The sequence below is a fragment of the Penicillium taxi genome (assembly GCF_028828555.1).
Source record: "Penicillium taxi strain IBT 34144 chromosome Unknown utg000005l_segment0_segment0, whole genome shotgun sequence".
Classification (NCBI taxonomy): Eukaryota; Fungi; Ascomycota; class Eurotiomycetes; order Eurotiales; family Aspergillaceae; genus Penicillium; species Penicillium taxi.
Genome location: NW_026643207.1, coordinates 26,740 through 97,936, shown reverse-complemented (window position 1 = coordinate 97,936; position 71,197 = coordinate 26,740). Strand labels below are relative to the sequence as shown.

At 42.9% G+C, this 71,197-nt stretch overlaps 16 protein-coding genes across 16 annotated transcripts; 9 read left to right on the top strand and 7 right to left on the bottom strand.

Annotated features, from left to right (window-relative positions):
* Window positions 1-3,932: 3,932 nt before the first annotated feature.
* Window positions 3,933-4,137, bottom strand: N7495_007409 (reverse transcriptase; the record flags this gene model as incomplete). The annotated part of the gene is given in 2 exon segments (XM_057210060.1): window positions 3,933-4,094; window positions 4,111-4,137. The coding sequence occupies 2 exon segments, from the start codon at window positions 4,135-4,137 to the stop codon at window positions 3,933-3,935; spliced, it is 189 nt and encodes a 62-aa protein (XP_057059603.1).
* Window positions 4,138-4,418: 281 nt separating this feature from the next.
* Window positions 4,419-4,773, bottom strand: N7495_007408 (uncharacterized protein; the record flags this gene model as incomplete). The annotated part of the gene is made up of 2 exons (XM_057210059.1): window positions 4,419-4,618; window positions 4,722-4,773. 2 exons carry the CDS (start codon window positions 4,771-4,773, stop codon window positions 4,419-4,421), a joined length of 252 nt encoding a protein of 83 aa, XP_057059602.1.
* A 13,538-nt stretch (window positions 4,774-18,311) lies between these two features.
* Window positions 18,312-18,698, top strand: N7495_007407 (LysM peptidoglycan-binding domain-containing protein; the record flags this gene model as incomplete). Its single annotated transcript, XM_057210058.1, has 1 exon — window positions 18,312-18,698. One exon carries the CDS (start codon window positions 18,312-18,314, stop codon window positions 18,696-18,698), a length of 387 nt encoding a protein of 128 aa, XP_057059601.1.
* A 4,533-nt stretch (window positions 18,699-23,231) lies between these two features.
* N7495_007406 (uncharacterized protein) lies at window positions 23,232-24,323 on the bottom strand (the record flags this gene model as incomplete). The annotated part of the gene is made up of 2 exons (XM_057210057.1): window positions 23,232-23,930; window positions 24,012-24,323. 2 exons carry the CDS (start codon window positions 24,321-24,323, stop codon window positions 23,232-23,234), a joined length of 1,011 nt encoding a protein of 336 aa, XP_057059600.1.
* Window positions 24,324-24,769: 446 nt separating this feature from the next.
* Window positions 24,770-26,620, top strand: N7495_007405 (uncharacterized protein; the record flags this gene model as incomplete). Its single annotated transcript, XM_057210056.1, has 1 exon — window positions 24,770-26,620. One exon carries the CDS (start codon window positions 24,770-24,772, stop codon window positions 26,618-26,620), a length of 1,851 nt encoding a protein of 616 aa, XP_057059599.1.
* Window positions 26,621-27,301: 681 nt separating this feature from the next.
* Window positions 27,302-27,983, bottom strand: N7495_007404 (Glucoamylase; the record flags this gene model as incomplete). Its single annotated transcript, XM_057210055.1, has 2 exons — window positions 27,302-27,606; window positions 27,689-27,983. 2 exons carry the CDS (start codon window positions 27,981-27,983, stop codon window positions 27,302-27,304), a joined length of 600 nt encoding a protein of 199 aa, XP_057059598.1.
* A 1,102-nt stretch (window positions 27,984-29,085) lies between these two features.
* N7495_007403 (uncharacterized protein) lies at window positions 29,086-29,366 on the bottom strand (the record flags this gene model as incomplete). Its single annotated transcript, XM_057210054.1, has 2 exons — window positions 29,086-29,196; window positions 29,223-29,366. The coding sequence occupies 2 exons, from the start codon at window positions 29,364-29,366 to the stop codon at window positions 29,086-29,088; spliced, it is 255 nt and encodes an 84-aa protein (XP_057059597.1).
* Window positions 29,367-29,396: 30 nt separating this feature from the next.
* Window positions 29,397-29,903, bottom strand: N7495_007402 (uncharacterized protein; the record flags this gene model as incomplete). The annotated part of the gene is made up of 1 exon (XM_057210053.1): window positions 29,397-29,903. The coding sequence occupies one exon, from the start codon at window positions 29,901-29,903 to the stop codon at window positions 29,397-29,399; it is 507 nt and encodes a 168-aa protein (XP_057059596.1).
* A 667-nt stretch (window positions 29,904-30,570) lies between these two features.
* N7495_007401 (uncharacterized protein) lies at window positions 30,571-31,597 on the bottom strand (the record flags this gene model as incomplete). The annotated part of the gene is made up of 2 exons (XM_057210052.1): window positions 30,571-30,874; window positions 31,437-31,597. 2 exons carry the CDS (start codon window positions 31,595-31,597, stop codon window positions 30,571-30,573), a joined length of 465 nt encoding a protein of 154 aa, XP_057059595.1.
* Window positions 31,598-31,816: 219 nt separating this feature from the next.
* On the top strand, window positions 31,817-32,335 carry N7495_007400 (uncharacterized protein; the record flags this gene model as incomplete). Its single annotated transcript, XM_057210051.1, has 3 exons — window positions 31,817-31,970; window positions 32,051-32,174; window positions 32,236-32,335. 3 exons carry the CDS (start codon window positions 31,817-31,819, stop codon window positions 32,333-32,335), a joined length of 378 nt encoding a protein of 125 aa, XP_057059594.1.
* Window positions 32,336-32,943: 608 nt separating this feature from the next.
* Window positions 32,944-33,281, top strand: N7495_007399 (uncharacterized protein; the record flags this gene model as incomplete). The annotated part of the gene is made up of 2 exons (XM_057210050.1): window positions 32,944-32,964; window positions 33,009-33,281. The coding sequence occupies 2 exons, from the start codon at window positions 32,944-32,946 to the stop codon at window positions 33,279-33,281; spliced, it is 294 nt and encodes a 97-aa protein (XP_057059593.1).
* A 229-nt stretch (window positions 33,282-33,510) lies between these two features.
* On the top strand, window positions 33,511-33,972 carry N7495_007398 (uncharacterized protein; the record flags this gene model as incomplete). The annotated part of the gene is made up of 1 exon (XM_057210049.1): window positions 33,511-33,972. The coding sequence occupies one exon, from the start codon at window positions 33,511-33,513 to the stop codon at window positions 33,970-33,972; it is 462 nt and encodes a 153-aa protein (XP_057059592.1).
* A 1,189-nt stretch (window positions 33,973-35,161) lies between these two features.
* Window positions 35,162-36,037, top strand: N7495_007397 (uncharacterized protein; the record flags this gene model as incomplete). Its single annotated transcript, XM_057210048.1, has 1 exon — window positions 35,162-36,037. One exon carries the CDS (start codon window positions 35,162-35,164, stop codon window positions 36,035-36,037), a length of 876 nt encoding a protein of 291 aa, XP_057059591.1.
* A 1,034-nt stretch (window positions 36,038-37,071) lies between these two features.
* Window positions 37,072-37,747, top strand: N7495_007396 (uncharacterized protein; the record flags this gene model as incomplete). Its single annotated transcript, XM_057210047.1, has 3 exons — window positions 37,072-37,243; window positions 37,317-37,461; window positions 37,537-37,747. 3 exons carry the CDS (start codon window positions 37,072-37,074, stop codon window positions 37,745-37,747), a joined length of 528 nt encoding a protein of 175 aa, XP_057059590.1.
* A 515-nt stretch (window positions 37,748-38,262) lies between these two features.
* N7495_007395 (uncharacterized protein) lies at window positions 38,263-38,511 on the top strand (the record flags this gene model as incomplete). The annotated part of the gene is made up of 1 exon (XM_057210046.1): window positions 38,263-38,511. The coding sequence occupies one exon, from the start codon at window positions 38,263-38,265 to the stop codon at window positions 38,509-38,511; it is 249 nt and encodes an 82-aa protein (XP_057059589.1).
* A 21,499-nt stretch (window positions 38,512-60,010) lies between these two features.
* Window positions 60,011-60,541, top strand: N7495_007394 (uncharacterized protein; the record flags this gene model as incomplete). Its single annotated transcript, XM_057210045.1, has 2 exons — window positions 60,011-60,162; window positions 60,313-60,541. Coding segments are annotated over 2 exons (381 nt in total), but the record flags the coding sequence as incomplete, so codon positions are not given.
* Window positions 60,542-71,197: the final 10,656 nt, after the last annotated feature.

Genomic DNA, 71,197 nt, shown 5'->3' with positions numbered 1-71,197 from the left:
GCGTCTCACTAAAGCTCTGGTAGAAGGAGGCCTCTAGAGTCCTGTTAGGCCTAGGTCTTATATAGTTACTAGAGGATCTATATGTCTTTATAGGCGACGGAGTCATAATATTCTTCTATGTTGATAACTTCCTGATTGCTAGCTATAAGATAAAAGCTTAATACATAAGGCAGCTTGAATTAGAACTCGAAAAAGTATAGGAACTAACTGATCACGGCGACATAAAGTGGTTCCTAAACATATATATTATACGCGATCATAAATAATGTAAGCTCTAGCTATGCTAGGATAGCTATATTGATAGTATGGCTGCCTATTTCGGCCTAAATAACCGACTATTAGTAGCTATACTAATGCTAATTAAAGAACTCTTACCTTATGAAGGAACTACGTCGCCTGATGCGATCAAACTCTACTAGGAAAAGATTGGTTTAATATAGTATACAGCTACTATAACCAGGCCTGATGTAGCTAAACTAGCTACTAAACTAGCCTAATTCCTATAGAACCTAGGTCCGCAGCATTCTGCTATAGTAGATAGGACAATCACTTATCTATTCTATACTAAGAATAGAGCACTTAGATATGGTTTAGGATACTATTCTGATAATACCTCTAACCCTGATTTCAGCCGAAATAAGGATCAGATTAACGATGTAACCTACTAATCTATAGGTACATCGGTACTAACCATCGCTAGTGACGCATCTTATAGTAACTATAAAGACTATAAGAGCTCTATAGGCATGATATATATACTCTTCGGCGGCCCTATAGATTAGAAGGCGTCTAAACAAAAGACGGTGACGACGTCTACTACCGAAGCAGAATTGCTTGGTTTATCGGACGTAGCTAAAACACTGGTATGGTGGAAGAGAGTACTAGTCTATATTAGACTAGAAATAGAATATAATAATATAACTCTCGACTACGACAACCAGAGAATAGTTGATCTGCTTACTAAAGAGGGAGTATTTAAGACTAAGCTATATTATATAGATATACACCGCAGCTAGCTACACCAGGAGGTATAGGAAGGACGTATTAAGATCAGATGGGTCCTAACAAAGCTTATGGTGGTAGATGGCTTCACGAAAATCTTGCCAAAACAGAGATTTAACGCCTGGATTCGTCTTCTCAATTTAGAAGATATAAGTGAACTGCTCTAATCTAGGGTCTTACCCCTAGATTTAGAGGATTTAGAGTATTAACTACCTAAATCAGGATATAGACTACGTTTTTAGAGGGAATTAAGGCGATTCAACAGCCTAAATCGGCCCTATATTTAAGGCTAGTTTATACCTTGGAGGGGTGAAAACTAAAGGGGTGTGTCAAAGGCCCGATTCCATTTATAGTTAGTCTATTTTAGTCAGCATTAGAATCCTATAATAGGATTCCTCTATTCTATAATAGATATATATATATACTTTAGTATATATACTATGTTCTTATTTGCCTACTAGAATCCACTATTCCTTGGTAGTCGACCTCTATTTAATAACCTTATATAAACTCAGAACCTTGTCTAAATATAGCTTTTTAAGCTATATCTTCGTCTTAGCCTACTAGTTAATATAATACTATCTATCTAGTTCTAGTATAATTCTATTCACCTACCCGCCCTATGATAGCGGAGGTCTATTCTAGATATTATTACTAGTCTTTATACGCTATGCTCTTGAATTTCTAACTATATATAATCAAAAAAGTATATAGTTTATATAATTATTAAATACTCGCTATATTATCTACTAATACCTATCTATATAGAAGGTGTTGTGCACTACTATAGACTAGCTTAAAGCCTAAGGCAATAATACTTGCTAATTTAAATGGTAGAACAACAGAACTATCCTTTATTTAATCTATCATTCCGGCAGAATTCTACCCTTTATTATTCTGCTAGTAGTCTAGATTCCATGTCCGAGAATTAATACGGCAGAAAATTACTTAGTATGTTTCTGCCTAGTTTATCTATATCTTCCTTAGTGCCGGTAGAAACGATATTATATTAGTATTATATTAATTAGTTATTAATAATAACTATATATTATGATACTATAAAATACTAAAGGCCACCTAAAGCTATTATCCTATCCTATAAAGCACGACTATCTTTTAGATAATTAAATCTAAGGTCTAATTAAAAATCTCGACTATATCTACCTTCTATTCTATATCTTATGTTCAAGAAATCTGCTAGTTCCGAGGTGGAACGAATAACTTAATTAGCTAGTTTTAGGATATAGGGCCCCTAGTGAATAAATAAATGAAAAGGCAATATGGTTTAGTCCTTAGGACCATTAGTCCTTTATAAAGGATAGAATTATCTCACGATAGGCAAGTTGCGTTACCGAAGGCCATAGTTAAGAATAAGAATCGAGATATACGATCCTAGTAATAGTGGCAGCCTTTTATGATTACTAGAGTACTTATTAAAAGGTATCGTTATTCTAGGCGAAGTGAAAGTAGAATATATAGCTAATCATAAAATTATACGAGAAGTATTTACTTGGTCTATTTATTTTATTTAGCTAATCCTGGGGGCCTTCTCTTACCACCATAATCGCTTTTCTTTTTCTATTATTATTATTAAATTTAGAGATATAATCCTTTTCTTAAAGAGAATATGGTATATCCTAGCCACTTAGATGATTATAAGGGCTAGAATAACGTGTATATATTTAGAATATAGAATATATATATCTATGGGCCTATATATATAACACGTAATATAATAAAACCCCGCTTAATAATTTGAAAACCGAAGCATCACTTATTTTAGTCAAGGTGTTGAATATAGTAAAGATGAAGATAGTAAGGATATTAAGGAGGACTCCACTTCATATTCGATAACTTAAGACTCTAGCCTATTAAGAATTTGAAATACTACTTAATAAAGATATAATAAATATAAGGTCTTTACTCAAAATTCCTATTTGTATAATTTAACTCCCTTAAAAGATATTCTTTCTAGATACCGGGCTGTATAAAGCTTTATAAAGACCTATCAATTCTAGTTATCCTTTCAGCATTAACACCCTAGCTAATTCCTTTAAGATTATTGTTTTATCAGCTATTATAACCAGCCCTAAAAATGTTCTTTTGAATTAGGAGTTAGAGAGCATAGACACCTATTCTGTCCTTTCCGAGAAATCCTCTATAGTACCCTCGGAGATAAGTAACAACCGTGATTTCATCGCTTTAGATTTAGAAGATAATAATGATGATGATGATGAATTTATTTACCTGATATAGCTCGCTTTATATATATGCTGCTATATAGGAGTGCTGTCGGGCCTGCCGGCAGCTTAAAAGTGGTGACCAGCCTATTGGTGACCTTAAGAAGCTTATAGTCCGAGCTTCTCGCTGGTCCCATCGAATATAAAAACAGAATAACAAATCAATAAAGGAAAGCAGAGGTTTAAGTGTTTAATTACTTACACTATATTAAAATAAATGTTCCTGGTACTTACTACCTTCACGAGGGCCCTACTCTACCTTTAACCTTCACCACCTATCCTAAACTTACTCCTATAATCTCTATCACCCTTCTTAGCTATCGGCAGCCGCTTATATACTCGTTTAACTTAAGGGAGTGTAGTAGACCTAGCACTATATACCTAATAGGCACCATTATTCTCCTTCTATCACACTATCCTCGGGGGTTATTCTTTCACTACTTCTTCTATACCTAGAGTAATTAGATCCACTACTTAGAACTGGCTTAGAGCCCCTGTTTTAACCATGAAGTCGGCAATGGTAATATACGCTTCTAGGTATATCAGAAGTTCGTCTCGACGAACAACGATTCCTTGCCTTGATAGGGCGCGCTATATCTAGTCCCGCTCCGCTTAATAGAGTAGGTACTCTAGTAGAATATGAGCCACTATCTAGTTACCTAGTTCGTAGTCACACTATGCCGACTCTCGTTAGTTGATATAAGCGAGATAGGCGCCTAGTCTAATTCGTCCTATATATAGCTGTATTAGGATTAAGGTAGTTGCTTTACGAAGCCTAAACCAATATTTGAGTGTCTTCTTTATTGGTACTTCGATCAGTCGCCTGGTCGGCCGACTAGTCTTTTCTAGCGCCTATGCCCTCTCCCACTCGATTTTCGCTTCTCGGCGCAACCATTGTTTAGCTATAGCTGCGAGGCAGATATACTAATTAAGATAATTCAGTGGTTCTTCGGGTCCCTATATAGCTTCTTTAGTATATCTATCCACAATCTTATTACCTACTATACCTTAGTGAGCCGGGATCCATCTGAGTTCTGTTCGAATGCCCCTATCCGCTAATTAGCGGATTAGGCCTAGGCATCCTATAAGATAAACTTGACTAGAGGGTATACACGGCCGTCGGAGCGCTTTTAGTGCTGCTTAGCTATCCGTAAATATAACTAGACCGTTCTTTACCTATATAAGATAGAGCTTGTTACTATTAAGAACTAATTTAAGAGCTATCTCTATGGCCCGTAGCTCTATAGAATATATAGTAGATAAGTCGTTATCGCCTATCTGGCTTAGAGCGATATGTTCCCCGGTCTTATCTACTGCTGCTGCTCCTACTTTACTCTCGATTCCGCTCCTATTAGTATATATAATCAGGGGTCTCTCTTATAGGGCTTTCCTAAGGATCTGGCCATGACTTTATATAGCAGCGTCTCGGTCTTCGACTATTATATCTAGTGGTGCTTGCTAGGGCGCTAGAATAAATACCTTTCGACTCTCCTAGTTTCTCGTCAAAGCCGTCGGGGAAGTTGTTAGACATCTGCCTGACTTCTAGGCTTACGCCTCTATAGGTGACCATCTAGACCAGTCTCTCTCGCCTGCCGGTCGGCGTCGAAGCATCGTTGGCGGGATAGCGAAAACAGGACCTATTTATAGTCTAAGTACTGTTTCTTAGACTAATCGGTTTATTTGGATCGAGATAGGCAGTAGGTAAAGCTCTATATTTAAAGCTTCTGCTGCCGTTATCCTGAAAGCCCTACTCATAAGGCATGCTGCCTGCTTTTGAATTGCCACGAAAGGGTAATATATTTTTCTTGCTCTAGACTTGCTAATGAGCATAGGTTGGTACTATATAGAGACGCTAAAGAGTATCTATGGAATGATGACCGCTTAGTAGATCCTTTATATTATATAGAGCGAGGCTCCCTATGTTGACCCCGCCAAGCTTCGGAGTGCTTAGAGGGAGACGCTCGCCTTGGCCATAGCTTTCTCGCGGTGATGGTGGAATTCTAGACCCGGATCTAGCTAGTAGCCTAGGTATCGCTCGGCCGTCCTTGTCGCTGTTATGGTATATCCTTATAGAGTCAGGGATGTGTATTCTGGGTCGACTTCTTTAGTATTCATAAAGTATATAAGTGCGTATTTCTTCGGGTTAAAGACGGATGCATATTTCTCGGCCTATTGATCGGATTTATAGTATGCCACTCTAAGTTTCCTGATGGTCTCGCGTTCGCTATCGCCTTTAGCTATAAAGCTAACATCGTCCACCTAGCCATTACTAGTGATACTTGGTATCAGAATTTGATGTTAAGGCGCCTAGTGAATTACCATTTCTTGGTAGTCGATCTTATGCTTTTAAGCGCGTATACTAATATCGAGAGGATATACCTATCATATAGGATGCTTAACTAGGGGGCCTATCTTCTCGCTATAATAGGTTGGCCGCACTACCTAGACCATCTAGGAGATTACCGGAACGAGCGTCCTATAGTCACGCCTATCTCGGAGTAGTCTAATACTAAGCATCCTTGTCTAATACTACTCTTCTATATCGGTTTAGGGTGTTTATAGGATGATAGAGAGGTTGTTAGATTACTTTAAGTGTTTATATCTTATGCCATCGAGATGTACCGTACTTAATAAGTCATCCTTTAGAAGATGTTAGTATATATCCGTCGATATAGGGCTCACTTATAATCTTTTGTCTTCGACTGTATAACTCTTTAGTATATATAGTATACTACGATAGCTTATTATCTATAGCGGAGGGTGTTTATAGACTTGTTCGGCATACTAATTCAATTCTTAAATCTCGCGAAATATTAATGGTGTATACGTTGAAACAAGATAGGCTATAAGGTAGCAGTCTATTATAGTCTGAAACCCGGCGCTTAGCGTGTGCCTAAAGGCATATCCTACTAGGCATGGTATTAGTAACTAGATTAGGAAATGAATTCTGACTTACCTTTCTAGGTATCGGGCTGATAGTCGGACCATCCCTATAGGATTGACCTAAGGTGGTTAATGGATTAGGCTGGTCGTAAGTGCGGTGTTTAGCGTAGTTTTTAATTATATTTAGCTGGCCAGGACCTAGCTATAAAGGAAGAATCGCTTATATTATCCTGGTGAGAAAGAGACGCAACATTTGGTTGGCTTAGTAGCTAAGCTTATAGGTGTTGACGTAGGGGATATAGTGATATGGTTAGGACTTATGACTTTGACCCTAGCTAATAGATATAAGTAATATCGAAACACTAATAGGCAACGGAGCTAGATAACTTCATCCATATAGAGGTATATGATTCGTATTAGTGAGTAATAAGCATCAGCACCAAAGACTAAAGGCGAGGAACTTATCTTAGGCAGGGTCCTATAAAAGCAGAAGGGAGCCTTTTATAAATATATAATGCTTAAGCTATAGGCTCGAAGACGCAGCATTCCTATCTCACCAGCGGCGGTGATAAGCGCCGTGTCAACGAATTTGCTACTACTGATTCTAGTACACCATAGAAGAGGGTTCTAATGATGTTTTTGCCTAATGGTAGCATTAGTCATGAATGGCAACATATATATAGTGGTTAAAGATATTTAATGCGCTATAGAGGCGGAAAACTGGCAAGCTATCGAAGGAGATATCCTATATAGTTGTTAGAGGCAGGATAGACGTAATACTTAGGCGATTATGACGTAAAGCATTTTATCTCAGAAGTTGACTAAGGGTCGCTTTATTCATTTATCGCCTAACTATAGGGAGTTGGCGCTATTGCTGGTCCTATAGAACGGGATGAACGATATACCTACGATCTGTTATTATAGGATAGTGTATATATCTTCGAGGTTACTATTGTTAAGAGCGATGACTCTATCCTATCTCTAGTAATAAAGGCTTCTACTAGATTTAATAGGGGTAGAGGAAAGTATAGAAAGCGACCCCCGAAAGCGATAAGCCCTATAGTAGATCTCAATGTTTTATAGCCATCTTTTGGACTAGTCTATGGCGATCGACGTCTATCCCTAGAAAGCAAAATCTAAGTATTATCGAATCGGCCTTCAGCATCCTTCTTACTTATACCATCTATAGGCGTGGAAGCTAGACTCTTCCCTCGATACCTAAGCTTATCAGACTGACTTTTGATCACCTTAGTAGGTATCGCGCGTTATCAGTCGTTATATTGGTTATATAGCTGATTCAGCTTTCCGATAATATAGAGTAGATGCTAGTGTTCTTAGTCGGTACTAGTAGGTAAGGCGAAAGACTAGAGTGATTGGGCGATTTAGATCACGTCGACCTTCGAAACCGTTTCTAAAGGAATATATATTGCTTTATGGCTAGGGTGGCACGATATAAGACACACGCGAGGCTTATTAAACGTCATATCTTCTAGCGTCTTAGCTAGTAGCCCTATAAGATAGTTAGTATATATCTAATAATAAGGGTTCACTCACGATCTTTTTATCTAATCTTATCCTATACCTACGACCGACGATACTACTAGGACGTGAAAGAGTCGTTTTATAGAAATAAGTCTTAACTCCGAACCGACCTAACATATCTTCCGTCTTATAGTTTCACGAGGTTATAAGGTTAGTTTGGTCCGTCTATCTTCCGGCCAAGACTATGGTAGACGATGAATAGGTAGTAATTAAGCAGAAGTACTAGGCAGGCGTACCTTTTTTTTAACGAATATCTAGCTATATAAGACTAGTAGCGGCGATAAAATATATAAGTAGCTAGCTTAAGGTATAATCAGAACACCGAACCATTCAAAATAACGGCGATATATATAAGGGAAAGGCTCGAGGATGGCGGTTTTCTATGCTCGGAGGTCTCGCTAGATGATGATTGCTAAAGGCATTGTTTGATAAGCACTTATTAGTAGAGAACCAAAGTCCGGGCTTATAACTTAGATCCGTCCTATTGATATAACCTGGCTAGTCGTTATGTTCGTTGTTTTAGCACTATCCGATAGTATAGGGCTAATAGGGAACTTACCTATAGGCCGCCTTACTTATACTCTTATGATCAACAAACTAGTCAGAAGTCATGTTATTAGCTCTACTCGATAAGGCATATAGATAGAGCACTCACTAAAGGATTCTCGCTAGTTAAGGCTTAGGCTCTAGCCCATAGTCACGAAGACGGATATAGTAGAGTGAACCACTAGTGGGTAGAGGGGGCTAGGTGACTCGGTGGCTTCTATATATACCAAGGATATTAGTCATAGCGAATACTAAGGGTTAAGGAGAAGTGACCTATCATCCGCTATAGCAGGGCACTTTGGTTTTAGCTTAAGGGAGCCCTTTAGATATAATAGGAAGAGAATTATTTCGACCGAGAACTAAGGGAGGAGGCCATATTTATAGGTCTCTTAACTAGTCTTGTTACCACCTACTTTATATTACCGCGGTGAAGTCTTTATGGTCTATCACTTTTTAGGGGCATCGAAGTTGCCTATATAAAATCAGGCCTATTAAACCTCGACTTACTAAGGTAACTAGCTAGGCGAAATCCAAATATAGGCCGGTGAAAAATGAATAGTCATCTTAAGGGTAGATGCCCTTAAGTAATTCACTAAAATCTGAAAATAATAGTAAATTATTAGAAAAAAAATATTTCATATTTAGTTATTATTTATTTTAAAGAGTATTGATTAATATTCAACCTTGTCTTAACAGCCGTACTTTCAATAATAGGTAGCGATCATCGCCTAATTATAATAATATGCCTTTTTATCATCACCCTCTGAACTTTAGTATTAGCTATTGATCTAAAATAGAGGCCGACGATCATGCTATGTTTTAAGTAAGTCGCCTTACTTGTTGATGACGGATTTTTAGGGTCTAAGCCATCGCCCACTTAAAATATTTCTACTAAGTATACTATAGCTATGCCATATTGACTATAGTACTACAGCTCTTATTTTGACCTATCCTAGACAACATATATCGATGATTAATACTATAAGCCGACTTAAGCCGATACTAGCCCTTATATTTAGTAAGTCTCGAATACTAGGTCCCTAGAACTACTAAGCTAAATGGTCAAGGGGCGCCTAATAACTATAATTCTATACCTAATATTTATCTATACTGCTTTTCGGGACTGATATTATCAGAATATAGAAATGCGATTATCTCACTATCTACTAGTATAGATATAGCGATCGAAAACCAGAGTCGGTTTAATTATATTAAGGCAAGACAGAATAAACGGAGCCAATCTAAATCTAAAAACCCGGCGTAGTGTTAGAGACGCAAATAATTCCTAGGTGTATTCACAATATTACTGATGTACTTAGTTTCTCCTATATAGAGAATCGAGCTATTTAAATCCCTAGCAAACCTAAGCCACTACGGATTCTTGTATTTTATGTTTATATTAGCACAAAGAGGTGGCTATAGGTATATTAGAGGCTATAATAAAACCTTACTAGTATAGGCAATTTCAAAAATAGGACAAATCAAGAAGGAGGGTGGTCTATAGAGGTTCATAACTACTTAATATTAGGTGAGGAACATTCGATAGTATATGGTCACCCCTATTTCTAGCAGCTATTAAAGGGATTAGTTAGATAGAGTAGTGAATACCATAGAGAGTCGCTATAAATTACTTATCTCTAATTTAATCTATTAATCCCTATATAAATTTTCGTCGAGCTTAGATTCATATAGAGGAAAAAACACCTAGAGGTAAAGGTTAGATGATATTCGCGAAGATTAGCTAGAGCGACTTATAAAGCCGAAATATATAAATTTCTTAATAGATAGGTCTAGTAGAGGTAGTTCTATATAATCATAGGTTTTTATAGTTATTTTAGCTTCGATACTAAATTCAGCGGTGATTCTTATAATAGGTAAGGGAAAGAACGATAAATTTATAGTTTCAAGTAACAAGATAGAAGTAATAAGGAATAGTAAGACCTAGTGTATAAAATAGGATAGAGACTTAGAAGATACTCGGAATCAGTCCTAGATTCATGAATCCCTATCCTATTTATAGTAGGGTTGGTTTCAGGATCATCTTAACCAGTCCTAGGAATAGTAGCGCTCCTAGAACTCTTATATAAGATCCTAGGGCCAGACTTTCGCTTTCGTTATACAATCGCAAGAGCCTTTAGAGCGATATATTATAGTCTAGGCAGTTAAAGATCGCGAAAGAATCTAGTGATAAACGCTTTTATGAATTTCAAAGACTAGGAAACAAGGTCAAAGTAAGGCGAAGGAGACTATACTATAAAGCTTTAGTAGCTATTCGCCGCGAGTTCTTTAAGTAAGTCGGGAATCGGATCATTAAGAGCAACGCTACAGGGAAACTAATCGAATACGCACCTAATACTAGTAGTGCGCAGCCGGAAAGATTCGCCCTAGCTGCTCTAGAGTTCCCGAACCAGGACGTTAACAAGATCGATGATGATCAATTGATTAAGGACCGTATTCTATCTCTAGAATTATAGTTAGAACTTAATAAGCTCCGCTAGTAGCCTATAAGCCTATATTCGATTATAAGAGAAGAAAAGCGAAAATTAATAAACAGCCTAAATAGAAGGAGGGCGAGGTGAAAAGGAGAAGAGGAGATCAGTCTCTATAATATCTAATATATATAGAGGACCCTACTGCTCCTTGGTCGATGAAATTGTTACGCTACTCTCGAAAAGATTAACTCTAACAGCATTTCAAGACGATCCATAAGCTAATAATATTATTTAGTAAGAATAGATATAAATATAATATCTTAGGCTATGCTATAATAATAACTTCACTTCCCTACTATAAGTCATATCTCTAAGAAGGTAATACTATCGAGGTTTTAAATATTAGATTCTATATTAAACTATTCAAGTTGATAGAGGATATAGCGCTGAAATAGTAGTTACGTGGTTAGTATAAATCCAACTCATCTTAGCTTCTACTAAGTCCTCGACAGGGTACTCCATATCTTCTAAAACTATATAGATCTATTCATAGTTAGGAGTGCCGCTACCTAAAGCCTTGATTCTTAATTTAACGCACAAGGTGAGAATATAGTTCTCGCCGTTATTCTATATTACGACTATACCCTATTTCGCGGTATTAGCTATAATATAGATATCTACTATGATACCACAACCTTCCAAGATGCTGGTAATCTCGCCTTCGACATCGTCTAATTTAAGTGCCCCCTACTAGATACCCTATATAATAAAGATAAATTAATCATACTTTAAACCATACTTGTCTAATTTCGTGTCCTTATTTTTAATGATATACTTCGTATAAGCCTTAGTGGTAGTTAGGATAGTGACTATTATGGTAGTACTGATAGACTTCTTAGTAGTCGTGGACGTCGTTGTCTTAGACTTCGACGTTTTAGTAGTGGATTTAGATATGGTTAAAGTACTAGCCAAATCTATAGCGTAAACTACTATAATAATAGTCTTTTCGGCGGGATCAATTATAGCAACAACTATGCCAAGGGTAATAGTTGTTATACCTATAACGCTAGTAGGGATAGTGATGATATCGCTATTACCGAGTATAATAGCGCCGTCGGAACCGGCTATATAGGTGGTCCCGGCTGCAACAACCTCCTATAGGATAGTCGCTATACTACTAGTACTATATTAAGCACCGTTCTTACCTTAATCATTAGTGGACCAGATATTAGTATAGTAGGTAGCACTATAGTAGAGACCTATAGTTATCGTTATAGCTATTATATCATATCTAGTGACCTTAGCGGTGCTTATAGTTAAGTATGTTATAGCACCATAGGAGACCCAGTAATTAGTAACCATTGATTCGGAGCTATAGGTGGTGGAGGAAGTCGTTATCTCCGATATAGATATAGATAAAGGCTTATAGTTAGAGGTACAGAGAGTACTATAGGATTTGGCGGTGCTAGGACTACAGGTAGGCGATTCCTTTACACTAGTATATTTAATAGTCTTTTTCGACTTTTCGTTGTCCTGATCATCACTCGGTGGGTAATCAATCGTGAAGATATTAAAGAGGGTGAAGCAAGGGAGAGTGGGAACCGGCGGCAAGTTAGGTAAAGGCACTATTAGCAACGGAATATTAGGAACTAATACTAGTGACTAGTAGAAGCCACTAGTATTAATAGGCACAATTTCAGTAGTGGTTGTTTTATCATTGACCTTGGTTGTCGTGATAGTAGTAGTAGTATTAATGGTAGCCAAGCTATTAATCTGCTGCTCTAACTAGGTATATATGATTATGCTAGATATAGAGGTTGTCTCTAGCAGGGTATTTATGGTTATAGAGCTAGACTCAGAATCGGTAGTAGGCAAGACCACAACTATAACTATATTATTGGCCGCTATGCTAGTGGTGCTGACTAGGTTTTCAACGTAAATGATTTTCGTGACCGTCTAGGGCGTGGCAGCTAGAGAAGGAATACCTATGATAATAGAAAGCCCGTTTATATCACCGACTATAGTAGTGCTATCCATAACAATATAACTATTGCTATCAACAATAGTGTATGGTATCGTAAAGGGTGTCTTAATAGGAGGTGGATATAAAACCATAGGCAGATTACCATCACTACCGAGGATTATGACCGGAGAGGCACTATAACTGCTGGAAAGGGTGTATTTTATGGTGGGGATGCCAGAGGGTGGTCCAGACTACTAGAAGTAGCTCATATAGCTAACCGCTCTTAAAGGCACGTGCACCCAGGAAGTGTGCTGATAACCTCCCTTATTATAAACATATAGATAGGGAGGGAAGTTAATAATAATCGGAGAATCAAGGGTGTTGGTTGGCTAAACCATCGTGAAGGGCGGGTAACCAGCCACTTCTAGGTCAGTCTTATTAAAGATGGATGGGCTAATATAAATGATACTAGAGCCGGCACTATCTTCGTTGCCGTCCTCCGATTAAAGATCAACAGCCTAGTCAGCTATTCCTAAGAAGTTCAGATTCTTATATAGGGTAGTTCGCACAGCTTTGTTTATATCGTTCATATATATAGCCTATTAAGTATCGTTAAACACCAAAATATTGCTATACGAGCCGTTATCCTAGTGCTGCCCTATAGTTAGGTTCTCTGCTATCACTAGCTCTAGCTTATAATTTGAAATATATCCTATGGTATTAGTATAAGGGCCTAGCTAAGCGCCGGAGTCAGGTCTGGTATAGGTGCATATATTAGTCCAGCAGCCAGCCTCGGTCATCTTAAAGGAGCGGGCGTAACTAGCTACTCCGATAGCCACTTTATTTAAAGAAACACCCGCCTTAGTGATCATGGACATAGCGCTAAGGGTTTCGGTCAGGTTGATATAGGATCGCAGATAGTTGCCGTCTAAGCATCCATCGTCTAAGTAAGCATTGCTATAGTCCCATTAGCTATATAAGTCATAGGTCATATAAATAATATAATCTACTATAGTACTGATTGCCTTAATTAGGAATCGCTCGAGGTACCAGAAGGAAGCTAGGGCAGTGAGAGAAACTATCTTCCCTATTGGCATTAAGGCCTTCAGCAGGTCCAGTGTGATATAGTAGTTGGTACTATCTGTAGTAGTTCCTGCTAGGATACCCGAAATATCTGGCTCATCGGGATACTCCTAGTCAAAGTCCACACCATCGAGATCCCACTCCTCCAAGAACTCGATAACGTTGCTAATCAAAGTGTCTCGATTAGCTATAGTAACAGCGTCCCAGAAGATCGTATAAGTATCCGTATCAATAGAGAAGGACCATCCGCCAATCGACAAGATACGCTTAACCCTAGTCATATTTAAAAATAGGGAAAGCTGATCTTCAAGACTAGTAACATTAATAGCATAGTTACTAGTGATAGTGGTAAAGGTAAAGTAAATATAGGAATAGAGTGTGGTGTTGATTTAATCAACTAATATGGTCAGGCACGATCGGGTTTAATTAAATGCTTTAAAATAAGCGATCGAGTATGTTTTAGATAGAGCGTCACTAACAATAATATCCATGCCGTAGTTAGAAATACATCCGTTCTAATCCTTAGCTATTATTCCTAGGTTACCTGTCGTCGAGTTAGATTTAGTATAGAATTCTGCGGTGATACCATATTAGCCCTAGATATCGCAGCATATGTTAAGAGGGCACTCGTTAAGGATGCTTAAATCGGTACCATATGTTATAGTAGCGGTTCCGTTGACCTAAGGACTATATATAGCGTTTGAAATGATAGATAGCATTAGTGGCCATCCGCTGCTTAAGCAGATATGGCTGCCCACCAGCAGGTCTCCACAGCCTATCTAGCCCTAGGTTCTATTAGTTCTATTATTCTAGGTCTCAATCTCGTTAATAGTGATATCGTATACCGCCGCTAGAGCACTATAGGTATCATCAGTCTATACTATATACAAATAGTAGTTATCATCGGAGTCAGGCTTAGGTGTATAATCAGGCATACTTCTATTTATATAATAGATGTGTTATCTAGCTTTAAGGTCTGTCATATTGATTAAGGAATTATACTCGTCAAACTTAGCAACTATAATACCATACTTATTAGCTAGAAAGGTCGGTTCATCACCCAATATAGCTTAAATGGTGGTGCATTCGTTACTATCATCACGGGCTTATAGTTAAGTGTTCACCGCACAACCATAGTAAAGAGAAGAATACGAGTAACTATAGTATAGATAAGAAGCCTAGCGTTTTACACCGGGCAGGATTCCTCTCCTAGCCAAGTAAGTAGAGTTGCTAGTAGACGATGAATTTTGAGTTAAGGATAGAATCAAAAACGAGAGAGTCTGCCAGTTTTAAGTCGATCCATCTATTAAGGCTATATAGCTACTCTGGCTCTAAGACTAGATCGCCTGCTGCACAGAAACAAGATCTCCCTAGGTACTAATATATACACCGAGGGAGTATCTAGCTGCAGGGTCTTCGGTCTGAACGACGGTTTCCTAGGCAATGGTGCCGTCTATTTCAATTTGACTAGTAATTTTTTCGAGTATAGACGAGATGACTCCCTGCCTATTAAGACCAGAGCCGATAAAGACACCAACTGCCGCCTAGCCTAAGTAGGCGATCTAAATCGCGTCGTTACATCCGGACTTAGAGATGTTAAAGAAAGTTTAGAGTTGTTTAAGGGCATCAACGACGTCTAATACACTAGTGGAGGATATTGAACTAGACGAGGCCAGCTCTAAAGAAGATATAGCTAAAGACTGATTGATAGAAAATGGCGAATAAATGGTACCTTAGGAGTTCTCTGCGACTAAAGAAGAAGAGGAATTAAAGTCCGTAGTACAGGCCGCAATACTGATATACGTATTTGGATCATTCAGCCTATTAAACAGGTTGAAATCAAGCAGCATGGTGTTATTACATAGATTAAGTCGACCAACGCTATGGTATACTGACCAGGTAGTAGAGTTGAGGCTAGTGCTACTATAGCTCACTAGGCATCGACTTCTGCTCGCGGTAGGTAATCTAGGCTTAAAGTTACTAGCAAGGGCGGAGGCCATTATACTCGCTACATCAGCTGTTTAGGTTATATAACGCGTGGTAATAGGGTTTGCTGCTAAGTACGAGCTAATAGACGAGTAAACCTCAGCTGAATTCACATCTGATGATAAACAAGGCACGGCCTAGGAGATAAGTGTCCCTGCCAAGAAACCGGCCAAACTACCGGTCTATCGCATGATAAGAGGAAAAATAGAAAAGAAAAGAATGAAAGTTCACAAGAATGAAGCCAATCGATAAAAGCAATATGAAAAAAAGGAATATAATAAATGAAAAGACCACTTAGGGTCAAAAATAAGAGGATAGCCTTCTCCTAGGCAAAGGTAGGTAGGTTGATAGAGAACAGAGAAGAGGCTCTACTTCCGAGGCATAACCATTTAGTATATAAAGGAAAGTTAGGACCAAAAATAGTTTAATTCTATATATAAGATGCCTTAGAACTCATAATTAATTCTCCGTATCCACTATTATCGAATAGGCTAGTTAAGAATGCCGGTTTTAGGCTAGTTTTTAGACTAGATTTCTAGATTAAATTAGGTCAAAATGATTTAGAAGAAGGAAGTGCGAGATAAGGGACTTTTCTAATTCGTTTACATCTATTATCTCAACTTCTGCTCTACCATATAGTCACCAAGGCTCCCTATCTGGTATAGTCTTAATTACTAGGCGGTAACTACTTATATTCATCAGTATAGAGAGGAAACAGAAAGGGACGACTAGTCTTATAGTAGACTAGTAGGAACTCGGAATCTAGCCGAAGTCGAACAAAAAATACCGGACTAAACCACATATAAGCTTTTTTTTCAGCTGCACTAAATAAGCTAGTTAAGGTTCTAAGGATAAGCGATGTTTAAGTAGAGACATACTAGTATTAATATTTCCACGAAGATTTTTAAGCCTAGGTGCTAGGGCCGTTTAGTATGAAAAAACACACCCCACCTAAGTAGGGTCTCTATATAACACGGACTAATTCTTAGCGAGGGCCGCGGCACTTCGCGGAATAATCCAGATTTATAGCTAATTAGGCCATATAGCGAAGACTTCGTTTAGCGCGAAAAGATAACTTACTCTCATTCATTGATTTCCGGACATCAAACCTAATAGATAGTAGTTTAAGCTTAGAATATTCGCCCTTATGGAATAGGTATATAGCCGGTACTAGGTAATCCACTATAATCCGGCCGGACTACCTGACTTTTAGTGGCGATAGAAAATACTAATTAGGCACGCTAGAATATATATATATATTAGTGTACTATAGACATCTAGATATTACAAAATCATAAGAAAAGAGAAGGAGTGCCTAGTTGGGGACTCGGACCTACCACTAGAGCTCTGAGATATCTTTAAAAACCATATATGTTCCACCACCTTTAAATTTTATATGATATAACTTGAAATATCTCGGTTTTAGGTATATAAGTAGCTCTACGGGTATGGTTTTTCTAGAAAATACACACCCGCAGCGCTCCGTAACATATAGGCTATAAGGGTTCCTAGGGTCACGGCCCCCGGGGCAGAGCTATCCGAGATTTCCAATCGGATCAGGGCCCTATAATATAATTTTAATTTAACGCTAGTAACCCCCCTATATAATATAAGGCTGATAAGCCTCGTGGATATTAAGCTTAGTATTTTTCTTGGCAGGATCGACCCGCTTACTAGTGAATGTGCCTTGTTTCTAGATTTCGTTAAAACATCCCTTATTAAAGACTCTAATAAATAAGTGGCTTCTATAAATATAAATATAACCCCGTTACCACCTTTAGGTAATAAATTCCCCGTCTAGCACTGCCCGGCCCTAACGCCTATAGCTAGCCCTAGAGTAGGATTATCGGAGTCCTTGTCCGAGTCTGTTCGTTTCCGGGAAATCGAGGGATACCAGACTTTTAGAGCCTTAGAAGAGGTGCACATGTGGAGTAGTGGAGTCTTATTATATATATAGTTCGGGGCAATTTAGTTTAAGCCATAAATCCAAGTTATTTAATTCTAAGATTAGGTATCACATATCTTCTGGTTCTTATTTATTCCGAACTTAAACCCTAAATCCCAACTCAAAAATCTAACCTTGGAAGTTCCAAATCCAAGTTCCTTCTTCAAGTCCCCAATCCAAGTTCCTTCTTCAAGTTCCATGTATACCATAAGGCCTTTCTACTAGGCTCTCTCTGCCCTTAGCCTTTCCCTAGGGCAGGCTGTAGGCTATCTCGTTAGCCCGGCCGGTGTGGCAGCCCTAGGAAGTAGCGAGGATTGCACTCTATAGTACTTATATCAGGAGGGGTCGACTTATAAGGCGGTCGAAGTGCTATACAAGATTTCCGCCGCCGAGTTTAAAGAATAGGTAATGAAATAACGCTCTCGGTTCTAGGATTTGCACTTTTACTAATGCTTTACTAGAACCCGCTTATGATGGATCTTAGCATAAGCTGTGAAATGCTTCCTGATCTATACTACTGCGTGTAGGTGAACTTTATCGCTAGCACTTACCTGCCCTTAAGTTACCTTGTGGCGTCATCTTCTAGGGTAGCACTTATAGGCTTTAGCTATATCCCGACTCTAACTCCCTCTTTGACCTCAACTTTAACCTCTTCAGCCCTCTTAACTCCCTCTCCTATTTAAACTAGTATGGTGAGTGACTGCGATAAGTTTTATCTAGTCGTCAGTGGTGATGATTATGTAACTATCGCTAGCGGCTATAATATTAGTCTGACCTACTTCTATGCCTGGAATCCAGCCGTTGGCAGTACTTGCGCCTCTCTCTGGGTCGGTGATTATGTCTATGTTGGCGTGGAGGCGAGTAGTAGCTCGGCAGTGGTAATTACTACGAGTGCTATAGCCTTTTTGACCACTATAGCGACTTCTAGCTCTTCTTCCGCGTCACTAGTCACCCCTACACCTATTAAGAGTAGTATAGTCGATGACTACAATATGTACCATCTAGTTATTAGTGGAGACGAGTATACAACCATCGCTAGCGATGCTAGAATCACGCTAGATGAGTTCTACGATTAGAACCCTATTATTAGTAACACTTACAGCTCTCTATAGGTAGGATATTATATCTATATTAGCACCTCGTGATTGGATAAACTAGAACCTTTGATATCATTTTATGTCTATATGTCCTAATTCTCAGGCTGAAGTCTCAAACCTGAAACCTATGAATAAACCATACTAGGTAGTGAATAAGGGGAACGCTCGAAGGCAGTGCACTCTAGGTGCATAGGTCAATCTAGCAATATAAACCAACACCACAGAAAAATCTAATAGCGTATATCAAGGGTGAGAACCCACCCATAGGGGCCCGATGAGAGAGGTGTCGGAGTGTGTATTTTCTCTAACTAATACTATCTAGTATAAATGGTACTTCTGATACCATCCCGGGACTAAACGTGACCTATATGGTCTTAAGATATATAGGGGACATGGTTCCCCACTATAATAGTTACGTGAAATCTATTAACGTTAAAGATGGAAATATTTGGACCGATTTGCTTAACTAGAATATAATATAATTCCAGTATTTTTAGATCTATATATAACATACATATTTGATATATGATCTTTTATACGACTCGACTCGGAACAACCTACTGGTACTAAATATTACCTAATAACTTGAATTCAATATAAAGGACCTTCGGACCGACTCATTCATAGAAGTTGCTGGTATCTTGATTTCTAGTTACCGGAGTAAGTACCACTAGTGACCCACTATCCTTAATTCTTTGATGTTCGGCATTTACTACGGAAATGCTGGTATATAGGACAGCGTTCGACGATTTTCGAAAGCTCAAAATATCTTCGTCGTCCATTATTTTTATTTTTATTTTTAGAGATTTCACAACCTTAGCTTCCTTAGCAAAATCAGTGCTAGTAGTGTGCTAGCGTCTTAATATAGGTAGCGTATATTATAGGGCCAACCCCGGTGGGCCCTGCGCGGAGAGCTCCGCGGGATGAAAAAGGAAAAAGGGCAATATGCCAAGGTACGGGATATCCGGACGTGAGCCGGGACGATCGTTATCAAATCAATATGGCGCGTCAGTCATTAGATGCCGCAGCCGCAGGGCTCTAGTACGCGGGATACGGAAGGTCATGTTGGACCTCTATAACCTCGGATGCTCCCTCCGTAAGTGGACTCAAGCTGTCCCTAGTTTTCATATCCACGCCCAGATAGAGCTTAGCATTAAGATGTCGGCTTTTAGGATTCCGTGCGGATACCAACTAATGGTTATATATAATGTATACCTGAGATGTAAATCCCTCGATCCTTTTCCTGTTCCCCCTTATATATAACGGCGACCGGTGTGAGGCGCTTTCTGTGGTTGTGGCTATCCTATATGGCTATAAGTATTGATCTAGATATACATAATATATGGGAAAAAAAACGAGTATGTTAGTTTAGTCAGGACTTGATTACCATAAGCTCCGAACCTATGCACATGTTAAACATCGATGGACTGGTCGAGGCATAGGTCAACTCCGGAGAAAGCTATAGACTCGAGACGATTCCATCGTTCCCTAGGGCCCCAGCGACCGAGGAAAAGAAAAGAGTCCGGCCGGGAACAGCTTAGGCGAACACAGCTAAACCCGCGAAACGAGAAGGGAATCCTAAGCTGTTAGTGGATATATACTCGGGTATAGCTATCTTTTGCCTGCTTACCAAGTCTCCATCGTAGGTGCCCTATGCGCTTTTCACGTATACTAGGCTCGGATAGGTTTAGTGCATATACACCGAACCAAATCAAGTCTCGTTTCCATCTTTACCCATTAAGGTTATGAGGTTCTGAGGTTCCTCGGGCACGCCATTCCTTTAGTAGAGCAAAGGATCACTGTTTAAGTGAAGGCTCTACTAAACACTATGGCTATCAATTCCAAGGTTGCTCCGCAGCTAAGTATTAGTATATATTATATAGAGATAGTAGGGGTTTTCTTTTTTTATGTTTCATTCACAGCTTCATTTCCATTTTATTTTTTCTAATCTGAAATTTGGAATTTGTTGTGAAAATTAATCAAAATTTGAGGCACCAAGTTTCGACTAGGTTTTTTTGGGTAGTTTATTAAAAGTTCACAACTATTTTCTAGTTTTCAATATTATTTTGACCGTCGGTGAGATCCTGAAGTTGTACTACTATAGTTTATTATAGGGACGGATGTTTTATCCGAACTCCCTTTATGTCTCTATATGCGCACTGATTGATACACCGAAGTCTGATACTTTATAGTTATTACCTAGTTTGGTTAGCTCTCCTAGTTCCACGCTAACTTATACTAGTATACTTAGACTTGGTCATTAAAATATTTAGGGTGTTTTTACCACCACTAGTGCTAGTGTATAGGCTTATGGAATCTAAAAAATAAAGGGGCTTAGTTACTTATAAAAAATGATACTTAAAATACGAATGCCTGAAAATTAATAAAGGAATAATGGTAAAATGAAAAACTACATTTAATACCCACTCTAAAGGAATTTAGTATAGTACTCGGAGTCTAGAAGTAAGAGTATACTATATAAATATCTGCCTTGGGCGGTTAAGTCTATATTTAAACCAGATTTACTACATCTGCCCTAATCACTATCCTTTAAGTTCATGGCACCTCATTCTTTTTGATTTTATATATTCATTTTTATTTTTACTACTTATCTATACTCCTTGACTTTCTTTTTTTGTTTATCGCTCTTTACTAAGCTTGAGCATCTGAGCCATGATTTACCTTAATCGTGGTTTCACTCTTGTCACTCTTTTTTTCTTCCTCGTTGCGCTCTTTATGAATGTTTTATAGGCCCGAGATGTTCCATTAAACATAGAGTCAACACTCAACATAGAAAATTTCCGATTTAATCTAAGCTAGAGTCTCCCGAAGCAGGATTATGTCCTAGCCAGCCGTGCTGTTAACATTGCCACCCGTACCGATGCCTCAGAATATATAGGGTATACGGCAAAAGGAGAGAATCTTGATTATGTGAGCTAAATGGATAATGCTGCTGCATCAGCCAAGCTTCAGGGAGATCCAGCAGCAGTATATACGACCACGGCCTAGCTAAAAAACGCTGGTTAGATACTTATTATAGATTCCGACGAAGAAATCGTAAGCGATCGGACGAGAATTAGTGGCTACTTAGACGATGAGGAGGATAACGATGATGACGAGAAGTTCTATATGATAGATAGGATCAGCGTGGATTTAGCTAATAACAATATTACTGATTAGAAGTAGGTGGTTAGTGAAAGTAGGGTGCTTGATAGTGATATATATATATAGCATCGCGCGCTATCTTTAGATACTCTCCCTTATCACTATTCTATCGATGTTATTCTCCGATGAACGGACTAAGAAGAAACTTATAAGCTAATTAACAATTTCTTTTGTTTAGGAGTATACCGAAGCGGTTGAAAACATCGATGACAAGGCCGAAGCTTAGTATAAATATTGGTATAATGTCGCAGGTGGCCTTATTACTATAGACTATACGTGGAGCCCGAGTTTCATCATAAGTAAAAATAAGGATAATGATTGGTGGCCTAAAGATATGACAGCTCCCGCTGTTAGTAAGCTGTCCGATATGATGTATATCGAATAGGCAAGCTAAGCAAGCGTAGCGGGTATAGATGTCGCTACTCTACAATATATCATTCAGTTGAATGTTGTGAACGTGGGATCGAGACTTGCGATGAACATGGCTATGCAGGCTCGGGATAATGACTGGTCATCGCCCGAGGTCTTTACACAGGGATCCACAGAATTCAACGCGCTGCTTAGATCTCTAAATGGTAATCCCTAAGCGTGGCTACTCATCAATCACAAAGCAGATCTAGGTGTAAAGACAGTTTATAGTATTACGGTATGGACGAGCAGCACTATCGTCTTAGGTCAGAATAAGATCCAGGATGATGATGACGCGAAGACGAGAAGTATGTGCTGGGTCGAAGACGCATACTACTACGGACTATGTCAGCATATGCTTTTCACTTTCGAGGATATGTCAACCAGCACCGAGGACGCTATGGATCTTTCTTAATTTCTCTCCGGTGCTGGATGAAAATTGACTAGACAGAAAAGACGATAACCTTAAGGGGGATAGATACTAGGGATGTCCAGAGATACCATTTCATGTATATATCCATAGATACATGATATAGTAGATGATGTCCAGCTTCGTGATGAAGAGTGCCTAGGTGTATAGTGCCGTCTGATAAAAATTCGCACAAGGTATAAGCCCTACTTATTTACTGCCTAGCAGAATCTTTAAATCTTCAATCATATTCAGTATTTAGTATGCCAACCATGGTTTATTATGACCTGAGCTACCCTACGCAGCATAGTGAAGACAACTAACAGCTACTCAATGCTTCCCACCCACAACTGACAAATGGACTAAAGCACCCCTACCCTGATCATTCGGACCAAGGAGTCGCGGTCAATGCTTTCAGCCTCTGGCTACTGATGGATGATGATTGGTTAGAAAATCAATGGATATATGTTCTAACTATGTTATGGCTACGGAATCATCCCACTTAAGGGCCCACCTGCTGACTCATCCCCTCATCTCTCCTTCCCGATCCCTGCCTCCTCAATAGTAAGAGCTAGCTTTTCCATAACATTAAACCCAATATTAGACCATGCTAGCTGAGCAGTATCTACTAATAGCTCTAGCGTATCGTCATCATTAGGTAAATATATGAGCTCAGGACGTAATCTTAATATCTCTGCCTTTAAAAGCGCCCATATATTCTCAATAGGATTTAGATCAGGCGAGTAAGGTGGCCATATCATTACAATAAAGCCAAGTGACTCTAGTGTCGCCTGAATAAGACGCGCGGTGTGTACAGGAGCATTATCCTGCTGAAAAATAGCACCTTCAATACCATTCATCAAGGTCGGTAAATATCGACGATAAACAGCATCAATAACACGCGCAGAAACACCACCTTTAGCAGATTCAGGGTCACCATCTAGAGCAACTAGAGGTGTGCGTCGTAAAGAGCCAGAAAACGCACCCCAAAACATCTGCTTAACCTGTTTACCGCGCGCAGGAATCTGCTGAATTTGGCTTGTTTCAACACCATTAGGACCTTCATATCGATCGCATTGATCCTTAGGACGTATAAAAGACCATTCCGGACGCTCTCCAATACCCCTTTCAACCGTAGTCTCATCAGACCAGAAGACGCGACGCCAGTCGTCAGGAGAAAAATACTCATATTCACGCGCCCATCTTAGACGTTTTTCCGCGTGTATTTCCTTTAGTAGAGGACGTCTTATCTTCCTCCATTTCCGGAGATTCCGAGCTTGCATTAGACGTCACAACGCATCACGTCCAACCTTATTATTAATAAGGGCAAGAAGCTCTCTAATCAAGATATCAAGATTCTGCTCAACCGCGGTATAAAGAGACGTTTTTTCAGCTTCAGTAAGCTTAGAAGGACGCCCAGAACCAGGAACACGGTGGTTATCGACACCGCGTTTAGCTTCCATTCGCAGGGTGCTCTGAATAGAAGACACAGGGATATCAGGAAAGGCATGCTTGTTAATAAGACGTGCTCCCCAGCCATTCATGCGTTTTAACTCGCAAATTCTAGAGCGTGTCGAAGGTGACAGCTGAGCTTTAGGTTGACGACGTGGAGGAGTAGGCATAGTAATGGTAAGGTGGGTAAATAGTAGAGTAAATAATAAGTTGAACGCAGACGCGTTTGTTTACAGCTAGGCGGTGTAAATAGGCGGTGTAGAAGGCAATGTACCCATGTGCGAATTTTTATCAGACCCCACTGTAAGGGGGTGAAATAGGATACCGGGAAATGACTCTTCCGGTGACTTACCTGTGAAACATACATTAGTCAGCACGTACGAGTTCCCAAGGTTACCAACCTGGAATGGTCTTTCAGCGCGCTCTCTTTTGTTTTCTCTAGTAAGACAACAATCCTTTCTTATCTTCAATCATATGTGACCACTGGTACTGAGACTGGGATTTCTCAACGATGGATCAGCTACCACTAGAGATCAGGCATATAATCGCCGATTGGGTGAGCCTCTGTGTCTGAAGTAATAACTTGCACCTCTAATTCAAGCTACAGACAGGACATATGTCCAAAAGAAGCCTTAAAGCGCTGTGCCTAGTCAACCGTGAATGGAATGAAACTGCCAAAAGATTCTTGAATCAACATATCATCATCCGCCTGAGAGATGGAAAAATCCCTATCATACCGGATGACCAACGTATCCTCACACAAGCGAGACAAGTGAGCCTTGTGGCAGAATTCACGCCGCAGTCCGACCGTAAGACGTTTCGCCCCAATTGCATAGGTCCTCAGACCAGGGAAAGGCTTGATCGGGAGTACTCCGACATTCCCCGTGTGCTGGAAGGAGCTTTCTTAAATGATCGAAACGTCCCCAAGGCTGGTTTCTACGTTGGGGGTGATTGGAGTCCTGTCATCGATCTGATTCGACGAATACCTTATTTGCATGATGTGAATATATTTGTTTTCTATGGTGGCCCGATCGAGCTCTTCGAGGCTCTTTCGCAATATCACCCTACTTGTCGAGTGTCTTTCTTCAGCACTTTGATGGATCGACACCCACTTCGGGGGTGTGGTATGTTTCCTATTATTCACCCAGTGTGGCCTTCCTCACCGATGCTATATGCTGTTCATTTGACCGCTTTGGAGGATAGTGATAGGAGCCCACTTTTTGTGCATCCGGATAGAACGCTACAGAATTTTGTGTTATATGCGCCTAATCTCAAAACGATTGCATTACGAATTAGTTCTAGGTGCCACCCTCAAACTCGGCGAGAGCACCTCAGAGGCTTCGGAGTGGATAAGGAAGCCAGAAGTGACAAACCGCCTGGACCCGGTAGAATAGAAACCATGTCATGGCCTCTTCGCACCGAAATGACAGCTGAGCAATTTCAGGATTGGCAAACAATCACTGATTTCAGTATTCTGAGATCGTTGAATTTTGGCTGTATTCGAAACTCGACACTACTGCAGTCTATCGTGGATGATCACCCATTTCGACAGCTAAGGCGACTCACTGTTGCCTTAGTTCCACGAAAAGATGACGATGGCCCAAAATTTTGGCAAGCTGCGGAGTCAATGTTTAGTTCGCTACCCTGTTTAACACATCTTTCTTTACTTGGGATGTATACTGCTGAGTTTGCCAACAATGTGATAGGCTATAAACATGGACAGACTCTTGTTGAATTGGGATTGCATGGGGAAATACAACCTGAATCATGCTCCAGAGGTAGATCTATATCTCGCCTATGTGAAAAGGGGCAGGTTGGACCTATATTTTCAACTAAGCATGTTCGATGGTTAGCAGATTATTGCCCATCTCTTCAGAAGCTACAAATCTGTGTACAGGGATATCCAGATCCCCAAACAGATATGTCGAGTGCTCTGGGCCGGTTTCCATCCCTCAAAAAGCTGGACCTTGTGTTGAATTGCTTACCACAAATTGATGCCAACAGAATGCCAGTCCCGCTGCGAGAATTGACTGAGTTTGAAAAGGGCATGGCATCGGATTCCAAGTGGGGTAGTGATGTTTGCCCTAGATGGTTCATTCGAGACTGCATGATCAACTGTGCTATGAGCGAAATTTTCGTCAAGCAATTCTTCACACAAATACGCACATCCCAACAAAGTCTTGTCCAGCTTGTCATGGAGCCTCTTTTTAGCAATGTGTACCAGCATACTGAATTAGACCAGTACTCCTCTTTCCGCGGGGGAGTAAAGAAATTCATCAACTATGGCTTTTTCAGTGAATTGGCGTCTGTCTGGACGGTCAAACAAGACAATGATACAGAGCTGCATGCGATACGCAAGGAGCCCTTTAATCCTGCCTTTCTCAATTTTGATTACCCAGATGAGATATTATCGATTTTCCGTTCTACCGATATATGGGAGACGACGCCAGACGTCAAAACTCAATAGCTTGATTGGAAAGACCACGGCGACCAGGTACACTGTCAATCAGGCTCGGATTGATGCGCTAGCAACCCTCGAAGCCTCAGGCTCCAGGATTCATCACTGGAGAGGAAGAGATGGCTAGTTATTTGTCCTGGGTACTTTTCCGGAATGTACATACTTCCCGATATCTACACCTGTGCATATGTATAACGTCCACAGGCTTACTGGTAATAATGTGGAATGAGGCAATCAAAGCTTAGAACTTGAATTAAAACATCCCAGGGTCGGTCCTCAAATTAATCAACCATAATTAGTCACCTTCAAGGCTTCCAAGGATGGGAATGGAGTCAAACTTGAATTTAACTTAAACATTTGAATAGTTAACCTTGGAAAATTGGGCAGACATGGAGTATCCCCGCAAGCTCAAGAGTAGCAAGGGGATATATGACGCCGCTCTTGCGATGATTTCCTGGTCATTCCCGAGGTCTCAAGCTCTGATTGTGGGATTCTTGAAAGTCTAGATATCGTTCTTGGATCCGACTTTAGTTTCCCCAAATAGAAACTTCAACTTTGAATCATGCGATATGGTCTTTATTTCGAACTTTATCATGGGATGCCTGTATTGAAATAATTTGTCTCGCGTACAAACTTTGACCATTTACAGCGCCTCTGCTCTTCTGGTCAAGATGTAATTCATAACATGGCTCAACTATCCCAGGTATCGTCAACTGTGGCAGTCGTCTCTCCACAAGCTGCAGGAACGGTGTCTGGTTCGTTATCACTATCCGCCCAGACCACAGTGCCATCACTCTCGACGAAGATATACTTATATTTAAAAAACTCGCCCGCGGTCAGACCAATAGTGACAAGCCAAAGATGATCTGAGTCAGTATAGTCGTCTGCACTCAATGCTATCGCATCATCTGTATCCCAGTCACCGAGCGCGCAGATGGAGCCAGAAATGAACATGTTCTGACCATACTCTGTCGTCGCGGTAAGGTCGAATGTAACTGCGACAGTTGTAGGGGTAGTGCAAGCTGTTGTGGTGGTGGTGGTGCTCATTGTCTTCGTGCTAGTGGGTGCTGGTGGTACTTCCGGTTGTGGTAGAGCCAGGCGAAGAAGTAGTAGTAGTACTTTCGCTACTGCCGCCGGTCAACGTAGCCGGCCACGCCGTATCTGTGGCTGTGCTATATAAGCCTGTTGCAGAGCTCGAAACACAGGTTGCTGGTACACTGCTGGCGCTGGTCTCACCCCAAGGGGCAGGAACCACGGAGTTTCGGCGCATCTTAGCTGTCAACAATGCGGCGCATGACCAGGTCAGATCGCGAGCGGACAGCTGGTCATCATCAGATTTACCGTATTGCTCTGACAGAAAGCCATTTGTCATCGCATGCTCCTGGTAGATGATATTAACGTTATTCCCGGTCGCGCGAGCGATGCTCCGAGAACTTGGAATTTGGTCAATTTACGATCTCAAATATCAACAGTTAAATTTGGGATTAATTGCTAAACAACTTTGTGAGAACATGGAGAATAAGTATGCCCTTTGGTTCCACAGCCAGAACAGGTGACCTGGCGCCGTATGGTATGTACAGGGGGTAATGCAGGCTCTGCTGGTGATTCTGCAGCACCATCTGCCATAGATATCGCTGTCTTTCGTCTTTTTCCACCACCCCTAATCTCTTCCAAACTTCGCAGACTACCTTCATGCGATATCTGCTTCCCACCCGAAGCCCTTTTCTTGACTTGCTTCTTATTAGTAGTCTCTACCTGGTGCAACAATCTTGGATAAAGATGAGCTCATGAGTTAGCCGTATAGAACCCTCTACCTGCTTTGCTCTCTTTCTGCCAAACCCGCTCCCTCACAATCCTCCTTGGAGATGCCATCTACAGCAGTCACCATCCAATCCATATCTCCGGCTGAAAAGGACCTATGCGTTATCCAGGCGAGCAGAGTGGATACAAGCAAAGCGCACCGCAATGAATGACGATTCGAGGTGACTACATCATCAGGTGCAATTCATAGTTGACGAAGCAAGCACGGCCTAGGCACCTGGGCGATATAATTCCGTGTGGGCAGGGACGGAATCACGAAACCGACATCTTCGTAATGCGACACCCTACATCTTTCACTGAAGGGACATTAGAGCCAAGCAAAAGGTGTTTGTCAGCTCCGTGCGATGTGCCTGTAGCCAATCAGGGGCTAATATTTGATTTGAGACAACCTTGGCTGTAAATGACGATAACGGTGGGCATGGCCCTGCACCCCACTTGGGTAAAATGAAATAGCTGGGGTCTATTCGGTACTTTGGCCCTCTCAAATCCCTCCTGAATATTGTGAAATCTGGCGTAGAATTTCGTGATATTCAGGAGTATTGCTAGGTGGCGAGTGACATCGGATCCCTTCTCCCACTGGATCAGCGCCAGGTGGACTTATCACGTCCGGCGCAACACTGTAGTGCGGGAGAACCGTGTTCAAGAAATTCGAATTACTTGTTGACAAGCAATGTTGCCTTCGGTCTTGTGAGAACGCCAGAGGATCGGAATGCATCGGTGAACAAAGATGATAGAGCAGCGTGAATTCCAGTTTCAACTTGATGCTGTAAATCAAGGTTTTGAAACTGACTTGAATAAAGTGCAGCTTATACTCTGTAAGGAGAAGCAGGATGTTGAGGACAACAATGAGGCCGCTGACGCAAAGCAGATGAATGATGAGATGTCGGCGTTCATGGCCGCAAAGTCTGTCGATACACATAAAATATCGCACCATCTCATAGAGGTAGATGCAACATATGACGCTTTATTGTACACAAAAGCTGACCAATTGGATTCGATTGTAGATTGCAGCAGGTCGAGCAAAGCGTGCGTCACCGCTAATCCGGACGAAGAAGAGGACAGTCTTTGGGACATGCAGAATACAACCATTTGCGATGATCATCCACAGCACCCATCGCACCTTACTGGTATCGAACACAACAAGGCGCAAGCGCGAGTAGAGTACAACAGCCTGACCAGTCACCATAGCGTACCATCCAATCATGAAAGGAATTGACATTGGCAGTGTGGGCGCTTGAGATACGGAGCAAACGATAGCAGGAAGAGCATGCACAAGGATGCCCCACGACGCGACCTGCATGCTCCAGAAGTATAGAGCGCGATGGTTTTTGACAATGTCGAACGTGATAAACACCGTTTCCAAGGCATTGTATGCGGCGGTTGAGAGCATAGATATGATCATGATGATTGAGATGTTTTCTTTGAGGACGACTCCTACCTCAGAGGACAGATTGGCCATGAAAGTATCCATGTTTTGGTCTGTCTTCGCCGTCAAAATATGATGGAGGTTCTATAACAAAGTGGCGATGTCCCGGTCCATAAGGTCATCGTGAAGCCAGGGTGGGAAAGCATTTGTATGGCGTCCTAGCTAGGTAGCCGGCCGACTGTAAAGGAAATGGCCCCGAGATGAACCTCAAGAGCCCCAGGATCAAGGCCAGCGGCTCTAGGATATGACCCATGAGCCCCAGGAGCAAACTAGCTCCCAGGGCCACTAATTGCATTCCCCTTTCCGGTTCAGTCATTCGCGGGATCACTGGTTCAAATCTCAGGGCCAGTCGTCTCATACCTCGCTCAGGCTAGAAGCCTGTACATGAAACCAAAGTGCCCACCCCATGGACACCTCACCTACATCCGCAAAAGTGAAATTCTGCCTAGGATCTTCAGTACGCGTTCTAAGAGCGCTGCAGCTCCCAAGACCGGTCAAGATGATCCTAAAACCAAGCTTGCTGTAGATGGGATAGGGAGTTTATGGGTCTGGGACTATTTTTTGAATGTATTCGTCAACGCACATGCCACATGGCCGCAAAGATCACAGAAATGAACGTCCGCCCTCATCTCTAAGCCTATGCCTTAATATGAGATATCATTTGTACCGCGAGCGGTGGGCTATGCAGAGACTGGGTGCCTGGTTCAAGATATCACCCACACATCCGCAGCGAGCAGCAGTTCGGTCCATTTTTGAGGAAACGGCATGTAGATAGGGGTTTCGCGAGCGCCGGTGTTGGTTCGCAACGGGGAGAGGGGCTAGCGTGTTGTTTGGGCGAGTCGAGCGCAGTGGGCCAGAGAGGCGACACGGTTGAATTGATCGGAAATTTTAAGGGATTGTAGTTGCCACGGGCCATCAAAGATGCGGTGCGATAGCGTACTCGTGTGTTGCAAGTGTCGCGGATAGAGGCTCGAGTCGCTCGCACGTCCAATGTTCGCGTCAGATCGGCAACGCCGCTCAGCCACGACGCACGTGATTGTCGTGGTCCATTTGCAGACCATTAGATCAAAGTGCTTTTCTTCCAGCTTTGATGAAGACGACTGGCCGTTACGGTTCTAAATTCGTGGTACTTTTATTATCTGTTCTACGCCTTGCGAAGGGAGGGTTGTAGGCGAGTCTTGCAAATAGTTCTGGCGTTTTTATCAAGCATCACTCAATCAAAAATGGATTCAAACTTTCAGTCAAGGTATATGTATGAGTTTTTGCAAAGTGAATGAAGTGATATCTATCGTAGGAGTACATACAATAAAGAACAGATCTAGTTTTGCCGGCATGTCTCTCTCTGCTAGTTTTTGTAGGGTCTCGGGCTCATCTACATGCACTAGATATATCTCTGCAGCATTGCGGTATACAATATACAAGTCTCGGTTCTGGCCACACAACCCCGTCGTGTTTGATAGATGACGCTTTCTGGATAATGAGCAGAACAAGAAAGCAGGATTCGATTTTCTCAGTCCTACAGTAAATGTGGCATGGCTACACCCAGTGAAAATATTTTTAGTGGGTTGTGGCTAGGACCCTGTAAGACCGTAATCAATAAGTGAGGCGCGTTGATGCAGACATACGCAGAACACAACACGCTCATCGTCCTCAGTTTCAAACCTACAGCCAATGCTGGAAGTAAAATGATGGTGATAACAGAGCGCGCTGTCGCAATTGACTGGTGACCCGCTGCACATTGTTTTCGAGTGTTGAAATCATAGTCGTTGATACAAGGTTGAAGCTTGATCAACGCTACATCAAGAAGTTTCAGCACAAAGAATTGATGCCACGATTGACTCTTGAAAGGACCTTTCACTTTTCACCGGCCTGTAGTTGTTTGTTGCCTAGCCCATCACCTCAGTAAAGGAAGGGCGAACCGGCCTCACTTTGCACAGGCAACTTCAATGCCCCTCAAAATGCGACAGACAGAGAAGACTACACCGCGGCAAAATAAAACAGGCGGTAAAAAGACAGGCCGAAGACCTATAAATATGGCCTCCTCCCCCGGTCCTCTGTCGAAACAATTCTCTACCTTGTTGCATTGGATTGACTTGCCTCGCACCAAAGCCGGTAGCTGTCCTGCAGCAGTCCCATGATAAGTTCCTCGCCTTTGATTTCTCTCAAGCTCTTCCAGTCACTGACATGAACAGTGCACACCAAAAGCAGTGAAGTCACTCAGATGTCATTACAGTACACGCTTGATGGTTCACTCCACTCTCCTCGTGTTCGTGCCCACCAGCCAGACCATGAGTCCAGACTGGCCCCAAACCTTCTGTGAGTATGCAAGTACCCATGAGCCTTGTCGAGCTGAGCTCATAATTTCACTTCTTACTAGCTCTTTGACCATGGGAATGCAAGGTAAGCCCCCTCTCAGCCCAACACAATTGGAGACTGTGCTGGAACACCAGATGTTACGACCAGCCCGGTCTACTTAGATTTGACCGCTCCAAGTCAGCGCTACGAAGATTACACACCCACCTGCTGGTCACTATCGTTAGCCAAATCAACCTGTTAGCCTAGAACGTGTGCAAAGCTGTTTTTGTGAGTCATGAGCCTCTTGTCTTATCGACTTGCTAAATTATAATTGACAGATAGTGCCTCCAGCGAGGCCTCCAGCAAGACCTCCAGCACGACCTCCAGCACCCAATGATGATGCATGCCCAGCTTGAGTTATACCGCCATACAGTGAAAACCACTTCCAAACTGACGCACACATCGCTGTTTTCTCGAATGATGCAAAGTTCCGAGGGGTGTGCCAGAACAAGGCTACATGTGCACTCCTCCACGGCTGCAGCTAGCTCGTGATAGAGTATTCGTTGGCAATCAGGTACCTTGGCTCATCACCATTGCTCCATGACTGTTCTGATTGACGGCTATGATTCTAGCCGAAGGACGCGAAGGGGAGACGAACCCGAAGGGATTTTCATGACATTGCAAGGAGGATGCGTTGGGTCGAAAGTGAGGTCAGGCCAATCCTAGCCAAGAAGATATCTGTGTTGTCTCAGCAGTGTCGTGCATTGTGAGTGCAAGACGAAGAGTGGACATGGTAAAGGATGGAAAGACCGTGAGTGGACTCTCATATAACTGGATGCATGCTGACTATCTTAGGACGTATCAACTCTGCGGGACCTGACGCAAACCTCTGAACGTGCTTTGCACGCGTCTTGCACCGTCGCCGCGTCCGCCACGAAACGATGGATCTCTTGCCTTGAGCACCGTACCGATGTGTGGAAGGCAGCGGGACTAATGGTTGCCGAGATCATACCCCCCCTCTCGCCAGAAGCAGTCGTCGCCAACCAAATCTCAGCCCTAGTCGACAAGAAGCAGCTACTCCGAATCATTTGGGGTCATCGGAGACAGTCATGCGTCTCAGTCTGGTAAGCTTTGATGTTAAGGGCGGCTATAACAGTGGGATCAGACCCTTCCACTGCGGAGGATGCAAGAACGCAAAATCCCGGAGTTTCTCATCCGATGAGTGAAGAGTCCCTACTCCTCGCGATAGGCATCGGCCGCCGTGAACATGTACCAGTTTGATGAGACGGCTATCGAGCACGCAGGCCTACCTGCAAGGTTTGCCACCTTCTCCTATTCCTATATACAATTCTGATGAATGTCTCTGTGGCCAGTTAGTAGGGAGACATCGCTTTCATTTCTGCTTCCTGCTTCTCGCATTCTTCAGCCTGCTTCTCGTGCTCTTCCGCCTGCTTCCGTCTCTCGTCTGCTTTCAGGTAAAGATCCTTGTGATTGGAGAGCTGTGGTCGGCCATCGATTCGTTGGAAAGGGAGAGTCATGCCTTGACGCAATGAAGGCCCGACCGACGATCTGGTCTGATCGGCTTTCTGTCAACATCTCCTGGCTCCCGGAAAATAGGTTCTTCCGGAATTTTGCGTACACCTCATATTCAAGGCTACTTTCGACTAACCTTAAGCGGTTAACGTTTGTCTTGGCTCTGCTCAGTGTTACAAGTCCTTTCAGGTGGTGCTGGCATCCCCGCTCTTTAGTTCGGAAAAGCCCGTTGTCGGAGCTTTATGATAACGGAAAAGGCCGGGGATACGCTGGATTCCATTTCTGACCAATGCGGTTGATACTTTGAGTTGAATTTGCTTCAACTCATCTGCCGTCTGGAGTGGATGCACTCTCGCCATATCTCTCCTGACACAGCTACGTACGGGCCACAACTGATATTTTGTATCTATCAGGAGCAACATTCCACCTGTCTATGAACTGCAACAAAAGCATCTGTTATGGTTCGGCTATGTACTGATATTGATATCTGACATATAGTAGTAACGCACTCTGTCGTATTCTGGAATCCATCTCGTTACTCCGTGCGACACCGTCATAGCTTCGCAGTATCAACTAAAAACCGAACGCGTAAAATTCTCCGCTGGGCCTACCCAGTAAGGCAGGAGGCTGTTGTCATTTGGTGATGTAAAATAAAAAGAAACTATATTGATTATTAGCATTGATTTTTGAAAGTGCGTTGTGGAGAGAACCTTTTTATTGGGATCCTGGGACTTGTCCACCACATTGCGAGCATGTGAATGGGAAAGGTTTAGTGATATGATTGTAGCCGCACGTTGGGCAATTCATTTTGGCAGGATGGCTTTTTCGATTGCGTTTTGATCTGAATGATGAAAGTAAATTGTGATTGTGATGCAAAAAGAGAAAATTAGAGGGACAATAATGCTGACTTATAGAACGTTTGCTGCGGGGTACAAACGGTATGAGCCTCAATCTGGAAGACAATCGGATTACGATAGCTACGTACCACATGTGATATATGCACATATTGCAGGTATGTCACACGACACTCCTGCTTCCGCTGCTTACGTCCACCAATAACTTCCACGCAGGCTCTGCCAGTAAGCGCTAAAGAGGGCCCCTGCACTAGGTCTTTCTTGCTGGCTGGCTGGCTGCTTCGTATCGATGGATGGCCTGGCCTTATAGGCCTTTGGCTACTAATGAGCAAGAGCCCCGGTCTGGCCTTGAGGTCTACAATCTCATGTGAACTATGCGGAGTTGACCACATTTCACTATATGAAAAGGGGGTGGGCCGTGTTACAAGGGGCCAGAGGCAGTCGGAGTGGGGGGGATCTACACCAATCCAATGGCGGTCGGTCTCCTGGGAAAATATGCAGTGCCGAGCAAGGGTCTCCGCTGTCAATAAATTTCTCCCTTCTCTCTTCTCCCGTTTCCCTTCAATTCCGAATCAAGCACATCTCTTGCAACAAAATCACATCATTTTAAACCTATTCGCTATGGGTGAACCAATAGACAATAGTTGTACCGCATGCGGGTGGACACTCGACAAAGAAAAACGTTGTCACTATTCCAGCCACCTTAAACTATTCTATGGCGCATCTACACGGGGCGTCTGGTCCATCGGTTCAGATGTGATTTTGAAAGATCGGCCTGATGAGGGCCCAAAAGCAAAAATTGAAGTCAAAACACTGAACCATCTGGCGACCTATCCCGAGATCCCAGTCCCAAAGGTCCTACGTGACTGGGTCGATCGCGATGGGCGATACTTCGTTTTAAACGAACGTATAGGTGGTCAAACGCTCGAGGAGGCATGGACTTCTTTATCAGAAACCCAAAAGATAGATATCGCGGATCAAGTCGTTCAAGTGCGTAAGCAGCTTAAATCCGTCACGTCAACCTCCATCCAATGTGTCGATCAAAGCCCATGCTACCCAGGCTTACTATTCTTCGATCTTGAGCCTCGCGGACCATTTCACTCCGACCAAGAGCTCTGGGATGCCCTGGCCCTTAATCTTCACTATCTCCCTCAGCGAGTTTTGGAAAATTTGAAGAAGCGACTACCAAATTGCGAGCCCTACGTGCTCACTCATTGCGATCTCAATTTGGGAAACATCATGATCCGAGACGGGAAGGTTGTCAGTATACTTGACTGGGAATATGCTGCATTTTTCCCTATCTGGTATGAGTACGTCTCGGCCTCTTTTGGATTTACTGACATGGATGTCGAATGGAAAAATCTGCTCCGAAAGCGCTTAGGCGTACATGGCGAGGCGCACGAGGATGCAAAGGCATTCTGGACGGATATGTGTAATCTAAGACAGTACCCCAATCTGGATGAGAAAGGTCACGAAACGTTAGAGAGACTGTCTTAGACTCCTGAACTATGTTAGACTTCTGGCGTTACCTGAAACTTCTCTCCGTCATTTAAAAACCAGTCGGATGGCACGTGACCCAAGGGCTCGGTGAAGAAGGTGGTAGTTATTAGGCCAATCATTTCCCACCAGCTCTTATGGAACTGTTTCACGTGTTCTACTTACGATGATGTTCTGGCCGGTAACAGAATAAGGGCACAGTTTCAATATTTGTACGAAGCAACCCAGTCGAGCAATACGCTGCACGTGAACTCGATGGCAGTGCTAGTGGATTACCTATGAAAATATCATGGCCCACCTTCGAACCGCTACGAATAAGCCGAATCCTCCTTCAGCAGTGCATTGAAAAGTGGTCCAAATGACGTAAACCCCAACCTGTGGAAGGACTCCCTCATAGATGGCGCAAATTTGACTTCAGGGACTGGTAAATCTTGCAATTGTGTATTGTTCTCAAATCTGAAGATCTCCGTCAATGCATGGTGTACAGCAAGATTCGACATTGGCTTCCTGCTTTCCACAAAGACTTTTTTCTAGGACCATGTGCCAAGATAGCCCGTCCAGTTGCGGCGATAGAGATCTGAAACTAGGATGACTGAAAGGAATATAGCCTAGTCCAGTATGTCTTAGCGTTAGCGTCCGGATTAGTTTCTCCGTGTAGAAATGAAAGGTGATTTCAAATTTGGCCATATTATGTCCATCTCTATGGTATGCTGTCATTCAAGCACCTCCACGGTGGTCGGGCAGGAAGGGGTGCCGCTCGAATTTGTGGCATTGGACTTTTCATCTGCTTGAGGCTGTGATGTTAGACTCGGAGGATGTTGGATGAATATCGTGAGAGTTCCGGTGAAATAGCGTTTTGCCCTGAGACGAATTCCATCTGCACAGGTTTCGGAGGTAGTGATTGAAGAATTGTGACTCGGAAGGGGAGCAGACGAAAGGAAAGTAGAAAATGGAAGCGGGAGGGAGTCCAGCAGGGTTCAAATCAAGTTTGGGTAAGCCTGTAGTCTCCTTGTAGACCGAGACCGCGAGGCGGAATGGCCCTGACCAGCTTCGGTAGTCCATACCGGTGTATCCAAATTGTGAGAGCACATCGGTCTCACAACCGCAGGCCGGAGTTTGCCGGCATCAACTCCGCCTCACATGCATATGGAACCCTCTCGCAAACAATGATCATCGCTCCTAAAACAACCAACCGCATCTCTATTGGTTAAACTGTGCCCTCGCGGTGGTTGGCCGCAGAAATGACCTCACAATTCAGCATGGGCCGACACTAGGTGAGTATGCGGGATATCTGCTATTGGCCAGCATCATTGCAGCGTGCCTTCTAGGGTCACTGATTGGATGCGGCGGGACCGGAGAGGCCGACGACGACGACAACAACGGGGTGGATCTGCGACACCAGGGGCTGTGCAATGTAAATTCAGGTCAGGCGAATAGAGAAGACCTTGCAGAGTCGAAAATAGCCGATGACGTCGGAATGGTGAAGCAGGCGGGCGGAGGGATCTAATCGCTCAACGGGCCGCCTCGCAGGCCGAGCGCGATGTAGACAGCTTCGTGGTGAAATTCAAAGTGGTTTCTACGGGTGAAGAAAGAGCCACGCGCAATCACATGGTACGACTGTGGCCTGGATCACCGCGATGTTTCTGCTCCCGGGAGCGACTGCATGGCGTGGTAGCCAACATTGGCCAGAACGACCTTGGCGTCGGATAGAGAGCATTCTCCGGTGGGAAAAAGGGGGCAGTGCATGGGCCTGGGAGCCAATGCCCAGGGGTTGATGGGGGTAGAAATGGAAAAGAGGGGACAGCAATGAGTGCAAGGTAGAGAGGGATGGGAGAAAGGAAGGAAAGAAACAAGAGATCACTGGGGCCGGGCGAGCTTTTATGCCAGAGCAACTGAAGGCGGAGCTTACAGAACGACGTATGGGGGCGCTAGACTGAAAACGGCAAAACTAACCCGATGCAGTAATTCACAGGTCCGGGTATTACATATAGAATATGGGGACCTGTGAAATCGACGCCGAAAATGACAGCTTTCGACGCCAGAAACGGCCGCCTTTCCACCCGTAACATTTGCAGGGGAGCCAGCGCTTCACCGCCCCCTGTCTAGGACCATCACTATTTTGCACCCACCTAGCGTCTTTAGTCATCATTAACCGGCTCTGATGTTTGGAACTTGCTCAACATTCATTCCCTTAGATTCCACTTGCGACCGAAACGACGCCGAAAATGGCTTCCCTCTCGAGTCCCATCCAGGGTCCCTCCCTCCTCGCCCTGCTTGGCTGGGCGCCTATAAAATGCTCGTTCCCTCCCCTCTATCAATGTCCTCATAGTTCCTCAATTCTCTTCTCATCTGTTATTCCCGACTCCCAAATCGACCTCGCGAACCTTGCTGCTCGTGTTTCTAGATTCCACTCCTGGTCATTCATCTTTGCTTTCCCAAATGGCAGGTCTACTCGTTCGGTAGGCTCAGAGTGAAGAGCACCAATACTGGACTGATCCTATCCTTTGCGAGGAAACTCGAGCCAGACTGGAACATTTCCGTCGTTCTGGATGGCTTCCTCCAAACTTCAAACCAAGGACCTTACTAGGTATTGCTGTTGTCGAACGCTACTGGCGAAAGTGAGTGTGGATAACTCTAGGATCAGGCACCGTGGATAGTTTTAACTCACGAGAATAGATTCTCCATTTAGTCGGAGGCGGACTATGTGGACCATCTTCTGCGGGAGGATCAAGTAATCTACATGAACTTTTTCGACTGGATGTTTAGAACATCACGAGAGAAGACTCTATAGTCTTACGATGAGTATTAGCGCCGCCTTTGCTAGTATTTTGAACTGTTTGCTCGTCGCCGTGTTAATGAAGACGTCTGTAAGCAGATGCGACGAGTACGAGCATTTCTTCCCTGCTGCAGAGACGAGGCTGATGGGGGCATAGTTTCTAGATGGTCCTTTCCCGGCCGAGCGCAAGATTCCCCGATGAACGAAGAACAAGAATACCCTGGATGTAGATGTCTTCTGTGTAATCTATCGTCATCACTAGGTCCATTTAAGGTTTTTTCGTCATGGAAACATGATTGTTCAGTTTGCTATAGTGCAGCTATGGTCTGCTATTACCGGGACTCGCCCCGGTGTCTTGCTTCCATAAAACACCTCTCTACCCGGCAACCCCTCCCTTGGCAAACGTAAACGAGCCCACGTGTTTAAAAGTGATCTTCCGAAGTATATTTCATCGAAGAACCTTCCGGACTCTGTCTGCTATCGTGATATTGAGCTTTTTTATTTAAAAGATCTGTCGATCAACTACGTTGAAAGGACAGGGTTCACATGTTGCACTATATACACTGGAAAAGGGTATGGTTCGTCCTAGATTCTTAGTATATACGTTGTGTAAAGTGGTGTGAAATGTGTTCGATTCATGTAGCTACTTGAGTTCCTAATATAGTTGTTCCCCTGTGACTCGGGGGTCTGTTTGTTCCGTTCTGGGTTTATGGTATTGCATGATTGTAATATCCATGTTCCGATACTGGAGCAACTTTAAAATCTCGAGTCGCTATATATATGGATCGATAAAATAAATGAATGTGGATAGGTGCACGATATGCCCCCGAGTGCCCTGTATATTATATCTGTTGGGTGGCCGATTTTTGTTGAAGAATCAGCCTTTGTGCGGGGTAAAGAAGGTGGTGAGTGGGAAAAAATAATAAAAAGTGGACAACACGAAAGTGGGCTTTTCTCTTCTTTTATTTCTGGGGAAAAGGGCGATTTCCGTGTCTAATGCGGGGGAAATCAGGGATTTTTCCTTTAATGGTATTATGTGATCTGGTTTTCTGAAAGGAAAAATGGCCTAGTGTTTCCGTCGCCAAATTGTTATTGAATGGGTGTATGAAAGAAGTATGTTGGATACCAAAGAGTGGTTGAAAGAAAATGGTTGGCGATGATATTTTTAGGGCCGTTTATCATCGCCGGGTGATGCCCGATGTATGGTGGGTTATATAGAGAGATTTTCCTCTCTTTTGACCTATTCGATGTGTCGATCAACTACGTTGAAAGGACAGGGTTCACACGTTGCACTATATACACTGGAAAAGGGTATGGTTCGTCCTAGATTCTTAGTATATACGTTGTGCAAAGTGGTGTGAAATGTGTTCGATTCATGTAGCTACTTGAGTTCCTAATATAGTTGTTCCCCCGTGACTCGGGGGTCTGTTTGTTCCGTTCCGGGTTTATGGTATTGCATGATTGCAATATCCATGTTCCGACAGTATATGATATCGGTTAATCGGCTCTCTATTATGTTATTTCCGGTTATGTTTAATAAATAGGCCCTAAGTGATTAGTCCTAAACCATGAATAGATGTCTAAACTAGTGTATGATTGGGACTTTTAGGCTATCTTTTCGGATAAGGAGGTTCTCTAGATTATTTAGGTAGATGCCTAGTCTATCTATGTCTATAAGGGATAGGAGGAATGGTGTATCCGAGTGGAAAACGTGGAAGGTGAGTGTACTAATCGGGGTCTCTAATATGACCGAACCAGCCGACGATGCTTCTCTAATTCCGAAGCGAACCTTGATCTGGTTAGCTATAGAAGTATCTAGAGTCGCTGAGGGGTCCGAATTTTGTAGGGCTAAGAATTAGTTGTGCCCGGCGGTTGATATATAGGCTGCTCCTGTATTAATGATTATTCCTATGAAAGTCGTTGTTATATACCTGGTTTTTGTTGTTGCGGTTGTGTTATAATTAAACGGCGATTCCTCCTTGGTTCCTGTCCGGGGTGTGTTTGGTCCTTAGGCTATAGAGTTCTCCTGTTGTGTATAGGGAGTTTTTGCGAGGGTTTCTAACATAATGTTATTAGAGAGCTCTATTATAAGTTGTTCCGTAAATCCTGGCGTTAAGGCTCCGTAACTAGTTGTGAAGAGGATTTCATTTTCTAAGTCCGAGTCGTCTTCGGGTCCTATGCTTTTCGTGGTTAGGTAGTTATTTAGGAATATGTCTATTTCCTCATCGCTCTTATCATTGGGTGTCGGCTCCTGGTTTAGTAGTCCTTCTATATTGGTGATGAATTGCTGGTATATGGGTTTATAGCTTCTTTATTGATTTCTTTGAAATTTGTTTTAGAATCGTTCTCGGGCCGTGTCTCTTTCTTCCTTGGTGTGGTTATATGAGATATAGTCTGGTTTATAGTAAACACCACATTTCTTGCTGGTTCCTAGTCTATATTTTGTTCGGGGAGGGTTCGTTGATCGTCTAGGCGGTTATTTTATAGGGTTTATGCGCATAAACTTCCTTTCCATAAAGTTTGTTGTAGGGAGTTCCTCCGCCTAGAATATGGATGGGTTGTTGGTGGCAGGCTCCTTATATTTTCTCTTGTTTTCCTAGGTAGTTATCGACGTCTATATTCTGTTGATAAGTCCCGGGAGGTTCGGTGGTAGGTGTGCTAGGGTCATTTAGTATACTTTAACTCCTTTATATACTGAAATCAATTTTTCGTATAAGTATTCATCTGTTCGCTATAAGGGATTGATTATATATCGGAGCTTATAGAGCTTATTAAGTAGCATCTTAAAGTATTGGTAGAGGCTCTTGTCGGGGTTCTTTTAGATGGTTGTTCTAAGGTTTTGGCTGTCCTATAGTTATTTCTGCCTTCTATAGAACTCTGGTCCTTCGAAGAATTCCCTAAGTTTCTCGCACGATTCCGCGAAGGTTCTCTCCTATAGGGAGTTCGTGAAGTAAAACTCTAATGCCGGTCCTTTAAGGAAACTGCTAAATACGTCTATATATGATTATTCCGGGAGTCTCATACGTTGGTAGATGTCGGTGAAGATCTTGATCTTGAAGTCGAGACTAGTACTTCTATTGTATTTTTGGCTCTCGGATATCGACTTCATAACTATTGTTGTTTACCTTACGTAGTTATCTAAGGTAAGGTTGGGAGTAGATTGTCGGAACATGGATATTGCAATCATGCAATACCATAAACCCGGAACGGAATAAACAGACCCCCGAGTCACGGGGGAACAACTATATTAGGAACTCAAGTAGCTACATGAATCGAACACATTTCACACCACTTTGCACAACGTATATACTAAGAATCTAGGACGAACCATACCCTTTTCTAGTGTATATAGTGCAACGTGTGAACCCTGTCCTTTTAACGTAGTTGATCGACACTGATCAGTTGACGAGCTGAATCAGACTTGGAGGTTATATCACTAAGTTATTGTGAAAAATCCTCAAAACCACGAAAACTCGTTACGACGATAAGCTAAATTCGATCGAAGAAAATACGATAAAACACCGTTAAGAGCATGAATTGGCACCGGTAAGCCTATTCACTCTTCTAAAAACACAATTTTCAAGTTTGATTTAGAAAACTACACCCTAGTTTCTACCTTTCAACACCTCCTTTACGACTACTTTTCGAAGGACATTCGACTAAAACTTTTCCTTTTCGTATTGGAAAAACTGGGGATACTCAAAAACCCCTAAAAATCTTCCCCTCTTTGAATTGTGGGACACCAGAACCCACTGGTGACTTGTTCAACTTCTCTACTTGTGACTTGTCCGGCTCCTCCACGGATCCACGCTGGAATACAGCCAATCTCCCCCCAGCATCACCTGTAGGAGCTATATGGCACCACCAGCATACTAGACACCATAGTCAATCAAATCTGCACACCGTGAACGAAAGCGTAACAACCGAGGGCAATTCGCACGCCATTCCCCAATCACGGAAGAAGACCTGACCCCACGAGACGACGACGAAAGTTCAGATCCACTCACCATCATTATGGACGGAACACCGTCGTATAGACCACGCACTCGGGGCAGCTATACACGAGCAAGTATGCCCGGATCATACACGGAACACACTAGCCCTACACCCGCTTTTAACCAGAGTAGAGGCCAAGGGTACCCCGATGAACATGTAGATAGGGACCAGACCTACCGAGAGGCGCACGAATCATGGGGCAACATGACATAAGAGGAGAAAATCAGATTCTACCACAGAAATGGTTTTGACCCACGGGAATGTAACTGGGATTAGCGTGAGGAATATATAACCACACGATTTATATACTATATAACCACGGGAGTTATGGACCGCGGACTCTGGGCCGACTTCTAAGCAGACTTCAAGAACTGGACCGAGGAGGACTTTACGAAACTCGAACGAAACACCCTCCGACTAGTGTACCATACACTCATCCAGCGCGGAGTCTATGTGAAATGGACACCAAAACTGGCCGACTCCCTAATAGAATGCCTTATAAGGGAAGAAGAACATGAATGGACGGACGCGGAAATCAAAAACGCCTTCAAAGATATTAATGGCGCTATGAGAACTCTAGCACTCTAGGATAAACTGAATGACACACTGGATGGTCTAAAGGGAACGACCGCCACCCGACGCCCACAAGATCTAGTCAATTTAGCCAGCCAGCTAAGCCAAATACCGAAGGAAATACCCCCCGCCCAGCGCAAGACCCAGAACTGGACCTCGCATGTTTTCTCATCACCTCGGCCGGAACCACACGCGTATGCAAACGCCCTAGACAACCGAGAATATATGCGCAAAAGCCAAATTGGAGGCATACCACCTGCGACCTACACCGGAAACTTAGGAGACGATCCGGGTGACGATGGTGATGATGATGATGAGAGTGATCGTACTCCAAGAGGAAACAACGACCTAGATAATAGTCGTCATTCCTGGACACCTCGATCTACTCCCGACCTTGCCTCGGACAACTATGTAAGGCAAACGGCAATAGTCATGAAGTCGATATCCGAAAGCCAAAAATACGATGGAAGCACCAGTCTCGACTTCAAGATCAAGATCTTCACCGACATCTGCTAACGTGTGAGACTCCCGGAACAATCGTATATGGACGCATTTAGCAGTTTCCTTAAAGGACCGGCATTAGAGTTTTACTTCACGAACTCCCTATGGGAGAGAACCTTCGCGGAGTCGTGCGAGAAACTTAGGGAATTCTTCGAAGGACCAGAGTTCTACAGAAGGCAGAAACAACTATGGGACAGCCAAAACCTTAGAACGACCATCCGAAAGAACCCCGACAAGAGCCTCTACTAATGCTTTAAGATGCTACTCAATGAGCTCTATAAGCTCCGACATGTAATCAATCCCTTATAGCGAACGGATGAATACTTGTACGAAAAATTGATTTTAGCATGTGAAGGAGTTGAAGCATGCTGAATGACCCTGGCACACCTACCACCGAACCTCCCAGGATTTATTAACGGAATGTAGACGTCGATAACCACCTGGGAAAACGAGAGAAAATATAAGGAGCCTACCACCAACAACCCATCCGTATTCCAGGCGGAGGAACTCCCTACAACAAACTTTGTGGAAAGGAAGTTCATGCGCATAAACCCTATAAAACAACCGCCCGGACGACCAACGAACCCTCCCCGAACGAAATATAGACTAGGACCCGGCAAGAAATGTGGTGTTTGCTATAAACCGGACTGTATCTCATATAACCACACCAAGGAAGAAAGAGACGCGGCCCGAGAACGATTCTAAAGCAAATTTCAAAGAAATCAATAAGGAAGCTATAAACCCGCATACCAGCAATTCATCACCGATATGGAAGGACCACTAAACTAGGAGCCGACACCCGATGATGAGAGCGATGAGGAAATGGACATATTCCTGAACAACTACCCAACCACGAAAAGCATAGGACCCGAAGACGACTTAGACTCAGAAAATAAAATCCTCTTCACGACTAGTTACGGAGCCTTAACACCAGGATTTGCGGAACAACTCACAACAGAGCTCTCCAATAATATTGTGTTAGAAACCCTCGCAAAAACTCCCTATACACAACAGGAGAACTCCATGGCCCAAGGACCAAACACACCCCGGACAGGAACCGAGGAGGAATCGCCGTTCAGTTACAACGCAACCGCAACGGCAAAAACTAGGTACACAACGACGACTTTTATAGGAATAATCATCGATACGGGAGCAGCCCGTGTATCAACCGCCGGGCACAACCAATTCTTGGCCCTACAAAATTCGGACCCCTCAGCGACTCTAGACACTTCCACAGCCAACCAGATCAAGGTTCGCTTCGGAATCGGAGAAGCATCGTCGGCTGGTTCGGTCACATTAGAGACCCCGATCGGTACACTCACCTTCCACGTTTTCCACTCGGATACACCATTCCTCCTATCCCTTGCAGACATGGATAGACTAGGCATCTACCTGAACAATCTAGAGAACCTCCTTGTCCGAAAAGATGGCCTAAAAGTCCCGATCATACGCCAGTTTGGACATCCGTTCATGGTTTGGGACCAATCACTCAGGGCCTATTTGTCAAACATAACCAGAAAGGACACGACAGAGAGCCGATTGACCGATATCGCATGCCACTTAACTGACACGGAGCTGCGAAGACTGCACCGTAGATTTGGACACCCGTCCGTCCCTCGCCTACATAGGCTGCTACGCGCCTCAGGACACGAGAACACTAATGTCGCAGCACTCGAACAACTCACAAAAGTGTGCGAACATTGCCAGAGATACAGACGTTCCCCGGGCAGGTTTCGGTTTACCATTAAAGATCCAGACACTGTTCGCTTCAATTACAACATTATCATCGATGTAATGTATATTAAAAACTCTCCAATCCTCCACGTGATCGATGAAGCAACCTGCTTCCAAGCAGCACGATGGCTACGCGACCTGACAGCGAAACATACTTGGGATATGTTACGCCAGTGCTGGATTGACACATACCTTGGTCCACTAGACCTAATTACCACCGACTCAGGCACGAACTTCGCATCCAGGGAATTTAAATAGAATGCGAAGACACTCGGTACCTAAGTCAAAACTGTCCCAGTGGAATCCCATAATTCCATTAGACTCGTCGAAAGATACCATGCTTAGATCCGAAGGGCATACGAAATCATCATAAACGAGATCCCTAGTACTAATAGGGAAATCGCCCTTCAGATGTCTATAAAAGCCGCGAACGACATATCCGGCCCACATGGTCTAATACCCACCCTTCTCGTCTTTAGAGCATACCCACGTATGACAGAACTGGACGCCCCATCACCCACGATTACCCAACGAGCAACTGCCATTCGAAAGGCGATGGGGGAAATCCAGAAGATGCGCGCCACAAGAAACGTGTCCGAAGCCCTAGCGACACGTAACGGACCCAACGTCACCGCAATCCATAACCTCCCACTAAACTCGCCTGTATTAGTATGGAGAGAAGGAAATGGCGGACAACTTGGGAAATGGGACGGACCTTTCGCGCTTTTGGCGCTTGAAGGCGAAACTTGCACGTTGAACCTACCACATGGCCCAACTCCCTTCCGATCGGTTATCGTAAAGCCATACCACATAGACATCGAAGATGTTGCAACCGAAGCGCAACCTGAACCAACAAGGGTACAGACAGAGAACCCAGCCGACCTAAGGCCGAACGTGGCGGGAGAGAGGATGGAGACAAGAGCATCGCACAAAGAAAAAGAGGAACCCCCTAAACCAAAGAAACCTCGCCTCCAACAAATGCTGCATATTGAAATCCCGATAATCCACCTGCAAATCGCATAACACACGCCATTCGAGAAATCCAGGCAAAAGGAGATTTCGGGCCTACTAGAAAAAGGAGTGTTTGAATTCGCAAGACGAAGCGACGTCCCACCAGGAACCCGGATATTCAACTCACGGTTCGTGGACGAAATCAAGCACCCAGGCACTAAGAAAGCCTTTAAGAAATCGAGACTGGTAGTCTAGGCGTTCAACGATGCCGGCAAAGAGACGATTCTCACCCAATCACCCACCATCCAACGCGTAAGCCAGCGAATCATCTTGGCTATAGCGGTGATGCAACCAGATATGAAACTTTACCTCCGCGATATCTCCTAGGCTTATATGCAATCCACAACCAACCTGAACCGAAAATTCTTCGCACACCTACCACGTGAACTCCGGGAGTTATTCGGATTACCAGAGGACTCGATACTCAGGGTGATTAGACCATTATACGGGATCCCTGAAGCTGGAAATCATTGGTTTAAAACATACCATTCGCACCATATCGAGAAACTGGGAATGACAACATCGACATATGACCCCTGCTTATTGCACCGGAACAATACAGGGGAATTCGGAATCGTTGGACTGCAGACGGATGATACACTTTTCCTAGCCAACCTGGCCTTCGCAACCAATGAACAGAAGCAACTAGACAAAGCGAAGTTCTTGGCAAAAGACCGTGAGACACTCGACCACGGAACGCCCTTAAAGTTTAATAGAGGAATGATTTCTTTGAACCTAGAAGGAATCACGCTATCCCAAAAATAGCAATGTAAAAAGTTGTCCATAATTGGAAAAACCCAGCACGAACCGGCCAAAATCAAGGAGCAGTACATTACCCAACGCGCGAGAGGTGCCTACATCGCGACCGTCTTATAGCCAGAAGCCGCGTTTAACCTAAGTCACGCAGCTCAAATCATCAACCCAACAGCTGATGATGCAAATAACCTAGATAAGCGGTTATCATGGCAGATTCAAAATGCAGCGAGAGGATTATCATTCATACCATTACAACGCGAATCACTCCAAATATTGGCATTCGTGGATGCATCGTTCGCAAATAATCCGGACCTCACATCGCAAATTGGCTTCGTTATTATCCTTGCAACCCTAGAAGCCGAGGGCAAAAACGCTAACATCCTACACTAGGCATCCGTTAAGTGTAAGAGGGTCACCCGGAGCGTGCTCGCGTTAGAACTATACGCAATGGCCAATGGTTTTAATACTACTATCGCCATCAAAACGAGCCTAGACCGGATACTGAATACCACCCTCCGACTCACCATTTGCACGGATTCGAAATCCCTGTATGACTGTCTCGTGAAACTAGGCTCCACAACGGAAAAACGACTCATGATTGATGTAATGGCACTCCGTGAGGCATATAAGCGAAGACAAATAGAGATCCTTTGGATCGAAGGCGACTCCAACCCGGCTGACGCAATAACCAAGTCAAAACCCTGCGACGCACTAACGAAGTTGATAGACTCTAACAGAATCAACTTGAAAACCGTCGAATGGGTCAAAAGAGAGGAAAATCTCTCCACATAACCCACCATACATCGGGCATCACCCGGCGATGACAAACGGCCCTAAAAATATCATCGCCAACCACTTTCTTTCAACCACTCTTCGGTATCTAACATACTTCTTTTATACACCTATTCAATGACAATTTGGCGACGGAAACACCAGGCCATTTTTCCTTTCAGAAAACCAGATCACACGATACTGTTAAAGGAAAAATCCCTGATTTCCCCCGCATCAGACACGGAAATCGCCCTTTTCCCCAGAAATAAAAGAAGAGAAAAGCCCCCTTCTCCTTCTCCGTTCGTCTATCACCCGAACACTCCTCCACCCATTATCTGAAGACCCCAACTGCCGAAAACCTTCCTTTTCCCACAAGAACGCCACCCCTAGAAGCCACTACAAACCACCCGATCGATGGCCGGAAGGGTGACGAAAGCAAAAGGAAAGGGAGCAAGAGGACCTAAAAGAGCGAAAGCTACAGGTCTAGTGGCAGGTCTAGCGGCAGGTCCAGCTCTAGCAGCAGACCCAGCCCCAGCCCTAGGAGCACCAGCAGTGCCAGCGGAACCCACTATAGTATTATCGCCGACAACCCCACGGGCGATACCAGAACAGCCAAAGTTCATGACGTGTATTAGATGCATTAGACACGAAAACACAAACTAGGAAGGAGAAACATTTCCCACGTTCAACTGCCTTTTCGATACCATAGCCAGCAAGAAATGCAACCGATGCAGAGGGGCTAGCAAAGCCACATGTCACCCACCACTGTTCGGAATCCAATACGATAGCTGGACATTCCACATACTTATGGACTACGCCAGAAATGCAGACCCTGCCGCAACACATGCGAGTCAAGGACTATCGGCACCATTTAGCACACCGGGAGCAACCAACGCAGCGTTCACCTGGGCAGAAACCGCACCCGAAGCAGCCCAGGCGGCAGCTGGCAACCTAATGATGGCATTCCGACAGCTAATCACAATCCACTCGACGGAATCGGGGATCGAAACGGACAAGAAATATGACCCAAAGCTCATCAGGGAATATATAGCCGTCCAGCGGGAAAAGCACAACGCCCAAATCAGACTCCTACCGCATCCGATTCGCTTCCCGAACACCTTATGCAGACTGGAATCCTCAGAAGGAGGGTACACCATATGGCAGTCCGCCATATTATCCTTTTTCCGGGAATTAGCAACGGCTCAACCTGCGAACGCCGCCGTTATCATAAATAAGGCAACAGAATACCATTTGCCATTCTGATCTCAGGGGATCAGTAAAATGCCGCCAGAGAGGACCACGGATAGAAGACGAAATAGAGACTGGCTTCTCTAGGAAAAGCCCACTTTCGTGTTGTCCACTTTTTATTATTTTTTTTCCCACTCACCACTTTCTTTACCCCGCACAAAGGCTGATTCTTCAACAAAAATCGGCCACCCAACAGATACAATATGCAGGGCACTCGGGGGCATATCGTGCACCTATCCACATTCATTTATTTTATCGATCCATGTATATAGCGACTCGAGATTTTAAAGTTGCTCCAGTGTCGGAACATGGATATTGCAATCATGCAATACCATAAACCCGGAACGGAACAAACAGACCCCCGAGTCACGGGGGAACAACTATATTAGGAACTCAAGTAGCTACATGAATCGAACACATTTCACACCACTTTACACAACGTATATACTAAGAATCTAGGACGAACCATACCCTTTTCTAGTGTATATAGTGCAACGTGTGAACCCTGTCCTTTCAACGTAGTTGATCGACATAGATCGAGGTGTCCGGGAATAACGACTATTATCTAGGTCGTTGTTTCCTCTTAGAGTATAATCACTCTTATCATCATCATCGTTATTGTTACCTAGATTATCTCCTAAGTTTCTGGTGTAGGTCGTAGGTGGTACGCCTCTAATTTGGCTTTTATGTATATACTCTCGGTTATTTAGGATGTTTATATATATATGTGGTTCCGGCCGAGGTGATAAGAAAATATGCGAGGTCTAGTTCTAGGTCTTGCGCTAGGTGGGGGGTATTTCCTTTAGTATTTGGCTTAGCTGGCTGGCTGGATTGACCGGATCTTATAGGTATTAGGTGGCGGTCGTTCCTTTTAGACCATCTAGTATGTTATTTAATTTATCCTAGAGTGCTAGAGTTCTTATAGCGCTATTGATGTCTTTAAAGGCGTTTTTGATTTCTGCGTCCGTCTATTTATGTTCTTCTTCCCTTATAAGGCATTCCGTTAGGGAGTCGGCTAGTTTTAGTGTCTATCTTATATAAACTCCGCGCTGGATGAGTATATGGTATACTAATTGGAGGGTGTTTTGTTCGAGTTTCGTAAAGTCCTCCTTGGTCTAGTTCTTAAAGTCTGCTTAGAAGTCGGCCTAGAGTCCGCGGTCCATAACTCCCGTGGTTATATAGTAGATAAATTGTATAGTTATATATTCCTTACACTGATCCTAGTTATATTCCTATGGGTTAAAACCATTTCTATAGTAGAATCTGATTTTCTCCTTTTATATTATATTATCCTATGATTCGTTCGCCTCTTAGTAGGTCTAGTCCCTATCTATATATTCATCGGGGTACCCTTGGCCTCTACTCTGGTTAAAAGTAGGTGTAGGGCTAGTATGTTCCGTATATGATCTAGGTATACTTGCTTATATATAGCTACCCTAAGTGCGTGGTCTATATAATAGTGTTCCGTTTATAATAACGGTAAGTGGATCTAAACTTTCGTCGTCGTCTTATAGGGTTAGGTCTTCTTCTATGATTAGGGAATAGTGTGCGAATTGCCCTCGGTTATTACGCTTTTGTTTATGGTGTATAGATTTAATTAATTATGGTGTCTAGTATACTGGTGGTGCTATATAGCTCCTATAGGTGATGTTAGGGGGAGATTAGCTATATTCTAGTATAGATCTATAGAGGAGTCGGATAAGTCATAAGTAGAGAAGTTGAACAAGTCACTAGTGGGTTCTGGTGTCCTATAATTTAAAGAGGGGAAGATTTTTAGGGGTTTTTAAGTATCCCTAGTTTTTCTAATATAAAAAGGAAAAATTTTAGTCGAATATCCTTCGAAAAGTAGTTATAAAGGAGGTGTTAAAAGGTAGAAACTAGGATATAGTTTTCTAAATCAAACTTAAAAATTATGTTTTTAGAAGAGTGAATAGGCTTACCGGTGCTAATTCGTGCTCTTAATAGTGTTTTATTATATTTTCTTCGATCGAATTTGGCTTATCGTTGTAATAAGTTTTCGTGGTTTTAAGGATTTTTTATAATAACTTAGTGATATAACCTCTAAGTCTGATTTAGCTTGTTAACTAATTAGTATCGATTAACTATATTAAAAGGATAGGGTTTATATATTATACTATATATACTAGAAAAGGGTATGGTTTGTCCTAGATTCTTAGTATATATATTATATAAAGTGGTGTGAAATGTGTTCGATTTATATAGCTACTTGAGTTCCTAATATAGTTGTTCCCCTATGACTCGGGGGTCTATTTGTTCCTGTCGGAACATGGATATTGCAATCATGCAATACCATAAACCCGGAACGGAACAAACAGACCCCCGAGTCACGGGGGAACAACTATATTAGGAACTCAAGTAGCTACATGAATCGAACACATTTCACACCACTTTGCACAACGTATATACTAAGAATCTAGGACGAACCATACCCTTTTCCAGTGTATATAGTGCAACGTGTGAACCCTGTCCTTTCAACGTAGTTGATCGACACTGATCAGTTGACGAGCTGAATCAGACTTGGAGGTTATATCACTAAGTTATTGTGAAAAATCCTCAAAACCACGAAAACTCGTTACGACGATAAGCCAAATTCGATCGAAGAAAATACGACAAAACACCGTCAAGAGCACGAATTGGCACCGGCAAGCCCATTCACTCTTCTAAAAACACAATTTTCAAGTTTGATTTAGAAAACTACACCCTAGTTTCTACCTTTCAACACCTCCTTTACGACTATTTTTCGAAGGACATTCGACTAAAAATTTTTCCTTTTCGCATTGGAAAAACTGGGGATACTCAAAAACCCCCAAAAATCTTCCCCTCTCTGAATTGTGGGACACCAGAACCCACTGGTGACTTGTTCAACTTCTCCACCTGTGACTTGTCCGACTCCTCCACGGACCCACGCTGGAATACAGCCAATCTCCCCCCAGCATCACCTGCAGGAGCTACATGGCACCACCAGCATACCAGACACCATAGTCAATCAAATCTGCACACCGTGAACGAAAGCGTAATAACCGAGGGCAATTCGCACGCCATTCCCCAATCACGGAAGAAGACCTGACCCCACGAGACGACGACGAAAGTTCAAATCCACTCACCGTCATTATGGACGGAACACCGTCGTACAGACCACGCACTCGGGGCAGCTATACACGAGCAAGTATGCCCGGATCATACACGGAACACACTAGCCCTACACCCGCTTTTAACCAGAGCAGAGGCCAAGGGTACCCCGATGAACATGTAGATAGGGACCAGACCTACCGAGAGGCGCACGAATCATGGGGCAACATGACACAAGAGGAGAAAATCAGATTCTACCATAGAAATGGTTTTGACCTATGGGAATGTAACTAGGATCAGCGTGAGGAATACATAACCACACGATTTACATACTATATAACCACGGGAGTTATGGACCGCGGACTCTGGGCCGACTTCCAAGCAGACTTCAAGAACTGGACCGAGGAGGACTTTACGAAACTCGAACGAAACACCCTCCGACTAGTGTACCATACACTCATCCAGCGCGGAGTCTATATGAAATGGACACCAAAACTGGCCGACTCCCTAACGGAATGCCTTATAAGGGAAGAAGAACATGAATGGACGGACGCGGAAATCAAAAACGCCTTCAAAGACATCAATGGCGCTATGAGAACTCTAGCACTCTAGGATAAACTGAATGACACACTGGATGGTCCAAAGGGAACGACCGCCACCCGACGCCCACAAGATCCAGTCAATTCAGCCAGCCAGCTAAGCCAAATACCGAAGGAAATACCCCCCGCCTAGCGCAAGACCCAGAACTGGACCTCGCATGTTTTCTCATCACCTCGGCCGGAACCACACGCGTATGCAAACGCCCTAGACAACCGAGAATATATGCGCAAAAGCCAAATTGGAGGCATACCACCTGCGACCTACACCGGAAACTCAGGAGACGATCCGGGTGACGATGGCGATGATGATGATGAGAGTGATCGTACTCCAAGAGGAAACAACGACCCAGACAATAGTCGTCATTCCCGGACACCTCGATCTACTCCCGACCTTGCCTCGGACAACTATGTAAGGCAAACGGCAACAGTCATGAAGTCGATATCCGAAAGCCAAAAATACGATGGAAGCACCAGTCTCGACTTCAAGATCAAGATCTTCACCGACATCTGCCAACGTGTGAGACTCCCGGAACAATCGTACATGGACGCATTTGGCAGTTTCCTTAAAGGACCGGCATTAGAGTTTTACTTCACGAACTCCCTATGGGAGAGAACCTTCGCGGAGTCGTGCGAGAAACTTAGGGAATTCTTCGAAGGACCAGAGTTCTACAGAAGGCAGAAACAACTATGGGACAGCCAAAACCTTAGAACGACCATCCGAAAGAACCCCGACAAGAGCCTCCACCAATGCTTTAAGATACTACTCAATGAGCTCTATAAGCTCCGACATGTAATCAATCCCTTATGGCGAACGGATGAATACTTGTACGAAAAATTGATTTCAGCATGTGAAGGAGTTGAAGCATGCCGAATGACCCTGGCACACCTACCACCGAACCTCCCGGGATTCATCAACGGAATGCAGACGTCGATAACCACCTGGGAAAACGAGAGAAAATATAAGGAGCCTGCCACCAACAACCCATCCGTATTCCAGGCGGAGGAACTCCCTACAACAAACTTTGTGGAAAGGAAGTTTATGCGCATAAACCCTATAAAACAACCGCCCGGACGACCAACGAACCCTCCCCGAACGAAATATAGACTGGGACCCGGCAAGAAATGTGGTGTTTGCTATAAACCGGACTGTATCTCATATAACCACACCAAGGAAGAAAGAGACGCGGCCCGAGAACGATTCCAAAGCAAATTTCAAAGAAATCAATAAGGAAGCTATAAACCCGCATACCAGCAATTCATCACCGATATGGAAGGACCACTGAACCAGGAGCCGACACCCGATGATGAGAGCGATGAGGAAATGGACATATTCCTGAACAACTACCCAACCACGAAAAGCATAGGACCCGAAGACGACTCGGACTCAGAAAATGAAATCCTCTTCACGACTAGTTACGGAGCCTTAACACCAGGATTTGCGGAACAACTCACAACAGAGCTCTCCAATAATATTGTGTTAGAAACCCTCGCAAAAACTCCCTATACACAACAGGAGAACTCCATGGCCCAAGGACCAAACACACCCCGGATAGGAACCGAGGAGGAATCGCCGTTTAGTTACAACGCAACCGCAACGGCAAAAAACCAGGTACACAACGACGACTTTTATGGGAATAATCATCGATACGGGAGCAGCCCGTGTATCAACCGCCGGGCACAACCAATTCTTGGCCCTACAAAATTCGGACCCCTCAGCGACTCTAGACACTTCCACAGCCAACCAGATCAAGGTTCGCTTCGGAATCGGAGAAGCATCGTCGGCTGGTTCGGTCACATTAGAGACCCCGATCGGTACACTCACCTTCCACGTTTTCCACTCGGATACACCATTCCTCCTATCCCTTGCAGACATGGATAGACTAGGCATCTACCTGAACAATCTGGAGAACCTCCTTGTCCGAAAAGATGGCCTAAAAGTCCCGATCATACGCCAGTTTGGACATCCGTTCATGGTTTGGGACCAATCACTCAGGGCCTATTTGTTAAACATAACCGGAAAGGACACGACAGAGAGCCGATTGACCGATATCGCATGCCACTTAACTGACACGGAGCTGCGAAGACTGCACCGCAGATTTGGACACCCGTCCGTCCCTCGCCTACATAGGCTGCTACGCGCCTCAGGACACGAGAACACCAATGTCGCAGCACTCGAACAACTCACAAAAGTGTGCGAACATTGCCAGAGATACGGACGTTCCCCGGGCAGGTTTCGGTTTACCATCAAAGATCCAGACACTGTTCGCTTCAATTACAACATTATCATCGATGTAATGTATATTGAAAACTCTCCAATCCTCCACGTGATCGATGAAGCAACCTGCTTCCAAGCAGCACGATGGCTACGCGACCTGACAGCGAAACATACTTGGGATATGTTACGCCAGTGCTGGATTGACATATACCTTGGTCCACCAGACCTAATTACCACCGACTCAGGCACGAACTTCGCATCCAGGGAATTCAAACAGAATGCGAAGACACTCGGTACCCAAGTCAAAACTGTCCCAGTGGAATCCCATAATTCCATTGGACTCGTCGAAAGATACCATGCTCAGATCCGAAGGGCATACGAAATCATCATGAACGAGATCCCTAGTACTAATAGGGAAATCGCCCTTCAGATGTCTGTAAAAGCCGCGAACGACATATCCGGCCCACATGGTCTAATACCCACCCTTCTCGTCTTTGGAGCATACCCATGTATGACAGAACTGGACGCCCCATCACCCACGATTACCCAACGAGCAACTGCTATTCGAAAGGCGATGGGGGAAATCCAGAAGATGCGCGCCACAAGAAACGTGTCCGAAGCCCTAGCGACACGTAACGGACCCAACGTCACCGCAATCCATAACCTCCCACTAAACTCGCCTGTATTAGTATGGAGAGAAGGAAATGGCGGACAACTTGGGAAATGGGACGGACCTTTCGCGCTTTTGGCGCTTGAAGGCGAAACTTGCACGTTGAACCTACCACATGGCCCGACTCCCTTCCGATCGGTTGTCGTAAAGCCATACCACATAGACATCGAAGATGTTGCAACCGAAGCGCAACCTGAACCAACAAGGGTACAGACAGAGAACCTAGCCGACCTAAGGCCGAACGTGGCGGGAGAGAGGATGGAGACAAGAGCATCGCATAAAGAAAAAGAGGAACCCCCTAAACCAAAGAAACCTCGCCTCCAACAAATGCTGCATGTTGAAATCCCGATAATCCACCTGCAAATCGCACAACACACGCCATTCGAGAAATCCAGGCAAAAGGAGATTTCGGGCCTACTAGAAAAAGGAGTGTTTGAATTCGCAAGACGAAGCGACGTCCCACCAGGAACCCGGATATTCAACTCACGGTTCGTGGACGAAATCAAGCACCCAGGCACTGAGAAAGCCTTTAAGAAATCGAGACTGGTAGTCCAGGCGTTCAACGATGCCGGCAAAGAGACGATTCTCACCCAATCACCTACCATCCAACGCGCAAGCCAGCGAATCATCTTGGCTATAGCGGCGATGCAACCGGATATGAAACTTTACCTCCGCGATATCTCCTAGGCTTATGTGCAATCCACAACCAACCTGAACCGAAAATTCTTCGCACACCCGCCGCGTGAACTCCGGGAGTTGTTCGGATTGCCAGAGGACTCGATACTCAGGGTGATCAGACCATTATACGGGATCCCTGAAGCTGGAAATCATTGGTTTAAAACATACCATTCGCACCATATCGAGAAACTGGGAATGACAACATCGATATATGACCCCTGCTTATTGCACCGGAACAATGCAGGGGAATTCGGAATCGTTGGACTGTAGACGGATGATACACTTTTCCTAGCCGACCTGGCCTTCGCAACCAATGAACAGAAGCAACTAGACAAAGCGAAGTTCTTGGCAAAAGACCGTGAGACACTCGACCACGGAACGCCCTTGAAGTTTAATGGAGGAATGATTTCTTTGAACCCAGAAGGAATCACGCTATCCCAAAAATGGCAATGTAAAAAGTTGTCCATAATTGGAAAAACCCAGCGCGAACCGGCCAAAATCAAGGAGCAGTACATTGCCCAACGCGCGAGAGGTGCCTACATCGCGACCGTCTCACAGCCAGAAGCCGCGTTTGACCTGAGTCACGCAGCTTAAATCATCAACCCAACAGCTGATGATGCAAATAACCTGGATAAGCGGTTATCATGGCAGATTCAAAATGCAGCGAGAGGATTATCATTCATACCATTACAACGCGAATCACTCCAAATATTGGCATTCGTGGATGCATCGTTCGCAAATAATCCGGACCTTACATCGCAAATTGGCTTCGTTATTGTCCTTGCAACCCCAGAAGCCGAGGGCAAAAACGCTAACATCCTACACTGGGCATCCGTTAAGTGTAAGAGGGTCACCCGGAGCGTGCTCGCGTCAGAACTATACGCAATGGCCAATGGTTTTGATGCTGCTATCGCCATCAAAACGAGCCTAGACCGGATACTGAATACCACCCTCCGACTCACCATTTGCACGGATTCGAAATCCCTGTATGACTGTCTCGTGAAACTAGGCTCCACAACGGAAAAACGACTCATGATTGACGTGATGGCACTCCGTGAGGCATATGAGCGAAGACAAATGGAGATCCTTTGGATCGAAGGCGACTCCAACCCGGCTGACGCAATGACCAAGTCAAAACCCTGCGACGCACTGACGAAGTTGATAGACTCCAACAGAATCAACTTGAAAACCGTCGAATGGGTCAAAAGAGAGGAAAATCTCTCCACATAACCCACCATACATCGGGCATCACCCGGCGATGATAAACGGCCCTAAAAATATCATCGCCAACCACTTTCTTTCAACCACTCTTCGGTATCCAACATACTTCTTTCATACACCTATTTAATGACAATTTGGCGACGGAAACACCAGGCCATTTTTCCTTTCAGAAAACCAGATCACACGATACCGTCAAAGGAAAAATCCCTGATTTCCCCCGCATCAGACACGGAAATCGCCCTTTTCCCCAGAAATAAAAGAAGAGAAAAGCCCCCTTCTCCTTCTCCGTTCGTCTATCACCCGAACACTCCTCCACCCATTATCTGAAGACCCCAACTGCCGAAAACCTTCCTTTTCCCACAAGAACGCCACCCCCAGAAGCCACTACAAACCACCCGATCGATGGCCGGAAGGGTGACGAAAGCAAAAGGAAAGGGAGCAAGAGGACCTAAAAGAGCGAAAGCTGTAGGTCCAGTGGCAGGTCTAGCGGCAGGTCCAGCTCCAGCAGCAGACCCAGCCCCAGCCCCAGGAGCACCAGCAGTGCCAGCGGAACCCGCCATAGTATTATCGCCGACAACCCTATGGGCGATACCAGAACAGCCAAAGTTCATGACGTGTATTGGATGTATTGGACACGAAAACACAAACTAGGAAGGAGAAACATTTCCCACGTTCAACTGCCTTTTCGATACCATAGCCAGTAAGAAATGCAACCGATGCAGAGGGGCTAGCAAAGCCACATGTCACCCACCACTGTTCGGAATCCAATACAATAGCTGGATATTCCACACACTTATGGACTACGCCAGAAATGTAGACCCTGCCGCAACATATGCGAGTCAAGGACTATCGGCACCATTTGGCACACCGGGAGCAACCAACGCAGCGTTCACCTGGGCAGAAACTGCACCCGAAGCAGCCTAGGCGGCAGCTGGCAACCTGATGATGGCATTCCGACAGCTAATCACAATCCACTCGACGGAATCGGGGATCGAAACGGACAAGAAATATGACCCAAAGCTCATCAGGGAATACATAGCCGTCCAGCGGGAAAAGCACAACGCCCAAATCAGACTCCTACCGCATCCGATTCGCTTCCCGAACACCTTATGTAGACTGGAATCCTTAGAAGGAGGGTACACCATGTGGCAGTCCGCCATATTATCCTTTTTCCGGGAATTAGCAACGGCTCAACCTGCGAACGCCGCCGTTATCATGAATAAGGCAACAGAATACCATTTGCCATTCTGATCTCAGGGGATCAGTAAAATGCCGCCAGAGAGGACCACGGATAGAAGACGAAATGGAGACTGGCTTCTCTAGGAAAAGCCCACTTTCGTGTTGTCCACTTTTTATTATTTTTTTTTTCCCACTCACCACTTTCTTTACCCCGCACAAAGGCTGATTCTTCAACAAAAATCGGCCACCCAACAGATACAATATGCAGGGCACTCGGGGGCATATCGTGCACCTATCCACATTCATTTATTTTATCAATCCATGTATATAGCGACTCGAGATTTTAAAGTTGCTCCAGTGTCGGAACATGGATATTGCAATCATGCAATACCATAAACCCGGAACGGAACAAACAGACCCCCGAGTCACGGGGGAACAACTATATTAGGAACTCAAGTAGCTACATGAATCGAACACATTTCACACCACTTTGCACAACGTATATACTAAGAATCTAGGACGAACCATACCCTTTTCTAGTGTATATAGTGCAACGTGTGAACCCTGTCCTTTCAACGTAGTTGATCGACAGTTCCGTTCCGGGTTTTTATGGTATTATATGATTATAATATCTATGTTCCGACAAGATCCTTAAAGTAAACGTGATATTCTCTATACTATTATAGAGTTTCGTAATCTTAAAGGTCGGCTAGAAGGCGCCGATAGGTAAGGATGCTACTATACCTTAAATTCATATTTAATTGATCTAACACCTATTTTCCTTTTTAGGACCAAGTTTTTCATATATAGTGACTACTAATTAGTATATTACCCGATCGCTTAGATAGTCTCCTTCGCTTTCTATAATAGGGCTTTTATTAATATGGAACTTACACTAGAGCTAATTTAGAGGCTACGAGTTCCTAAGCACACTCCGTCCCTTCCTCTTTAGTAGAAAGCAGAAGTCCTGAACACTCCTATTCTTCGATGCTTTAAGCGCACTCCCTATAGCTACGAACTCTATAAGTCTTTATCGATGACTTATGAATCAAGTCGGCAAGCCCTTAAAGAGTTGGGCCGAGACGCTAAATTTAAAGACGATATTAGGTATTACAACTTTCGCCGTTAGACAGCAAATAAAGTGAATTATAAGTTATTATTACACCAAAATGAATATGCTATCATTATAAAGGCTAAGAAAACTTTATGTTACTAATCGATATTAACGAGTAGCTTCTAGGGAATTTTATGAGCTAGGAGTGGTAAAGGGTGCTTAGTCAATCTAGCGACGCCGTCTTTAAAAAATATTATTAATCACAATTTATTAGACGCGATCTCTAGTATATCGTTCTTCTTCGACCATCTTAGGAAGGCCTTATATATTTCGCCGGAAGTATGCTTAGGAAAAGGGATGTTTATACTCTATATAAGCTTTCGGATACGTATAAGTATGCAATTTACCAAAATCCGGATCTTCTATAGTTAAGATAAGAGAAGAGAGAGCTTAGGGCGGAAATACAATCTCTGGCTGGCTTAATCAAAAAAGCTCGAGTTACCTTTCTATATCTCTATTAAAGGTATAAAAATACTAATAAAGAAATAGCGAAACTTCGAAAGATATAATAGGTTGAATCCTGGTGAACTATTATATAGTTATACTATATAACCTACTAACTATATACCTCACGATTCCACCCCGAATTATTTATATTCTTTAAGGATTTTATAAATAGTATATGCCTAGCTAGTTCTGAATTCAAGATTAGCTTTAGCCCTTTATATATAAAATCCTTCCTCTAACGAGAGTAAAACTCACGACCGACGATAAGAAAAGCGCTCTTAGAAAGTATCTGATCTAGATATATATATAGGTTGGGTATAGGTCAAAATTTATACCTATACCTAACCTATTAGGGGTAAGGTAAACCTATACCTATACCTAACCTAACCTATATAGGTATAGGTTAGGTATAGGTCCTATATAGGTATTTTTAATGCCTTAGTACCTGATTTTCGCCTTAACCTAAACTAAATTAGGGTAATTAGTGTCTTAGTACCTAATTTTTGCCTTAATCTAGTACTAACTAGGTGATAAATATCACGTGAAATAAAAGTCTTGTTAAAGGCCTAATTCTATTTATAGTTAGTCTATTTTAGTTAGTATTAGAATCCTATAATAGGATTCCTCTATTCTATAATAGATATATATATACTCTTTGGTATATATACTATGTTCTTATTTGCCTACTAGAATCCACTATTCCTTGGTAGTCGACCTCTATTTGATAGTTATAAGCCCGGTTCGCCGATAATTTACCTTGAAAAGCATATTTTAAGGGTAAACGAGACTAAAGACTATGTCCGCGATGTCCGGCGATATAAGACTAAAAGATGCCTCTTAATAGCAGCAGTGGTATAGGCGAGTCAAAGCCGTAGCTATTGGCGGAGATATATAGGAATACTGCGATCTAGAGCTTAGGACTGAACGACCAGTCCTAGGATCAGAACCACGCGACTACCCGATTAAACTAATGCTTAAACTCGATATAGATCGTAAAGAGTATGATCGGTTATAATAGGACTAGAAGGACGATATAGAGGATTATAAGTTCCGTCTTTTATTCTACTAAACCAAGAAGCGAGTAATTAAATCTATGAATGAATATATCCTAAAGTACTTAGATATATATATTTAGAGTCTTGTTTTATAATATAACGAACTATTTATACGACTTAAATTCTTATATAACTACTATAGAATCTTGTTAATAAATAGAGCTAGGGTATTCTACTATTAGCACAACTTTGTGGTTACTCTACCTATAGCTGGCGCCGATATTAGCGCCTAGCTTAAAGAATGGGAGTATTCGCGCCTTAAAGTAGAGGTTAAGGGCGTCTCAGCTACCAAGAATGATGATACTATATAGCTTTTTTTAGAGCTAGTAAAGGATATACTACTAAACTAGTGGTAGTCCTAGCATAGAAAGATTATAGTTGATCGTAAGCAGATCTCTATACGTCGCCTTCTAGATCATTTCAAAACCACCTACTAGAATCAAAGACTAAAGCAGCCAGCCATCTTAAAGGGAGCGTTCACGATGTTCTAAGGACACCAGGAAACAGCTAGCTAAGCCAGTGCTCCTACCCCTTATGCTCCTGGCCAACCTAGTGCCCCTGGTCAAGGGAAGAAAGCTCTAGCTAGAGCTTAATTCCTATAGGAGCAGAAAGCAAAACCATTTAAAGATAGGGCATACCTATATGGTTATAGCTACCCTGTCGATAAGTGCTTCAACTTAAATAGTAAAGGCAGCAGAAAGCCAAATGCTGGCATGAAATAGAAGATAAAATAGGCCCTAGATAGGGATTTAGGCTAGAAATAGTGGATCGACACTAAACTAAAAGAATCCACCAATACTAGTAATACCCTAGCCGAGCCAGCCAGGCAATCTATAGCTGTAAACTATACCGCTAACTATACTATAAAACTAGTGTTTTTCGCGACTCAAACTACCTATGCTGCCGATTCAAGCGATAGTATATAGCTCGTAGGCACTACCGAAGACCAGTTTCTCGGCCGAAATACTATAATCTCAGATACTCTAGATATAGCTTTAGATACTCTAAATACTATTCTGGATATAGTTTTAGATACTCTGGACACTATTCTAGACCTCTCTAGTGTATTTATAGACTCTATATTTCTATAGAAATCAGCTTTCCTGACCTAGTCTGGTTAGGAGCTCTAGAAAGATAGCTGGGTGCTAGATATAGGCGCCAGTGCGTATATCTATAACAACTTAGGTGTATTCGTCAATTTCGAGCATAGAAGAGACACCCTTTAACTAGGATTAGGAGAGGTTGAAACCCTTGGTAAAGGACAATACGAAGTTAAAGGGATCCATCTAGTAACCAAGGAATCGATATTAATCATCCTGTTAAATATCCTCTATAGCCCTAAGTTTAGATTGAATCTACTCTCTTACTATGCCCTAAATAATAAAGGAGGCGATTAGGTGCCTTCGAAAGACTATCTTATTGATAGGGACGGGACACCTATCCTAGCTATTTAAAGGATTCATAACCTAAATTTATTGATCGTGGAGCTATTATTAGCTGAACAAGATTCAGATAAAGAGACACCCGACGAGATCTTTTCGGCGGAAAAGCATATATATATGGGCAAGGATTCCAGAAAACCACTAGAATCTAAGGCATCGATAGAGCTCTAGCATCGTTGTCTAGGTCATTTATACTATGATGCTATATAGTAGCTTCCTAAGCTCGTTAACGGAGTCGTTTTGAGTAATCAACCAGACTCAACTAAACCAGTTACTGACCATATAAATGGCTAAATATAGAGCCTATGCTCTATTTATAGTCTTACTAGAGCTCCTAGATAGATATCTAGACGTTATCTAGGACATAGGTATGGTCGATTCGGATAGATCTCTCTAGACCTGATCTAAATGTTAATCGCGTATAATGAAGAGCGTTAGATTTACTATTTTTACGTTGACGGAATCTACTTCTATTAGGTCTTCACCTATCATATAAAGAACTAGATAAATGATGCGATTCGACACTTTATTGAACTCCTGAAAAACTGGTGGAATTTACCTATTCGAGCTGTCATGGTGCTAGCTTAGACGACTACTGATTGATTAGATAGTGCGGGCTATATAACCCGTAACCTTATATAAACTCAGAACCTTATCTGAATATAGCTCTTTAAGCTACGTCTTCGTCTTAGCCTATTAGTTAATACAATACTATCTATCTAGTTCTAGTATAATTCTATTCACCTGCCCGCCCTATGATACTATATAGCTTCTACCCTATACTAGAGCTGCCACCCGCTAGCATGCCCTATCCTGAACCGCCTTTGAACGCCGATTCTATTAAAGAATTCCTGGCTCACGTCCAAGAACACCCCGATATCTGGGTGCTATACCTCTAGATTATGGAGGGCTACTCTTAAGAAATTGAGAAAGATAACCAAACCCTCCGCTAAGCCGCGACTAAAAGCGAGGAGACTCGGCACCGTAGGGAGGGTGTTATTAGATATCAGGAAGAGCGCATCAATAGCTTATATAATAAGATTGTTGGGCTCGAAGTCGAAAAAAATCAGATCCTGAACTCCGCCCTGCCTATTATATAAACCCCCCTAACTGAAAACACTCCTGCCTAAGGTATTAAGAACCTAGTAGATATCCCTATATAAGAACTTGCACCGACTCCTATCCTAGGTCCCTGGTCTACCTCCCTTAGTGAAAGAATCCCTAACCCGAAAGAGTTTAATGGAACTCGTAGCGACCTCCGCCGCTTTATATAATAGATCCATAGTAAGATAAACGTGAACCAGGACCGTTTCCTAATAGCTATTATTAGACTTACTTATGTTGTGGGGAGACTTACTAGTAAAGCGTACGAACTAGTACTACTAAAGATCTTGTACAGAGTTCCCTAGTTTATAGACTACCCGTAAATGCTTGAATATCTCGAGAAGGCCTTCGGCGACCCTAATAGAGTCCAGAATGCCTAGAACCGCTTATACTAGCTCCGCTAGAAGAATAACAACTTTAATACCTTCCTATCCGAATTCCAGCGTTTAGCCCTAGAGGGCGAACTATATAAAGAAGCTCTAACTCCCCTCCTGATATAAGCTATCTCGAACGAGCTCTAGGATATGCTCTTATATAACCTAGCTCTATCCTACTAGTTTTATAGCTATATAGCCTATCTTTAGTCGCTCGATAACCGCTTCTACTAACACCAGCAATAGATATATTATGCCCGCCAACCCACGCCCTTAGGTAGTACACCCCGGGAGAAAATCGCAAGGACCTTATACGCAGCCGCCGCGATAACAAATATACTACCTAGGACCCTGACTCCCGCCTAAGGCCCTAGTATAACGGTGTGGGTTGCAAGAAGGCTAAGAGAGGTAATAGACTCTCTATATAAGCTGGCTGAACCAGCTACTAGGGAAGCAGGGGTTCCCTGGATAAGCTAGTTAGAGATTCGCTACTTCCTGATATATTTAACTCTCTAAGGTCTTTAGACTCTTAAAGGAGTTCAAGAGTTGTTCTTGTCCCTAATTTACCCTAGTAGAATCGAGCCCTATAGGATACCATACCCACACCTCCGTCCTCTAGTAGCCTTCTTATATTAGTTCTTCTCTTATTTATAGTAGCCTAACCATATTAGACTTAAACCCTTATAATTATAACTCTTCTCTCTTAAGTAACTAAAGACCCTTAAGATGGCTCCTACCATAAGGCAACGAGGAGCTACTTAGGACTCTACTCCTGAAAGAGGACTTCCGGCCATAGAAGAAGAAGCCTAACCTCCTACCGAACCAACCTCTGATCGCTTAACTCTCCCTAGCGATCCCTAGCCGAATATGGCCGAAATTCTATAAACTATCCACCGCCTAGAGGGAGAAATCCAGAAACTAAAAAACCTAGTCCTAAACCCTCAAGACTTAGTCAACTTGCTAGCCGGCTCAGCCTATAGCGTCGCTACCTATAGAAATCCTAGGAACGCTAGCACCCCTATAGGGATCCGACCTAGAGAGTTTCTCGATTTAACTCTAAGTCACCCTTCTTCTAATCAAAACCCTCGTCGGACCCCTTGGATAGGCAAGAGCCCTTAACTCAAGTTCGATGGCCTCGAAAAATTCGACACCTCCTTCTCCCTACACCAGAGATCTATATGGTTTAGAGATATAGAAGGAACTTTCTCTTGAGCAGACTATATCGGACTACCAGACTATAATAGGATCATCTCCTCCCTCTAATTCTTTAAATAGGAGGCTAGGTCTTATTATTATAATACGACTAAGCATCTACTAATCAACGATCCCCTCTATTCTGACTAGGCCATCTTTAAAAACTAGACTAAATACTTATGCCAGAAGTACGTAGTCGCCCCTCTACTATCCTGGAGAGCTTATAAGAGAGCTAGATAGCTCCTAAATCAGTACCTACTAGACTTCGATAGGCACCTCAAAAACCTTAAGAATAAACTTGATCTAGTTAATCATTAATCCGAGAAGAATAGGGCCATGAATTTCCTCTCGAAGTACTAGGATAAACTTCAAGACAATATAATCTAAAGATAGGGAGAGAACGGCCTACCTACTATACAACATAAAATAGTTAGCGCCTATTTAGTTATATAGGAACTAAAAAGCTAGACCCTAGATTAAAAAAGACCCTATTCTAGCACCTAGTCCTTAGAGAACTCTTATCTGAATAAGAAGAATCGCACCAGAAAGGACACCCGAGACTAAAAGGACCTTTAATAAAATAGCCGCGATTCTAGGAAAGATAATGACCCTAGGAACCATGATCGCTCTAGTTAGCCTAATAAAACCTCTACTAATAAAAAACCTATTTATAATCGAGATATAGAATGTTTCTATTACTACTAAAAGGGATATTTCGCGAAGGACTATCGCAAGAAATAACGGGATGGAGAAATATAATCGACCTAGGTCAACACCATCTAAGTCCACGAAGAAATAAGCGAGGACTCGGAAAACTAATAGGAGCCCCTAAAACCCCTACTCTAGGAGCTCCTACCTAATTTGTTAGGAGAACCGATATATTTAAATCTTTTATTAATATCGAATCACTAGACCCCTAATTAGGGAAAATAGTTATTAGGGCAAATTTCGACTCTTACGCTAGTGTTAATTATATCGACCTCGTATTTACGCGAAAACTTCGTCTATAGTAATCTAAACTTAAGCCCTATACTATCACTACTTTTAATAACCTCCCTATTCTAATATTTAGGGTATACTATATCCTAATCATCGCGATAGATTCTTATAGCACTACCTAAAGTCTTATATAGGAATATATTATAGTAAAACAAGATCCGGCATAACCCCTAATACTACTATCGAAAACCACTCTCGAAGACGAGCGAATCGTACTTATCTTACATCAGAACTAATAGGTCTTCGCTATCGATTAGAGACGGAGCTTCGAGCTTGTTGCTCTATATAGATTTGCGAAGCTCTACTAGAACGAAAAAGTGGCGTATGCGATTATACGATATATAGCCTAGAATACTCTTAATGATATCTATATTCTAGGAGACGACGAACCCCTAGAAGATCTATTATAAATCCTAAACGAATTTAAAGATCTTACTATGGTATTCGACGACTCCTAAGCTGAAACCCTCCTATATACTAAGGAAACCGATCATATAATTAAGCTCTAAGAAGGCACGGCTCCGCTGTTCGGACCTATCTACCCCCTTTCTTAAACAGAACTTAGAGAACTCCGCTTATACTTAGATAAGAACATCGCTAATAGAAGGATCCGACTATCTAAGAGCCTTATAGGCGCCCCTATTCTTTTTATCCTAAAAATAGACGGCACCCTACGACTTTACGTGGACTATTGGGGCCTTAACTAGATCTTAGTCAAAAACCGCTACCCTCTCCCCCTGATTTCTAAGATCCTCGACTGATTATAAGGAATAAAGTTCTTTTCTAAAATCGATATTAAGGATGCCTACTATCGAGTTCGGATTATATAAGGAGAGGAATAGAAAACTACTTTTTATACCTAATATAGCTACTTCGAATATATAGTTATGCCTTTTGGCTTAACTAATGCGCCTATAACTTTTTAGAACTATATCCACACTACCCTTTAGGGGCTACTTAATATTACTTATATAGTATATCTTAATAATATCCTAGTTTTTTCGACTAACCAACAATCTCACACCTAGGATATTAGAGTAGTACTTAAGAGACTCCTGAATACCTAGCTTTTCTATAAGCTATCTAAATATATGTTTTACTAAGAAGAAATGGAATTCCTAGGGTTCGTTATATCTAGAAATAGTATATTAATAGATAAACGCTGGGTTTCTGCTATTAAAGAATAGGATGTTCCTTAGATATTCCATAATATCTAAGTCTTTCTAGGTTTCTATAACTTTTACCGGAAATTTATCTATAATTATTCTTTGATTACTCTACCCCTTATATCCCTACTCCGAGGAAGCGTGAAAGGCAAAAAACCTGGAAACGTCCTCCTAAGCGAAGTAGAGATAGAGGTGTTTTAGGAACTAATCGCTGCCTTCCAAAAAGCGCCTCTCCTCCGCTATTTCGACCCGAATCGATAGATCAAGATTAAAAGTAACACCTCTAATCAGGGAATAGGCGTAGTAATATCCTAGCCTAATAATAAGGGAGTCTTCTATCCTATAGCATTCTAGTTAAAGAAGTTTACGGGGCTAGAGCTAAACTACTTAACCCCCGACTAGGAGCTCTTTACTATTATATATTTATTCAAGAATTAGAGACACTACCTAGAAGGTAGCGATCACCTAGTAGAAGTTTAGATTGATTACTTAAACCTTTAAGCCTTTATGAAATAAACCCGGCTTAATAGTTGGTAGGCATAATAGTGCCTTTTCTTGACCCCCTTTGATTTTACTATTAAATATAGGATAGGGAAAACGAACCTAGTAGATAGGCTGTCCCGGATAGGATAGGGTGGGCAAGATGGTGATCCTATAGTATTAGAAGACCTCTAAGAAAGATTCTCGATGGTAGAAAAGAATCCCACAACAGTGGTTCCAAGTTATCCTATAGAAGTAGAAGACCTCCCGAACCAGGTTCGGATGGTGGAGGGGGCGGACCCTCGAGATATGGTCCGTACCTAATTTAGGAATATTGTTCCTACGCGAAACATCGCACTTCTAGATAAATCTAAATCTAGGTAAAGCATAACTATCTATTATATAGGCCTATAATCCAAGGTCGCCAACCATAAATCTTATATAAGACGCGACGCTTTCGATCTAGAGATAGACCTGGATCACGAGCTGGTTAAGCTAGACCTGGATTACGAACTAGCTGATTTAGCTGTATAGGAGGACTCGGCTCGCTACTAGTCTATATCTTATTCTATATTAGTTGCAGCTATGGCTCACGAACGGATGTTCGAACCCCTTTTAGAGGACCTAAAGGAGCTAATCATGATACTCTAAAAGGGAGACCTGATAACCCGAGATAGGATGAAGTCTATCTTAGAAGGAGCACTAGGTCAGAAACACTAGACGATAGACTCATAAAACCTTCTACACTACAAAAAACGTTTATATATACTAAATACTAAAAACCTAAGATATAGGATCATTTCGATTTATCACGACGATACCCTTATAGGATACTTCGGCCGGTCACGAACCACTGATCTAATTAAAAGGAAGTTCTATTAGGAAGGTCTATAAGACGATATCATATTCTATATAAAAATATATAGAATCTGCTAAGTATTATAATCAAGGCGACACCAACTATATAGCGAATTGCACAACCTACCTATCCTAAGCCGTCTTTTCTCGGAACTATCGATAGACTTTATTAAAGCACTATACTTTTATACTAGTAGCAACCATAATTAAAGCCGATGAACTAGCTTAACTATTTTACTAATAGATAGAGCTTAGTTATAGCGCCCTAGATAGGATTATATTAGACTAAGGATCTATCTTTACTAGTATGTTCTAGACAGAATTGTTCTACTAGTATAAATCAAAGCTACGCTTCTCTATAGCTTTTTATCCGTAAACAGATGGTTAAACTAAGCGTATAAACCAAACCCTTGAACATTACTTACGCTGCTTTATATCCTAAGAGCAGAATACTTGGCCAGCTCTTTTATAGGAAGCCTAGTTCGCGTGTAATAATATAATTAACACTACCACTAACCAAACCCTATTCTAAATACTGATAGGATATAATCCTAGCTTCTATATACAAGCTAGTAACGACTCGCCTAGGAGGGAGGTGCCAGCTATGATAGATAGACTAGAAAAGCTTATAGAAGTCCGGAAGAGATGCATAGAATCTTGGAAGAAAGTAAACCAAGCGTAGGCTAAAGGATATAACAAGAGACACCAGCCAATGACTTTTAAGGTTAAGCAACTCGTGGCACTCTCGATATAGAACCTGAAGCTAAAGCTCCCCTCGAAGAAACTGACTCCTAAGTTTATCGGACCTTTCCGAATCCTGGAAATGGTTGGTTTATAAGTATATCGCCTCGCGCTCCCTGAAAAATACGCACGGCTTTATAATATATTCCCGGTATAACTACTAGAACCTTGGAACTCGTGTTCTAAGGAAGAACCTCTACTAATGCCGGAACTTAAAGACGACGGAGAATAGGAAGTTGAAACCATTAAAGATCAAAAAATTGAAAAAGGAGAAACATACTATCTAATTAAATAGAAAGGATAGCCCCCCGAATATAACTAATAGATCCTAGAAGACTAGGCCTAGAACTCTTAAGAACTGATTTCAGAATTCAAAACATAAGCAATTAGCTAGCGAAAATAGAAAGAGAAATAACCAACCCGAAAACGAAAAAGAAGTAATTCCTAAGCCTAAAAATCAGTGGGATTAATAGAGATAGGCCACTCCCCCTAGTAGGCAGTAACGGGGAGTCTATATAGTGCGGGATTTAACTAACCCAGCCGCTCCTATATTTTCTGCTTAAACGCAATTTTGGTAGCACACTAAGGGTTAAAATACTTCTCCCCCCTTATCTAAGCGAAGAAGTCTCCGACCTGCCTACTCCTTATTGAATTCTATCTAAGCCTCCGTTAATAGAGCCGCAGCTCTAGGAGCGATATCAGGATATATAGGATTATGTAATTAACGCCGCACCTAGACCGCCTTTTTATACTCTACCTAAGAATAAGCCTGCTGAGCTTAAGTACTAGTCAGGTGGTGCTAGGCCCTATAGCCGTCTAGAGATAATTTAAGCGATATAGCTAGTATAGATAGGTCCGCCCTAATAGCGACTAACCAGGGATCTATAGGCTAGGGGGGACCCCTATCCGCGGGAACTAGGTCGGGAGAAAATCGAAAAGGATCGCCTATATCCTAGAATTTGTTCGTCTAGATAACAATCCTAGCGAAATCTAAGCACTCCCCTTTATCACCATAAGGGTCGTAGTAGCGAGATACTACCTTAGTCTAATAATAGGGGATTTCGAAAGAATAATCATAAGGATGCTAAAATATCTTGATCCCTTTATATAGATAATAAGTACACTAATATATAGTAGTTACTATAGTCCAACCAAGCGGATAGGTTAC